Below are 69992 nucleotides of genomic sequence, written 5' to 3' on the forward strand. Positions count from 1 at the left end.
CTCCCTTGAAATTCCTCTCATTCCTTTCTTTCTTAGCACTTATCTTAGGTATAATATTCATTTGAACAACGGCATGATTTGGAATTTGTGTGTTTTACTTAAGTATTTTCTGACTCGCCCACTAGACTGAGCTAGGTGAGCGCGCTACCATTTAAGACACATCCCCAGCCCCAGCAAAATTATTTTTAAGTGATTTACAAAAAATTGGGAGTAGTTTGTTATAAAACAATAGATAACCTGAATATCAATTAGGATGACAAACCTTTCCTGGGGCAGGATCACAGGCTATTTGTGATGTCATGTTATCCTGAGTCTCACTGAGCCTTGGTTGGCCAAAAATCTGAGTGCTTTTGACTTATAAAGTAGGAGTCTGTGGTGGTCCCCAACCAGGGTGACCACCCCTCATGTCCATGCTGGAACACAGATGTAGACTTGGATCCAAGGTTCTCTCTTCTCATAACCTCCCATCCTGGGGAACTGGCTGCTAGAGTCTACTGCTCTCCAGGGTTTTGTCCCAAATACATGAAGAACAGCCTCTTCCAGCTGGTAGAGGTGAACATGGACAAGAGAAAACAAGCTGTACCTCATAAAAGATTCTAGGGAGGGAACACAGTTCATGGGGACGATTCAGGGATCACTGTCCCAGAGGAATGTGCAGCTTTGTCCAGGGTGATCTGGGTGAACAAAATTCTGAGAAGGCTTAATGCTGACACACAAAACCTACACAGTACCTTCTAGGCCCAAATTGTCCAATACAGTAGCCACTAGCCATGTATGCTTATTAAAATTTAAATTGTTGGGGCTGGGGATGTGGCTCAAATGGTAGTGCGCTCACCTGGCATGTGTGGGGCACTGGGTTCGATCCTCAGCACCACATACAAATAAAATAAAGATGTTGTGTCCACCGAAAACTAAAAAATAAATATTAAAAAAAAATTTAAATTGTTGGGCTGGTGACATAACTCAGTAGTATGACACTTGTCTAGTATGTACAAGGCACCAAGTTTGATCCCCAGCATGCAAAAATAAAAAGTATAAATTGCCACTAACATATATATATATATATATATATATATATATATATATATATATTTTTTTTTTTTTTTTTTTTTTTTTTAATTTGCAGTACTAGGGATTGAACCCAGGGGTGTTCTACCACTGAGCTACATCCCCAGCCCTTTTTATTTTATGAGACAGGGTCTTTCTATATTGCCGAAGCTCATCTGGAACTTGTAATCCTCCTGCCTCCTAAGCAGCTGGGATTACAGGCAGGTGCCACCATGCCCAGCAAATGTTTTCAGAATTTAGAAAGCACTGGGGCACAGTGGTGCACACCTGTAATAAGAGCAACTCAGGAGGCTAAGACGGGGATCACAAGTTCAAGACTAGCCTCAGCAACTTAGTGAGACCCTCTCTCAAAAAAAAAAAAAAAAAAGGCTGGGAATGTGGCTCAGTGGCAAAAGTGCCCCTGAGTTAAATCCCAGGTCCAAAAAAGGCTATTCCTCAGGCACACAAGACACATGTCAAGTACTAAACAGTCATGTGTAACTAGTAGCTCCCTATGGGACATGCAGATGTAGAACATTTCCATCACTGATATTCTATTGAACTATGCTGTTTTAGGACATTTAACAGAAGTCAACAGAGATGGCCTTGACCCCAAGGAATGAGAATGGGTGCAAGAAATAAGGAAAAACAAAACAAGAGCTACCGCCATGAAACCCATACAATGGCAAAGTTTGTCAGCCCACCCCATCCATCACAAGAGGCCCTTGCAGAGCTCCAGGGAACAGAGTGGCTTACCTGAACTTTACACTTCACTTAGTGGACACTGTTCCGTTTTTTCCCAAATTCATTTTTAACATAGTCATTTCCTGCTTGTGGGGTATCAAATTCCATAACTTTATTATCCACTTTGTTCAATAAAAATGCATCCATAAAGCAGGGTGTGGTGGCACATGCATACCTGTATACCCAGTGACTCAGGTGGGAAGCTGAGGAAGGAGGATTGCAAATTCAAGGTCAGCCTTGGCAACTTCATGAGACCCTGTCTCAAAAAATAAAAAGGGGGGCTGGGTTTGTGGCTCAGAGGTTGAGTGCTTGCCTATCACACGTGAGGCACTGGGTTTGATCCTCAGCACCACATTAAAAATAAAATATTGTGTCCACCTACAATTAAAAAATAAAAATAATAAATAATTAAAAAGGACTGGAAGTGTAGCTCAATGATGAAGAATCTCTGGGTTTAATCTCTAATACCAAAAAAAAAAAAAAAAAGGCAACACAGCATCACAATTGAGCGCATGGATTCTGGAATCAACCTCTCATGGCAGAGCCCTGTTTCACAATTTACTAGCTTGTATGACCTTGAAAAATGGAACTCCAACCTCCTTGAACACAATAGTCCTTAGGAGGCCTAAGCCTATGCAATAAAGACAGTTAGAAAAAGAAAATGAGAAGACTTCACTCCGGATGAATCCTCATATCTTGTACTCTGATATCAGGTTCTGTTTCTGCAAACCACATGGCCCCAGGCCCCAGTTCCCAGTTGTAAGAACAGAATCCAGTGATTTGATCTTGAAGCCCTGTAACAGTGAGCTGCATCCCCAGCCTGATATCAGGCTCCAGGCTCTAGACAGCCACTCCACCACACTAGAGTCCTATGCAACCATGTCCAAGAGTCATTACAGGACTCATTCTCACAGAGCTGCCATTTCATTTATAAAATGGGGAAAGTATAACCTACTTCACAAAATTATGAGTATCACACTGAGGTACAATAAAAAAAGCAAGAAATGGTAAAAAGGAGACACACCGGAAGGACAATAAAATGGTTAGAACTTCTGCATACTTTTCCAGGCCTGTCACTCATTAAACCTGTCCCTTTTCCAGACTTGTTACTACCAAATTCCTGAGAAATTTATAAATCTACCTGTGCACTGTTAAAAACAACAACAACAACAAAACAATAACTAGATTAAGCAAAGAAATAAGATATCTTGAGGAAACTATAATTTAAGGGACTTTTTAAGCATTCTCTATTGATCAGATAATGAAGGCCACATCAACTTGAGATCACTGACTGATATCACTCCTATATACCTTCCCACCCCTCACAAAGTTTCCTTTAAAAGAAGAGCTGGGAACTTCCAAAATAAGACTCTCCCTGGATTTGGCCAGAATATATTCTCTCTCTCTCTCTTTCTCTCTCTGTACTGGGTATTAAACTCAGGGGCACTCGACCACTGAACCAAATCCCCAGCCCTATTTTGTATTTTATTTAGAGACAGGGTCTCACTGAGTTGCTTCGTGCCTCGCTTTTGCTGAGTCTAGCTTTGAACTCACAATCCTCCTGCCTCAGCTTCCCCAGCCACTGTGATTACAGGCATGTGCTATCATGCCCCGCAGCATTCTCTCTTGAATTGTGTGTTCCTTGGTATACCCTCTAAAGGCAGCTTCTCTCTTTTGATGGTCCTCATTCTCTCTTCAATTTATATCTATTTTCCTAAATAAAGCTCTATCTCTGCCTTTGACTGACACATGCTAAATTTTTTTTTCCCATCACATATACCAAGAACCCCACTGTTTCTGAGCTGCATTCCCTCTAAGAACTCCTCAGACTTTTGGGAGAAACCTCTTCTCCAGGGACATCATGAAATAATATTCAGAAAGCATAACAGATGACTGAGGATGTAATTCAGTAGTAGACTGCTGCACTAGCGTGCCTGAAGCCCTGAGTTCGATTCCTAGTACTGGGGCAAGGGGGCGGGGACAATGATGCCAGAAAATAGCGAACACTTAATATATCAACTCTGAGTCTTCCCAAGTCTCATCTTATTGGGGAGGGGGGTGGGGGATAAAAAGAAAAAGAAAAAAAAGCCTTTAGTGGGGATTTGGAAAATATGTGATCACTTTGTTCTTCCCTGCCTCCATTTTCTATTTTAGAGTATTTTTCCTTCAAGCCCCACTTCAGCCTTCTTAATCTCTTCTGGCTCTTTAGGGCTTCCTGGTCATGGTTGCACATGGCTCTAGTGTGGCTGTCCAGAGCCTTATATCAGGCTAGAAATGTAGTTCAGTGGTAGAACACTTACCTAGCGTGTGCAAAGTCCTGAATTCAATCACACACACAGAAAGAGAGAGAGAGAGAGAGAGAGAGAGAGAGAGGGCGCCTGATATCAGTATGAGGATTCATCCTGGGTGAAGTCTTCTCATTTATTTATTTATTTTTTCCCCTATCTTCATTGCATAGGTTTAGCCCTCCTAAGTACTATGTGTGCTCCAGGAGGCTCATACTACAGGGGAAATTTGGAGATTAGGGTAGGGAAAAGAAATCTGTGAAGCAAAACACACAAGGGTGCCTAAACTGACTGTGGCTTCCCCTTTTTGTAGTATAATAGGACCTGGAAGAAGGCTCAGGGTTGGTGTTTGAGTGCTGCCCACTCATTGACACTTAAAGGAAGTAGGGCCTGCCTGTCCTCAGGACTGATTGAGAAATAGAAGATATAATAGAGGGGCTGGGGTTGTGGCTTATTGGTTGAAGCACTGGGTTCAATTCTCAGCACCACATAAAAATAAATAAACAAAATAAAGTTATTTGTAAATAATGATAATTATATATGTATAATTTGCTTATCTAGTGTATATATGTATACATATGTATATCTAGTGTATATATGTGTATATATGTTTACATATACATATACACATATATACACTAGATAAGCAAATTTCCTGTAAACTTAAATTCTCAAGAATTGTTGGGGGGCCGGGTTTGTAGCTCAGTGGTAGAGCGCTTGCCTAGCATGTGTGAGGCACTGGGTTCAATCCTCACCACCACATAAAAATAAACATTAAATAAAGGAATTAAAAATATTCTAAAAACTAACTATGTTCTTTAAAACATTAAACTAAAAATATTCTTAAAAAAAAAAAAAAAAAAAGAGAGAGTTGATAGGATTCCCCTATCCCATGCAGCTCCTTTAAGAGGAGGGACCCACCCCTGCTAACAGAGGAAGTCCCCACCCCCTGTTGCCAGGGTGCTCTGTGGCGTCGCATTCTCATTGGTGGGCGCCGTAGTGAGGCGCCTGGCGGCAGCCATTTCCAACGAGCTGGCGGGGGCGAAAGATGGCGACGCCCCTCGGGTGGTCGCAGGGGGGGTCAGGATCTGTGTGTCTCGCCTTCGATCAACTGCGGGACGTGATTGAATCTCAGGAGGAACTAATCCACCAGCTGAGGAATGTGGTACGCTGCGGAAGAACTCTGGTAGAGGCTGGACTGGACGCCTCACTGGCGGGGGCGGGGCCAGACCTTGTTTCGATGCAAGGGGCGTGGCTAGGACACTACTAAAGGCGTCTTTGGGAAGGCAGAGACCGAATGGGACTTGGCTGGAAGGGGTGGAGCCAAAAGAGGGTGGGACCTTCCAGAATATTTACCAAGGAATTTAAATCTAAATTAAGTTACTTGATTTAGATTTAAATTCCTTGATAAATATTAAATAGGCATAGTAAATAGGCACTGAGCTTCAGTTTCTCTATTTTTAGTGGAGACGACTTCATTGATTTCCCAGTGCCCTTGCTTGCACACAGAAAACTCTGTATCATCTCTTCTGTGTCAAATACATTGCCATAATGAGTGCAGTAAGCACAGATTAAAAATTCCAGCTAATAGATGCATAGATGCTAATTGGAGCCACAGATTACTTCCAATGCTAGACAGCTGGAGTTCATAGTTTTTCTGGTTTTGTTTTTCTATCTTGGTAAGAATATTCAGATGTATCTCCATCTCAGAAATAAAACTGGCTTCACATCTGTTTCTCACTCTAATGATTCTTAGACAACTTCTTTCCTTCTGGGAAGTTGGATGTGGGAGGAAGAAGCAAGACACATGCTCCCTTGGCTACCCTAATACCCTATTTCAACAAAATGTATGCAGCTCTAGGTACTGAATTACCTTCCATTCCCTGAAGGTACCCATATCTTTTTCTTGGCAGCTGGCCTTGGCATGTGTGTTCCAACCATCTGGAACACTTTTCTCTATGTATCTTCTATCTTATTTAGCAATCAGATCTCAGAACTCATGTCACCTCTTCAAAAGCAAATCTAACCCTTCCTCAAGCTGGATCAGAAGCCCCAATGGGCACCGCACCCCCTTGTGCTTTCCCATCACTGGCATTAAACCCATCTGTGGAATGTCCCTTCTTGAGCTGGTTATTCCTTGAGGGCAGAACTTTTTTTTTTTTTAAGATGTTGATGGACCTTTATTTTATTCATTTATTTATATGGGTGCTGAGAATAGAACCTAGTGCCTCACACATGCTGGGCAAGTGCTCTACCACTGAGCCACAACTCCAGCCCAGAGGGCAGGACTTATAGATGGAATTCAGTGAATGTGTGGAATTGATTATCCCTTCCAAGGACCTGCCTCATCCTAGGTGCCCTGGGCATCATCCCATTATCCATCCTTTGTCCTGGTCCTAGAGAATACCCCTCCCTGAGCCAGGCTCTGTTGCAGATGATTCTCCAGGACGAAAATTTTGTCAGTAAAGAAGAGTTCCAGGCAGTGGAGAAGAAGCTGGTGGTGAGTAATCCCTCTACAGGCTCCTAATCTCCATTTCCCAAGATCCCTGTGGTTGGGCAGAGTATTGGCTTTTGAGAACCTCCATCCCCCATATTAAGGCAAGAATCTTTCTATACCCTTACTTCTGTGTGCCCATCTGAGAATGGGAGCTGCTTAATGGAGCCTAGGAGACTCAAAGTGGCTTGAGGTATTAAGGTGACTGCTGCTGCTCCTGCAGGAAGAGAAAGCTGCCCATGCTAAGACCAAGGTCCTCCTGGCCAAGGAAGAGGAGAAATTGCAGTTTGCCCTTGGTGAGGTGGAAGTATTGTCCAAGCAGCTGGAGAAAGAGAAGCTGGCCTTTGAAAAAGCGTGAGTGGGCCTCAGGATGGGCTCTGGAGGGTGGGGGTCCCATTGCCTGCTGTCCTGCTCATCATCTTGTCTTATCCTCCCTACAAAGGCTCTCCAATGTCAAGAGTAGAGTCTTGCAGGAGTCCAGCAAGAAGGACCAGCTCATCACCAAGTGCAATGGTAGGCGGGAGGTTCGTACTCCCCACCACGCTATCATACACGGGCTCTTTCCTAACAGCCCAGCGCCTGTGTCAAAAACAGGGTTGCACCCCAACTTCTGTTCCCGGATGAGGATACAGGCATGCCCAGGCGGGCCATACCTTCGAAAAGGCCTTCAGGTACCAGGCAGGCCACGGAAATGAGGGAAGCAGTTGGTGTACAATATTCTTCTTGGCCATAAAAGAACGGGCTCGCTCCCACTTTTCTTGAAACATACAACCTTCTTAGTCCACCTTTTGTTTTCCCACTTTGGTAAGTTTTAGAAATAGTGTACTTTACTCAAACCCTTCTATAAGAACAACAGGGCAAGAACAGTCCTAATGAAGAGCTGACTGATAGTCTCAGAGTCAGACACTCAATAGAGAGAAATAGAATTGTGGTGACATGGAGAGCTGAGGATCAAACCCAGGGCCTCACACATGCCAGGCAAGTGCTCTACCACTGAGCCACAACTCCAACCCCAAGACCCTTTCTTAAAATAAAAAAAGGGCTGGGATGTAACCCAATGATAAAGTGTCCCTGGATTCAAGCCTTAGTACCAAGAACAAAAAGCTAGAAACCAAGTTTTGTTTTATTGGAACCAGGGATTGAACCCAGGGGTGCTTTGCCACTAAGCCACATCCCCAGCCTTTTATATATATATATATATATTTTTAAATTTTGAGACAGCGTCTCACTGAATTACTTAGGGCCTTGCTAAATTGCTGAGGCTGGCTTTGAACTTGTGATCCTCCTGCCTCAGCCTCCCAAGTCACTGGGATTAATAGGCTTGCGCTGCCATGCCCAGCTGAAACCAAGTTTTGTAGGTTTTTTTTTTTGGTACCAAGGTTTTTTTTTTTAACCCAGGTGTGCTTAACCATGGAGCCACACCCCAAGCCCTTTATATTTTTTTATTTTGAGACTAGGTCTCACTGAGTAGCTGGGATTATAGGCCTGTGCACCACACTTGGCTGAAACCAAGGGGTTTTTTTGTTCGTTTGTTTGTTTGTTTGTTTTTTAGTTGCTTATGGACCTTTATTTTATTCATTTATTTCTATGCAGTGCTTCACACATGCTAAGCAAGCGCTCTACCACTGACCCACAACTCCAGCCCTGAAACCAAGTTTTAATGAAAGCTTTTCTGATTTTTTTAGTATTTGTAAATAATTTAAGAATTTTTAAAAAATTATGGGAACCAATGACAATATGTCTGGGCCACCATTTTCAACTCTGCTCTACATACATACTTACATACAGTCACTACATACATACTACATACATACTACATACAGTCACTTGCTGGCTCAGTTGATGCTTGAGTTGAGGGGACTTTCAAAGTCAGCTACCCAGTGTCCTCAGGAACCTCTTTTTCCTGGAATGCTGAGCTACCCTTACCTAGCTTAAGACATGGGTATAAATTCCATATGCAACATCTGTAGGGAGATATCAAATAGGCCAGAAATCAGTCCAAGCCCCAAAGAGGGTCATGGTGTCCCCTCACACACGGCTCTAACCTCTGTCCCTACTGGTGAGAATTCTTACTGGGAAATGCCAGAAGGCTGCCATTTTGATCTAGTCAAGCAGGCTGAAAGGCCTCAGTTATGTTTGAGCATTGGCACCCTCCTGGCCCCAACAAGTAGTCTCTGCCTTTATACCGAGGTTAAAGTTCCCCTCGTACTTTTCCTCTCACTGGGCATCTCCCCTTCTTCCTCCAAAGGAACCTGGGGTTCTCCCCCACTACTTCCAGAGACATCTTTCCTCTGAGGCATTTCCTTCCAACTAAGATCAGCCCAGGCCATGGATTAACTCAGTATTTACTCATGTATCATAGGGACCGGGCCTGGCTGCCTGCCCCCAGAATGTCCTGAACCCCTCCAGTGGGTAATAACACCTTGCCTGACTCAGTCTGATGTGAATCTTACCCTGACCCACTCACATCCCCACCACTTCCCCTTGTGAAGTTTCAGTTTGATTTTTACACTTAACATAGCTCTTTATTCTTATCAAAGGGATTTTCTAACCATTCTCATTTGGATACTACAGATTTTTATTTTAAGAGTCACACAAATTTTTAATCTTTGTTCCCAAAAGAACTTAATAAGCAATTAATCTGGAGCTGGTTGACCTTGGGAGGGAGATTCGGTAGTCCTGGTCCCGTCACCCAGTGAGCTCATTTTCATTCTCTCACTCCGCCTGTCTCTTTCCTCCTTTCCATGCTGTACCTTCACTTGGTACCAGATCTTCTCTCCTGAAAACCTACATGTGTCAGCATTTCTGTATTGTCAGAGCTGGGTGCTAGTTAATTCTGTCTGACATCTAAAATCAGTGGGATTTTTTTCCTGTGTAAATCCAAATTTCCCAGGGCTCCATGAAGGGCAATTACATGAATAAAGCACCCCCAGGTCCCTGTAGCTCCTTGGATTTTGACCCAAAACACAAATTTTTGGGGTCTTCTCCACCCCACTATAGAAAAGAAACTATCTCTGTTCCCAATTTACGGAAGAAACACATCTGAAAAGGGAGATAACTGGCCCAAATGGTAACATTGCCTCATCAATATGAGCATTATTGGAATGTAGCCTTGTCCTGTTCTCTAATCAGTTTCTGACCCCCCCTTTTTTTTCCCTCCTGCGGTGCTGGGGGTATAAGCCAAGGCCTCATGCATACAAGGCAAGTGCTCCACCACTGAACTGTATACCAGCCCTCAGCTTCTGGGTCTTAACGTTCCTTTCAGGATCTGTCTCATGCCGGTAGGGATTCCACCTTCTCCCATTACTCCTGAAGCCCCAGCACAGTGCTGGGTATCTAGTCAGCCCTCTTGGTGGGTACCCTACTTGGGAAGTTGGGGAAGACTTTTTTTTGGGGGGGGGGTACTAGGGATAGGACCCCCTACTAAGCGGCTTCTCTAATCCTTAGTGAGTCAGTTGGATGGAAATGGCTGATCAAGATGAGGTTTCTAAGTCCTAGCCCCCCAGGGGATATCCTGTTCATTCATTTCATAAATATACTTAGTATGTACCCACTACATGCTGTTAACTGTGTGAGCCTTAAGGATAAAGCAGTGAATAACATAAAAATCCCTGTCCTTGTGGACCTTATATACTAGAGAGAGAGAGAAAGAATGAAATTTATGGTATGATAGATGCTTAAGGAGGAAAATGCAGCGGGAAAGGGGGATAGGTAGTATTAGGAGGGTCTCACCAAGGAAGTGACATCTGTAAATATCTGCAGGAATGAGGACAGGAGTCATTCATCCTCCTGCCTTTAGGATCATTTCTCCAAGGGCCTTCATCTGCCTCAGCCGGGTGAGGTCCAGAATAGAGTTGTGAAGACACTGACACACTCATCAGACATTGCCCCTCTTCCCAAAACTCCATAATAAACTCATTCCTACTAAGACATTAGCAGTTGTTCTCAGAGAGGCCCTGGGTGGGGGGAACCAAGTTCTAAAAGTCCCTTGAGGGACTTAGCTCATGAAGGGGCTCTTGGGATGGGAACCACTCCTCCTCCCTGCCTCTCTCCCCCACAGAAATTGAGTCTCACATTATAAAGCAAGAAGATATACTTAATGGCAAAGAAAATGAGATTAAGGAGTTGCAGCAAGTTATCTGCCAGCAGAAACAGATATTCAGGTGAGGGGCCTGGGCCAGGCTGGGGGTTGTTGATGGAAGTGGGGAGCCTGACCTCTGGCCCCTACCCTGGGCTGTCTGCAGCCCACGACCAGCCAGCTGGCTCCGTTACAGGAATCACATGTCTGACTTCCGGATCCAGAAGCAGCAGGAGAACTACATGGCCCAGGTGCTGGACCAGAAGCATAAGAAAACTTCAGGAATGCGTCAGGCCCGAAGGCACCAACGTCTCAGGGAAAAATAAAATGGTGGTCACCTACCTGTTCTTTGCCCAACCTCTGCCTTCTCTGCTCTGGGGGATCCTCAACCCTTCCCTTCCCATTCTGGTGGGTCCAGTCACCCCAGGTCTGACCTCCAAGAAAGGGGCAAGGGAAGAAGCAACAGTCACTTCTGTCCGTCTGCCTCCTGGTCCTTGATGACCTGTAGTCAATAGGAATTGCTTGGGAGACATGCATTGAACCACCGCCTGCCAGGCTACTTCTGGGCTCCTGAGGGGATGCTCCTCAATCCTCCAACTCCTGAAAGCAGGGTGGGGATGGGGTCCATGGGAGTCAGGGTTATAGCTAAGAGGGGAGCTGGGTCTTTGCTAGTTGGCACCATCCCTTACTTTTGGTATTTAATCCTTTCATATATATATATATATGTACATCTCAGCAACATCTCACCCCGCTCTCAGTACTCCTTAAATATATCTCTGTTTGTGCATGAGAAGCCCTGACCAGAGACTTCAAAGACAGCAGGTTCCAGGACCCCCAACAGATCTGAGAAACCAGTTGCTATTGCCTAACAAGAATATTATACCTGTGAATCACAGTTGTATCCTCTTCTACCTCCCCCAAACAGAAGCTCATCAGTCTTCACAAATGGATGCGGGAAAACCACAATGCTGTATCTTTTTCTTTTTAAATACTGGGGATTGAACGCAGGGCCTCTCACATGCTAGGCAAGTGCTCTATCACTGACCTGCATCTTTTTTTAAGGTGAGAAATCATCTGGGAAGGAGCAGCCACTTGCCCAAGTTGCACAGGTAGGGCTCAATGCAAAGGGAAGGATATATCCTTTCATAAACCATCACTGAGTGTGCTCTAGGTGAACAAGGGGATACCCAGGCAGGGCACCCATGAGGCTGAGTCAGATTTGTCAAGTATAGCCTCTTCTGGGTCAATGTGAGGGTGAATATACAGGCCAGAGTTCTTGATCCAGGGCCAGCTGGGGCCTGAGTCATGGCAAGACCTTGAAGCCAGAATTGAAGGGCAAGTGGTGCCCATTGTCATAAGACAATGACAGGTGGTGGCAACTCCCCCACCAATGCCTGTCCCTAGGGCAGGACCAAAGGTTGTGGGGGTTGGAATGAGGGCCTGTGAGGGCACACAGGGCTTTTTTTTTTTTTTTTTTTTTTTTGCCTGGGGGCTTTGGAGGGGACCACACAAGTTTCCCAAGGGCATATCCAGGGCATCTTCTGGGCACTAAAGCAGTTTATAAAAAGTAAAGCTGTCCACTTCAGCCCCTTCCAAAGCCTCACTAAGCGCAATCTGTCTTGCAGTGATCAGAACCATCTTGAGGCCCCAGCACAACTTTTGTTGGAGCTGGGGGAGGCCTCTCATGATGCTCCCCACTATGGAAGGTTGTTGGGGCAGGATGAGTGTGGTGGAGGAAATTTATGAACTCTGACAGGGCAAGCCATGAGAGGGTGGGGGAGGGGTCTTGCCTTGCAAAATCAAGAAGCTTGGGATTGAGGGGAGGTAGCAGTAGCAAGACCTGAGTTCTCTGGCCTGATGGTCTGATCTCCTGTTCAACTTGAATAGCACACACGCTGCACACCACAGGCTTGACCTCAGGCTAGCCCCTGCTTGGCCCAGGTTCCCTCACTTGTATTAGGTGAAATTCAATCTAGCTGCCTGCGCCAAAGGTGGGCCTGCCTTCCTCTCACCTGTCAGTCCAAACCTTGGAGTCCTACCCCGGAGTGTTGGAGAAAGGGGGAGGTTTGCCTTGGGGGCTTGAGGCTCACTTCTCTCCTTTTGCCAGCGCCGCTGACTTGCGAGTGGACGCGGCCGCTTTAAGGCGCTTTGACCCCATCACATCCTCCGGCGGGGCGGGGACAGTACCGGCGCCACCAGCAGAGGCATTGCGAGAGAGGTAGTGCACGGTGTCCGGCCCACCATGCTGACCGCACTCGTCCCGCAAGAGCTGCCTGGGCTCCCGAGGTGGATGCCCGCGGCCACCGTGCGTCGCCAGGATTCCTCAGGTTCATCTGGCTCCTACCACACAGCTCCGGATTCTCCAGAGCCCCCGGACTTTGGGCCGGACACAGAAGGCCAGGAGAATTGGCCCTGCGTGGTACCTAGGCGGGGGGTGGATGCGCAGCCTCGCCTGTCTGTCAGCTCCCAGAATAGCAGCCAGCAGATCTGGTGCGGCTCGGGTTTCCCCCGAGGTCCGGGCTTCTGCCCGCCACCACCCCAGCCCCAGCTGCGCATGCTGCCGTCGGGGGAGATGGAAGTCATCTTCAGCGCCAGGCCTCTGTTCAGCAGCTCAGATGCCGAGGACTGCGAGGTGCAAGAGCTCATGGCGCCGGCTTTAAGCAAACCGTCGCTGCCGGAGCCAGCGTCACCCTCCCCTATGCAACTGCAGCCCCAGTCCTCCGACGGTGGCTCCCGCTGGGCCACCTATCTGGAGCTGCGGCCCGGTGGGCCAAGTCCTGTGGCCTCAGCGCAGTTCGAGTGTGTGGAGGTGGCGCTGGAGGAGCACACCGCTCCAGGCAGGCCCAGGACCGTGCCGAAGCGTCAGATCGAGCTTCGCCCGCGGCCCCCAAGTCCCTCGAGAACGGCTGGTGCGCCGCGCCCCCCACTGTTCCTGCGCACCGGCTCCCTAGACGAGTCAATGGGACGCCTGCAGGCAGCTGCAGGCCTAGTGCAGACAGCATTGGCCAGAAAAATGGGCCCCACTGCCCCGGAGCCAAGCAGCACCACCTTTCGGCCCACTGAGCGGCCAGAACCTGAGACGTCCGGCAGCACCCACGTGGTCCTGGAAGAGGCTAGGTCTCGGCTACTTCGAGATCAAGATAATCTGGTCCGGGCGAGAGCCCCGCGGCCTTGGCCCAGCCTACGCGAGCGCGCGATTCGGCGCGACAAGCCCACGCCCGGCACCGAGCCTTTGGGTCCTGTTAGTTCCAGTATCTTCCTGCAATCTGAGGAAAAGATCCAGGAGGCACGAAACCAGGAACTCAAGACTCGGTTCCCACGAGAGACCCCGAATCGAACCTTTCTTAGGGCACACAGTCCACCTTTTAAGTCTAGGGACCCCTCGGAGATTCCGAGTAGGTCTGTGAGGCCAAGGAGCCCTTCTCCATTGTGGCAGGCTCCAAATGGGGCCGAGCGGGGTCCTCGCTGCCAGTCCCCACGGGATCAGACTGAACGGAGGGTGAGTAGCCCGTCTTTCCCTGAAGCATCGTCTGCTTGGGAAAATCAGAATCCCTCTGTGGAGGAAACTTCCAGCAGGAGGACCCCTTCCCCTCCAACTCTTTCCCACTGGAATCAGGGTGCTCCTGGAGTAAGGAGCTCACCCCCCGAAGTTCCTTCCCTGTGGGACGCTCCGCAACCAGCAGTAGGAGAGGCTGTAGGGTCGGGTACAAGCCGGTCTCCGTTGGCCTTGTTCCCTTGGGAGGCGGAAGACCGAGCTGTTGGAACGCGGAGCCCATCGCCCCAAGGGCCAGGGGGTCCCATAGTCCAGGGCTCGTCGACAGCGTTTACGCGGGAAGCTATGAATGGTGTAGCTGAGGAGTTGGCACCGCCTACACCAGCCGCACCCGGGACTCCAGAACTAACGGAGGTGCAGAGCACCCCCGCGCGAGAGAGTCCGAATCTCGTCCTCACAAGCACTGAGCCATCGCCAAAGACAGAGGCCCCTGAGCCGCCCCTGAGCAATCACGTCGTGAGGACCCTGGACGCTGATGTGCGCCCAGAAGCTTTGTGCTCTGAAGTGGCCTCTGGACGCTCACGCGTGGCCGTTCCGCGGCCGCGAGATGTGCGCAAGATAGTTAAGACCACGTACGCTCCAAGCTTCCCATCCGGAAGCCCAAGCTCAGGGCTACCTGGGCCTCCTTCGGATTCTAGCGGGGAGGAGGGCGATGCATCAAAGACGCCAGAGCATCAGGTGCTGGGGTCCCCCGCACCAGCTCACTACACTTCCGTTTTTCTCAAGGATTTTCTGCCGGTCGTGCAGCACCCCTACGAGTCCCCTGAGCCATCCCTCGACACAGTCCCACGGGACGCCTCGCAGCCCAACGGGGTCTTGCGGCGGAGGGCAGAGAACAGCACAGCCAAACCCTTCGCGCGCACTGAAATCCGCTTGCCTGGTGCTCTGGCCTTGGGCGGGCCGCCAGAGAGGATCTCGAGAGTCCTAGTCCACAGTCCGGGCGGAGAGAATCCGGACGCCAAAGCACAGCGCCTGGTTCCCGACGGCGAGGGTCGGACCAGCCCCCTAGGCGGCGCTCGCAGCTCACCCCAGCGGTCCTCTTTAGGACCCTCAGTGACCCGACTATCCTGCCCCGGCTCCCCTCAGGCATGCCCTAACTCGAGCCCTGGGATTGCACCCAAACTAGAGGCCCCTGCTGTGACCCCCGAATCCGCAACTTCCCCCGCTCTGCGGGAGTCCCAGGCGTTGGCCAGCATGACAGCTCGGCCCCAGCCCCGCGCTGCTTCTGCACCTCCCACGGACCGGTCCCCTCAAGGCCTCTCCCAGGCAATGCGCAGGCCTCTGGGAGCCACGCACCCGGGGAAGGTCCTAGTGGACCCAGAGACCGGCCGCTACTACTTTGTGGAGGCGCCGCAGCAGCCGAGGCTGCGGCTGCTCTTCGACCCCGAGAGCGGGCAGTATGTGGAGGTGCTGCTACCGCACTCATCCTCCAGGCAGCCCAGCCACATCTACACCCCGCTATCCCTGGGGCCTGGCCTCTACCCGCCTGCCTATGGGTCTATTCCTGGCCTCTCACTCCCGCCATCCTCTGGCTTGCCAGCCCTCAGCAGCTCCCAGCTGCCCTGGGCCTCTGAGGCAGGACCCCTGGACGGGATGTACTACCTCCCCATGAGCGGGACTCCCAGTCCCGCTCCATCTCTGCTCCTCTGTGCCCCACCTGCCCGCTCGGATCCCACCCAGCCTAGCAAGGGGTCTGTGTTCCCGTTGTGAGGCCTTAGGGCCTGATCCACATGGAGTTGAGGCCCCCTAAATGGTCTAGAGTTTCTGGCTTCCAATTCCCTGACCTTTCCTTCCCTCACCTTTTTTGGTCTGTTCCAGCCAGTCTTCAGGCCAGAAGTCATTTTCAAAGAAGGTATGTGAGACCCCAGGTTGATGGAGCTGGAGTTCAGGAGGTAGCTGGCTTCTTCCTACCCCAACAAAAATGTATATCCCTTTCCCACAGCATTCCCAGGGTGTGGCGTGTTTGTGTATGTGTTTATGTTGGCAAGGAATGGGAGGAAACCAGCCTGAGGGGGTCTTCTCCAAAGGGCAGTGGGAATGAGATGTGCAGGAACAGGATGGTCTCCAGAGGTGGTGAGCTGTCTGTCCTCTCCTGAAAATGGGCCTAGTTGATGTGGAGCAGGCCAGTGGGCACTGTTGAGATGAAGAGGAAGGACTCTGGTCATCAAGTCTGTTTTTTGGAAAAGTAGCTGAGCTTTGGTCTGGGAGACCGTGGGGGAAAGTGGCTAGCCCAGCCCCAGGCCAAGTTGGAACTAAGAAAGGGAGCTGTGCAGGTAGCAGGTGGAGGTGGAGTGAGCAAGCAATGTGGGGGGGAGTATGGGGAGTCAGCCTGGAATTGGGGGTGAAAAGGCTGGAGTGAGGTAGGTCCAGGTGGCTGTGGCCCTCATTGGGGAGCCTAGCTTTTCCTTCCTCCCCTCAACTCCAGTCTCTGGTTCTCAGAGCCCTGGGAGCTGAGCTGGCTCATCTTAGGAGTGCAGGCATCAGCCACTTCCACTCAGGTAAGAACAGGTAAAATAAATCACCAAGGATTTACAAAGCTGGATGCAAAAGTTCAAGACCAGCCTCAGCAAATTAGTGAGACACTGTCTCAAAATAAATAAATTTTGGGGCTGGGGATATAGCTCAGTTGGTAGAGTGCTTGCCTCACATGCATGAGGCCTTGGGTTCGATCCCCAGCACCACAAAAATAAATAAATAAATAACAATTTTAGAAAGGGCTGGGGATGTAGGTGAATGCTAAAGGTTAAGTGCCCCTAGGTTCCATCCCCAACACAGAAAAAATAAAAATAAAAAACTTACAAGAGGAGGAAATTGGGCTGTTGGCTTCCAGGGGAGGCTTGGACCCCTCTGAGTGGCTGGAAGATGAGTTTGGGCTGGCAGTGGGAGGGGTGGGCCCTGTGTGAGGTAGACTGGAGAGGACAAAATTCTCAGTTTTTATCACACATGTGATAACAGTGCCCAGAGAGGAGCGGGATGGTCATAGCACAGGAAAGGACAGGACCCAAAACCTGTGCTCCAACTGTCCTGAGATTCTAGGAGCTTCTGAGAGATTCTAAGAGCCTCTGAGGAGGCTGAAGGAGCTGGAGGGGTGTGTGTGTGTGTATGCCCGGGGTTCTGTGTGTGGTTCCGAGCCTGAAATGACTGGGGTGTGAAGTGATGTGTTTGGGAAAAACAGTTCCCATTAGAAACAGTGTCAGAGATGGGAATCAATGCCTTCCTTGTTACAGACCTTGGGGCCCATGTTCCTTGTGTTCCTGTCCCTTGCCCTGGACTGGAAGCTGACTAGGTGAACTTTGAGTCAGAATAACCTGGACAGCTCTTGGCCAGGGACACGGGTCCTGATGGTATGGAAAACCTTGGGTCCCAGGCCACCTCTGGGCACCTTGCCTCATCCTGTTGTGCAATAAATAGCTGACCATGAGCCATGGTGGCTGAAATGATGATTGGTGTAAGGTGCCTAATTTCCTGCTTGGGCCTCTTAAGACCTTCCACAAGGTCCTTTCATGCCTAGGTCTGCCCTAGGTTGAGGGGAACCCAGGGTTATGGAAGGACATATGCCTTTACACACTCTGACCTCCCTGCCTGGATGAACTTGCCTCCCAGGAAGGGAGACCTAAGTTGGCAACCACCCTTATGGCCACATTCATCTCAGTGGCTGAGGGGGGCCAGTGGACTTTGGGAGTCTATCAGGCTTGGATTCCAATCTCAACATGGCCTCTCTAGCTGGAGGATTTGTCACTTCTCTGTGAGCTTTCATGTCTTCAGGGGTAGAATAAAGATGACAGTAATCAACTACTTCCTCATGCAAGTGCCTGCCACTTGACCAGATCCCAGCGTGAGGTTGCAGCCAACCCCTACATGTCCTTGCACAGGCGCAGCCCCCCTATTTGCCTTATTTTTCCGTGACTATGAAATGGAGCTGAGTTGCCAGGGTCCTGCTGGAGGAAGAGCACACGTGGCATCTCTAGGGCCCTGGGGGAGGGGTGAGGTGTCAGTTCCCCATTGGTCTGGGACAGAGGCAGTTCCCACTGCACCCATGAGCGCGTACATCTGCACCCCAACCACAGTGCATGCTCAGTGAGCTCACTCAGGAGGCCATGAGACTGTCACTGCCACTACTGCTGCTGTTAGGAACCTGGGCTGCCCCCAGGGGCCTTGGAGAAAAGGCCTGGCTCTCAGCCACTGCCCCACAGCTTGATGAGGAGGAGAAGTACTCAGCCCACATGCCTGCTCACCTGCGCTGTGATGCTTGCAGGGCCGTGTCCTATCAGGTGAGTCCTTCCCCTCCAGCACTTCTTCCTGTCCCTACCCAGACCCCTCTATCTACCTCAGATTCCACCACTGGCCTTTAATCCTCAACCCCCACCACCAGGCATCAAGCCCAGACCCAGCCTTCCAAAAGATTGCAACCCCCACCTCACCTGAACCTCAGTTTACTCATCCGCCTGCCCAACAGAAAGCAGACGATCTGGGACGCCCCCACAGTATCCTGAGATACTGTTTAGTGAGGGAATTACTCATTTTCTTAGACTCCCTTTCAGACCCACCCTCAGGTCTCACTCCTTCCCCAAATCCACGGGGTGCCTTTTATATGTATTGGGGTACATATGTTGAGTGGATACATGTACAAGTATGTGTGTCTCAGTGCACACTTGCCTCGTTGAGCATACTAACATGCCTCTGTGTGTGTGCGCACACACACGCATGCGCATGCTTATACACATGGCTTAGGAGTACCTGTGTATGTGTGTTTCTTTCTGCTTTCTTCGTTCTTGTGGTTTAAAATGGCATGTGCTACTGGGCAGATGTGCCCAAATGTCAGGGACAGTGCCTGGGCCTAAACTTCCATCTCAGTATTTCCATCCCCATCTCAGGGGAGTGGATGCTGCCTCCATTGGCCCAGTCCCCGCTTTGGGAACCTGGGGGATAAGTCCTGAAGCCTGCTTCACAGGTGCTTCCTGCTTGAACCGCTCCCTTGCCACATCATCCCCAGAGACTTGTGTTCCCCTCCTCCCCACCACTGACCTACAGCCAACCCCCTGGCTCCTAGCCCCTCCATGTTCTAGATGTGGCAACATCTGGCAAAGGCAGAGGCCAAGCTTCATCATCCAGACTCCAGGGGGACACAGGGGCTGAGTGAGTCCATATACACAGACATCCTGGACCGAAGCTGCTCCCAGAACTGGCAGGAGTGAGTTGTCAATTCAGCCCCTGCCTCCCTCCTTCAGGAGCAGGGCTGGTGGGTGCAGATCCCCCCTTCCACTCCCACCACACCCATACTTCTTGGGGGCTCTGGCCTGGCTTGAGGGAGGGGGCTGGGTACCATGAACCCTGGGCTGTAGAGCTGGGAGCAAGTTCGAGACAAAATGGCCAACAGAAAGTCTCTGTGCAACCTTGAGCCAGGGTCTTTCCTTCTCAGCTCAAATGCCCAAGTGCCCAGCCTGTTAAGGAAACAGGTCTCTCTCCCTGGTCTGACTCCCACCAATGGTATATCCTTTCCCTTCCTGCTGACCAGCTATGGTGTCCAAGAAGTGAACCAAGTGAAACATCTCACTGGCCCAGGTCTTAGCAAGGGGACAGAGCCAAGCATCAGTGTGATGATCACAGGAGGCCCCTGGCCCGTCAGGTGATGATGGGGTGGGGGATGGGGTGGGGCCATGGGAGCCTTGGTCTGCCCATGACTTCCTTGTGGGCTGGGCAGAGTCCAAGTCTCCTACTGGGCTCCCGTAGGCTCTCTGAAACATGCTTTCACTACCTGGGAGAGTTTGGAGAAGACCAGATCTACAAAGCCCACCAACAAGGCCGAGGAGCTCTGGAGGCACTGCTGTGTGGGGGCTCCCAGGGGGCCTGTTTGGACAAGGAGACAGCCACAAGGAAAGAGCTCTAGTCCATCACTACTCCTATCCCGTAAAGAGAAGCTGGGACCACCTCTGGACCTTTCTTGTTGCTTTCTGCAGGCTGCCAGAGGGCAGGGAGGTGCTGCTGCTCTTTCCTCCTATACTCTGGGGCACTAGGGCCTGGGAGGGACATAGTCTTTCTCTGAATTCAAATAAAACCCAGTGATCTTGACTCCTGCCTGCAAAAGGTGTGTTGGGGGCTGGGAAGACAGACATTGGTATTTCTGCTGGTGTTCCTTCTAGAAAAGGCCAAATAGACATCACTACAACTCCCTAGAGGTGTGAGAGCTGGCTTGGCTGGAAATATGAGTAAGCTATGAAAGGCATATGGAACAGGGACAGCCCCGATCTTCAGCTTCAACAGGAGAGAAAGAAAATCAAGGAAACCACAGGCGGCCACCTTGTGGTCACATCTCTGCATCTCCGCCATGCAACCTGTGCTGCTCCCAGAACATGTCTCCTGTCAGGCTTGGTGGCACACCTACGTAATCCTAGTGTCTCTGGAGGCTGAGGCAAGAGGATCTCAAAATTGAGGTCAGCCTCAGCAATTTTAGTAAGGCCCCAAGCAACTTAGTAAGACCCTGTCTCAAAAAATAAAAAAGGTTGGGAATGTGTCTCAGAGATTAAGCACCCCTGGGTTCAATTCCTGGTACCAAATAAACAAAAACAAAGACAACAGAATATGTCTCCTTGCTCTCTGCCTAGTGGCCCTTACTCTCTGCACTCTTCCATGGGCTGCAGCTGGGGTGATTGGGCCACAGTGCACACCTGAACCAGGGCAGGATTCCTAGAACTAGCTGAGTCAGCATCTTGGCTCTCATACAGCTCTCTCTAGAAATTCTGGCCAAGGGCCTTACCCTTCGGAAAGGAGCCCTGGGCCCCACCTGGGTATGGGAACCTGGGATCAGGTAGCAGTGGGACAGTGGTCCACTTTATGCTTTGAATGTAGCCCTTGATGCTCTGCCACTGCAACTGATTCTGAAAAGGATGTTTCTTTCTCTTCCTCTCTCCCTGCTCCTCCCTAATCCCTCTCTCTCCCCCATCTCAGGGGAAACAGGATTACCTTTCTTGTCCATCCTAGGCAGAGTTATCTATCTATACACCCACTACAGGAACAAGTAATTCACCGGAAGATCTCAGAAATGACTATCTCCCAAATTAACAAGTGAATTACAACTCTGATAACCCCTGATGGGCAGAATTACAACCGCTGGGACAGGAGTCCTCTGTTTCTCCTTTGCTAGCAAAGCAATAAAACTTCTTTTTCCTTTTTCTCAAAGCCATGTCCTCGTTATTAGATTGGCATCAGGGACAAGGACTGAGCTTTCAGTAACAGCACTACAACTTACAGTTTCCCTCATGTTTCTGACCCACTGATATCCTGGAAGATGGGCAGAACACACTCTAATCCCCATTGACAGATGCAGAAACTGAGATTTAGACAACTGAGGTTCAGGCCAAGTCCCAGGCCTATTAGTGGTGGGGCTGTAAGGAGATTCAGATTTGGGGGGTAGGGTAAGCTCCACTCTAGAGGAATGGGGTGTCCCAGACATGCCCTGACCATTCCAGTTGCCCTGTGAGCCTCTCTGGAGCCCCAACTCCACACATCTCATCACCTGTTCCAGACTCTGCCTGGGGCCCCTTTTTTCCTGGCCCTTACCCCAGAAGAGATGGAATCCCCAGGCACCGGTTCCAGGGCCCAAGGAACTGGTGGAGCCAACAAAAATATAAAATGTGAATGTGGGTGGTTGCCTCTGAGAGGTCTACAACCCTGTGTTTTGGTAGGGACTGTGTGAGTCTGAGTGGTGTGGGGCCATCTGGACTACTATGCCTCAGGACATAGACAATAGTCCCTCCAGTCAGGTGCCTTGAGGTGTGGTATTAGTTAAATTGAGTGTCCAAGGAGCTGTGCCTGCAGGGGGTGGAGGTGGAAAGGCCAGTCCTAAGGAGTTGCAGAGGTTCCAAACTAGTTAGACAACTTTAGGAACCTGGGAGCGGGAGCCAAGAGGAAGAGAAGCAGCAAGGTGGACAAAGGAATAAACTGAAGGAAAGACAGACAACCAGACGCAGGGCTACAAGATGAAGCTTTTGCCCAGCTGGAGAATGGTGCTGCCTCTGGGCCCCCGGGGCCACGCCTGGCCATGGGCACAGCAACACCCAAGTAGGTGCAACCTGGGGTAGCTAGGGATGGAGCAGACTAGAGGGAAGCATATAGGGATCCCAGGCCCACTCCCCATCAGCTTGGGCTCTAAGCTGGCACACCCGCTTCCTCTCTGGCAGTCCCTAGACTTTTGGCTGGGTTGGGCTAGAAGCTCAGAAGGGAAATAGATTGGGCACAGGACTGGCTTATGGGGTTGTGTGACATGGGCACATGGGGCCCAGTCCTTACAAAGACCCCATGCTCAGTTTAATTATCTGTTGTTGCTATATTAAGATTCCTACTACTGGGAGTTGGGCTCAATGGCCCATACCACTATTCCCTGAGATTTGGGAGGCTGAGGCAGGAGGATCACAAGTTTGAGGTTAGGTTAGGAAGGCCTTCAGCCTTAAGGAGACCCTGTCTCAAAATAAAAAATAAAGAGGAACCAGACACGGTAGCATATGCTGAGGCAGGAGGATTGTAAGTTCAAAGCCAGCTTCAGCAACTTAGTGAGGCCCTAAGCAAGTTAGCTAGACTCTGTTTCAAAATAAAATATAAGAGGCTTGGGCTGGAGTTGTGGCTCAGCGGTAGAGTGCTCGCCTAGCACATTCGAGGCCCTGGGTTGGATCCTCAGCACCATATAAAAATAAATAGACTAAAGGTATTGTGTCCACCTACAATTAAAAAATAAATATTTTAAAAAAAGAGGCTGGAGGGGTTGGGGATGTGGCTCAAGTGGTAGCGCGCTCGCCTGGCATGCATGCGGCCCGGGTTCGATCCTCAGCACCACATACAAACAAAGATGTTGTGTCCGCCAATAACTGAAAAAAAATAAATATTAAAAATTTTCTCTCTCTCTCTTTAAAAAAAAAAAAAGAGGCTGGAGTTGTGTTAGAGTTAGTGTTAGAGTGCTCACCTAACAGGTGCGAGGCACTGGGTTTGATCCTCAGCACCACATTAAAAAAAAAAAAAAAAAAAAAAAAAAAAAAAATATATATATATATATATATATATATATATATATATACATATACACATACATACATATATGGTGGTGGGCTGGTGATGTGGCTCAGTAATTAAGTGCCCCTGGGTTCAATCCCCTGTACCATAACTAACTAACTAAATAAATAAATAGAATTGAGAGGACTGGGAATGTAGCTCAGTGGCAAAGCACCTCTAGGTTAAATCTCTAGTGCCAAAAAACACAGGCTGCACAGACCTGTCTGCTACTACCTCAGGATCCTGAGTGATGAAGGGCTGTAGAGACTGGACAGCTTCAGTCAACCTGAATTTTAGGGCTTGATTTCTGAAATCTAGCTACCTGTGTGGCCTTGGTCATATTACTCTCTTGTATCCTGAGCCATGAAAGGGTTAATACTGAGCCCCAGGGCATTCGTGTGACAGTGCATATATAAACAAAGGTATGGCTTGGCATGCAGTCGTTCCTCAGTAATGAGAATGATCATGACAATGATAAGGGTTAACTTGTTATTAATTAATGGCAGAGCGTGACATCACAAGCGCCCATTTCCAATCCCTTTCCTCTCACCTCACCTGTGGTGAACTTCCAAGACTGTCCCCACCTCACCCCTCGACCCTGGCCCTCTTGGCCCTCTCTGGGAAACAAGCACAGGTCTCGTGCCAGGCTCAGGTGTGGGCAGGGAGGGGAGGGCCCAGGAGGCAAACGTGGCAGAGACTTGGGTGGCCTTTACCACCTAGCCAGGGTTAATACCTTACCTCTGCCCAGATCCCCCTTTCGCAATCTGGAGCTAGGGACCTGGTTACAGATTTACTTTGAACAATGTCTGATGTGTGGAGTAAAGTCCTCCTTGGCCTTCATAAAGTCATCCTCTTTTTCTCAGGAGCTTCTCAAACCTATACCCCAAACATGAGGGCTCAGACGGATCCTGAGGGCCGGACACAGGTGCTGGGGGACTGGGGGAAGCTGGGCAGGGGCAGGGTGAGTGGAGGCTGGAGGACCTGCACAGGCCTCTCTGGGAGGGCAGGGACAGAAATTCTGATGAACTTGATAACAAGTGACAGTCCCGAGCTGAATGTGGCAATAGGGAGATGGGATGGGATGGAGGGGGAGGTGAAGGAGCCTTTTAATTTTGTAACTGGCTGGCTTGAACTTGAGGGCCAGTAGGGACCCAACCTCATTGTCAGCCACACCCTTAAGGACCTCCAGGGGCAGTGGTGGGACCAGAGTTGTTTCTCCACAGTTTCTTGCCCTTCTGGGCTCCTTCCCTAGTGCTTCTGACTTGGAGGCCCATCCCCCTGCTAAAATGTCCTTATCCTGAGGGCTCTCGGGGCCAGCACAGTGTATCCTGCCCCTGCAGGGAGCACTGTGAGGAGGGGGCCAAGTGCATCTTGGCCAGGTGATAGTGGGATGAAGGGACTGTGGGGGAGGGTGGGGAGACCCCAGGCCAGGGCCTCGTTCTACATTGCTGACAGGCCACTCAGGTTACCTGATTGATTCTGGGACAGCCTGAATCTTGCCCATCCCATTATTCCACCTTGAGCTGCTTCTCTTTACTGCCCCAGCATGAGTCACCGGGCTCAACAGGAAATTCCACCAGGGATCCACAGATGCCCCTGCCCACGGAGCCCAAATTTGACATGTTGTACAAGATTGAGGATGTGCCACCTTGGTACCTGTGTATCCTGCTTGGCTTCCAGGTAGGTTGTCCCCTCCCTGCCCTAGGGCCTCTCTGGCACTCCCCAAGTATCCCAGCCCCTCCCTGGCCAGCAAGGTTACCTTGGGTAAGAGGAAGAGAAAGCTAAGGTCAGCATGGTGACTGTCACCAAGCAGAAACAGAGGAGACACAGAGAAGGCCTGAGAAAGAATTTTGGTGTCTACCAGGTTGAGAGTTGGTGGCAGGGAGGAGGGCCCAGACAGAGTAAAACTTGGGGGAAGATTTAGTGACTCCCAGAGTGGGAATGCCTTGTGGGGAGTGTAATGGGGGGTGCACTGCCAGGACACTGGGGTTCAGGCCCTGTGAGAAAGGTATGAGGACCTAGGGTGGCCCTTTCCCTGTGAGCTCTGTAGGCCCTGCCTCATAATTCTTCTCTTGCCACTCACAGCATTACCTGACATGCTTTAGTGGCACCATCGCTGTTCCCTTCCTCCTGGCCGAGGCACTGTGTGTGGGCCAAGACCAGAACATGATCAGCCAGCTCATCGGCACCATCTTTGTATGTGTGGGTATCACCACGCTCATCCAGACCACACTGGGCATCCGGTAAGCTGCCTCGACCCCCAACACACATACACACATACACACACACACACACACACACACACACACACACACACACTCTGTGACACACAGGACCAATTGGTCTCCCTCAGAGGGCTTTTATGGACCAAAAAAACCTAACCACTTCAGGCCCTACCTGCCACTCCTACCCCTGGGCCAGCCACAGAGCCAGGCATCAGGGCTTCTACTCTGAATTTAGGGAACTTGCTCTGGGGCTCCTCAAGAACAGAGTCTGTAGGCTTAAGGAATGTGCCCTACCTGGGTTCACCTCCTCTTAGGCTCTACTTTGAATGCTCAGGACCACACACCTCTGTGTCCCAAGGGCATGAGCCGGCTTCGAGCTGCTGTGTGGGCTGGGAGCCTCTGTCCCAATGCATAGTCCTAGACCAGGATGGCAAAAAGATCGCCGGGAGGGGGCTGGGGATGTGGCTCAAGCGGTATCGCGCTCTCCTGGCATGCGTGTGGCCCGGGTTCGATCCTCAGCACCACATACAAACAAAGATGTTGTGTCTGCCAAGAACTAAAAAATAAATGACTATTAAAAAAAAAAAAAAAAAAAAAAAGATGGCTGGGAGGTGGCTGGGGGAAGGTGGTAAGTACATCTCTGATGCCAGAACTAAGATGTCCACTTGCGTCAGGCTGGCCCTCACAGTGAGGTGTAGGTTTGGAGCTGGGGGAGCCTGTTGTCTTTTTTCTTTGTTAGAGACTGTTAGTGGCCCAAATCGAACCCCAGTTACTGGTGGTAGGGAGCTGAGGCAGGAGGATCATAAATTCAGGCCAATCTCAGCAACTTCATGAGACCCCATCTCAAAATAAAAATTAAAAGGGACTGGGGATGTTACTCAGTGGTAAAGCACCCCCAGGGTTGAATTTCCAGCAACATCCCCCGCCAAGAAAAGAAAAAAAAAATATTAAAGTCCTGCATGCATGGGGTCTCAATGACTTCCCTCTGCCCTCCCCTTTCCTTGTCCCTCTGTGTCCCTGGGCCTCTCTATGTCTCTCCCCCACCCCACCTCACCCTTCTGCTCTGCTCTCTCCTCCAGGCTGCCACTGTTCCAGGCCAGTGCCTTTGCGTTTTTGGTTCCAGCCAAAGCCATCCTGGCCCTGGAGAAATGGAAATGTCCCCCAGAAGGTGGGCACATGTTTTGGATCTGGGTTGAAAGAGAGGGGAGGCCCAGGGATCTGGAAGTCAGAGCAAATGTCCTGAGTTCAGACACCAAGATGTGTTCATGGTGACATCTTTTTCCCCTGTCCATCTTTTGTCCATGTCATGTCCCTGACCACAGAGGAGATCTACGGTAACTGGAGTCAGCCCTTGAACACATCTCATATCTGGCACCCACGGATGCGAGAGGTGGGTAGAGGATGCCAGGACCTGGGGAGGGGGCTAGATGGCAGTGAGGGCCACTGCTATGTTGGGGGATTTGAAGAGGTAATCTTGGAACTTTTGTCCTGGTGGTAGCCATGTCATGACCTTTACATAATGACATATAGCTCATTTTGCCCTTCTAGGTCCAAGGTGCAATCATGGTGGCCAGTGTGGTGGAGGTGGTGATTGGGCTGATGGGGCTGCCTGGGGCCCTGCTCAGCTACATTGGGCCTCTCACAGTCACCCCTACTGTCTCACTCATTGGCCTGTCTGTCTTCCAAGCTGCTGGTGATCGAGCAGGCTCCCATTGGGGCATCTCAGCTTGGTGAGCAGGTGCCGGGCCTGATCCTATCTAAACCCAGCCCTCACCCTCCCATCCCTTTATGTCCTACTGCCTTAGTCCTGTCTCCTGGCCCCAGTGGAGCCTACCAGCTACCTCCTCCTTTGCCTCTGCCCCTAGCTCCATTCTCCTGATCATCCTCTTCTCCCAGTACCTGCGCAATGTCACCTTCCTGCTGCCCATCTACCGCTGGGGCAAGGGCCTCACTCTCTTCCGAATCCAGATCTTCAAGATGTTTCCCGTAAGGAGGGGCTGGGACTAGAACAGGGGCTTGACCTGTGCCAGGGCCAAGGTGGGAGCAAAGCAGGAACGGTGTAGGCACTAGAGCCAGAGCAGAGATGAGGTGTTACCCAGAGGCTGTAGCAGGTTTGGGGCTGAAGTCAGCAGGGGCTGGGCCTGGTGCTGGGCTGGGCTGGGCTGGGCTGGGGCTAAAGTAGAAGCAGGTTAGCTTGGAGGGAGGTTTCCAGTTCCTGCAGTGTACCTCTTAACATTCCTGTTTCAGATTGTGCTGGCCATCATGACCGTGTGGCTCCTCTGCTACGTGCTGACCCTGACAGATGTGCTGCCTAAAGACCCAACAGCCTATGGTTACCAGGCACGAACTGATGCCCGTGGAGACATCATGAGTATTTCACCCTGGATCCGCATTCCATACCCCTGTAAGCAACCCCACTTGGGTCCCCTTTGCTTCCAACTCAGACACTTGTGAGACCCCTGGTGATGCTGATGGCATAAGCCACACGTTTATAGTGGGCCAAGTAACGGTGTTTTTGTTTTTGTGTGTGTGTGTGTGTGTGTGTACGCGTGCGTGTATGTGCTGGGGGTTGAACCCAGGGCCTTGTGCATGCGATGCAAGTACTCTATCAACTGAACTATATCCCCAACCCAGTAACAGTATTTGACTCAAAGCTTCACTACAACTCCATGCATCTGGATGACCCAAATAAGCTCCTGTTCTTGCTTAAGACAACCCAGTGCTCCCTCTCGCTCTCAAGTACTGCCCTGTCCTGCCAACCCACCCACAGGCTCCTCAGTGTATTCATCCCCCTGTCTTCCCACAACCCAGGTCAGTGGGGCCTGCCTACAGTGACTGTGGCTGCTGTGTTGGGAATGTTCAGTGCCACACTGGCAGGCATCATCGAGTCCATTGGTGATTACTATGCTTGTGCCCGCCTGGCTGGTGCACCACCCCCTCCAGTGCATGCTATCAATAGGTATGCTTATTGGTCTTCCTCAATGTCTGATGCTTCAAGGAGCCACTCAGGGTAGGGATGGGGTTGAGTCCCAGAGATGCAGACTTGGGCAAGTCACTAATACCTCCAGACCTCATAGTCCTTGCTTATGAAATGGGAAAGAGCTCATCACCCAGTGATTGAGGAGATAAGGGAGTTCCAGGGAAACCACAGTCACTGACAACCTTCCCGTATGTTCAGCCCTCCATGTGCATGCTCTTATGTAATCTGCTAACCATTCTGTGAGTCAGGGACTATTACCAAGTCCATAGTACCGATGAGGAAACTGAAGCCCAGAATTATCCAAGGGAGTAAGTGCCAGGGCATTGGAACTAGCTCCTGTACCAGGGTTTCTAGTCCCCAGACTCCCTCTGGCCTGGAGTGGGGAGTACTATGGACAGATCCACAGCTCACAGCCCGGGGGTGGGGCGGGCAGCCGGCCCGTGTGATAAGAGGACACCAGCTGTTGAAGAGGCTGGACCAAGTCTCCAATCTTCCTTTCCTTACAGGGGTATCTTCACCGAAGGTATCTGCTGCATTATCGCGGGGTTACTGGGCACAGGCAACGGGTCCACCTCGTCCAGTCCCAACATTGGCGTCCTAGGGATTACCAAGGTGCGGTACCACCCACACAGCCCAAAGCAGGCTTCTGGGTTCCAGGTGCCGCAAGCCCCGCCCCAAACCCGTCCCCACTTTGGCCTAGCCCCTCCCTATCCTTGAAAAGCCTCGCCCCTACGCCAAGACCCAGCCCATTTATGCCTAGTTCTTATAACAGGCCCCGCCCCCTGGACTAACCCCACCCCAGCCTCGCCCCCACGTCTAGCCTCGCCTCTGGATTCCTGGCAGGTGGGCAGCCGTCGCGTGGTGCAGTACGGTGCCGGTATCATGCTGGTCCTGGGTGCCATCGGCAAGTTCACAGCTCTCTTTGCCTCGCTCCCCGACCCTATCCTGGGGGGCATGTTCTGCACCCTTTTCGGTGAGTGTCCCGCGCGGGCCCCGGGGGCGCGGCGCGGGTGGCTAAGTGGTGGCACCCACTAAGGCGCGTGAGGCGCCTTTGGCCTTTTTACTGTGACCCCCAGGTATGATCACGGCTGTGGGGCTCTCCAACCTGCAGTTCGTGGACATGAACTCCTCCCGCAACCTCTTTGTGCTTGGATTTTCCATGTTCTTCGGGCTCACACTGCCCAACTACCTGGATTCCAACCCTGGCGCCATCGACACAGGTGCCTACAGGCTGTCTACTGACTCCAGAGGTGTGGGAGGGGGGTGGGCGCAAAACTCGGAGCACGTGGGCTGGGAGTGTAGTTCAGTGTTAGAGTGCTTGCTTAGCATGCACAAGGTTCTGGATTTGTTTCCCCAGCACAAGACAAAAAACAAAAACCTGTGAGCACAGCCCCCTCCTTCAAGGGCTCTACACAGGTAGAACCACAAATCAATCCTTTCCAACTCTGGATGCTAATCAGCAGCTGAGAGACTATTAGCAGCTGTCCTTGACTAAAACACTTTCAGTAGATAGGTATTGAGCTTTACATGTGCTCATTTAATTTTCAGAACGGCTCAAGACAGATACCACTATCATCTCTGCTTTACAGATGACAAACATGAGGCTCAGAGAGCTTTGGTTCCAAGTCAACAAATAGCAGCTGGCAGAACTGGGATTTTTTTTTTTTTTTTACATGTTGATGGGCCTTTATTTTATTCATGTATTTATATGTGGTGCTGAGACTCAAACCCAGTGCCTCACACATGCTAATTTTTAAAAATATTTTTGTTTTTTTATTTTTATGTGGTGCTGAGGATCGAATCCAGTGCGAGGCAAGTGCTCCACCACTGAGCCACAACCCCAGTCCTCACACATGCTAATTTTTTAAAAAATTATTTGTTTATTCAGAACTGGGATTTAAACCCAAAGATGGGAGAGATGGGTAAAGATAGGCTTGAAAGTTAGGACTTTGTGCCATTCCAATGTCACAACTGCTCAAGGAAGTCACTAGGGAGCAGAAGTAGGACACCCCAGGTTCTGCTCTCCAGAGGGGCCATGACACCCTTTGGTCCTTGGCCTATTCCTCAGGCGTTCCTGAAATCGACCAGATTCTGACTGTGCTGCTGACCACCGAGATGTTTGTGGGCGGGTGCCTTGCTTTCATTCTGGACAACACAGTGCCAGGTATGGGTCAGCCCTTGGAGGGCAGTGCAGAATGCTAGACTCATACTTACTTCAACAGATGCCCCTGAGCCAAGATGTGGCCAGGTCTGATGTCACACAAGCCCTGGAGGGAGTAGCAGGAACAGGTGGTCTGGTGGTCTGCCTGCTGGCTGAGAGGAGAGGAGGAGGCAGACAAGGCTCATTGGCCTTGAAGAGGCCAAGACCAGTTGTTATTTTTGGATCTTGCAAGTTTTTCCTCATTATTTCTTTCTTTCTTTTTTTTTTTTTTTTGGTGGGGGGTTATACCCAGGATTGAACTTAGGGGCACTCGACCACTGAGCCACATCTCCAGCTCTATTTTGTATTTTATTTAGAGACAGCATCTCACTGAGTTGCTTAACACCTTGCCTTTGCTGAGGCTGGTTTTGAATTCATGATCCTCCTGTCTCAGCCTCCCAAGACACTGGGATTATAGGAATGTACCACCATACCCAGCTCCTCACTATTTCTTGATAGCCCCTGGGCCAAGGCATGTCTTTGCTTTCATAGAGTTGAACTGGTGTAAATGCAGCATCCGTTTTTAGCAGCCTTCCCCATGGGCTAATAGAAGAGCCCCCAACAAGTCCCTTTGGTCCCAGAGCTTTTGGCAGGGATTATGGAAACTTCATGGTGTCCCTGTACACATGTACGCAGTAAATGTATTAAAAAAATGAATATCATCAGGTGCTGTAATAAGCACAGTTACAATTTAATGAACATCTACTATGTGTCAGGCATGTAATTAAATGTTTCATGTCGTCCTTTAAAGATGTAACTGTGCCAGGCATGGTGGAACACACCTATAATACCAGTGGCTCTGCAGGCTGAGGTAGGAAGTTCAAGACCAGTTTCAGCAATTTAGTGAGGCTCTAAGCACTTCATTGAGACCTTGTTTCAAAAGAAAAAAATAAAAAGGGCTGGGATGTGGCTCAGCGGGTTCAATCCCAGTACCAAAAAAAAAAAAAAAAAAAAAAAGACACAGGTCCTGCCTATCTCATCTCTCTGCAGATCCATTGGTAGCACATAGCAATCAGAGACTGTGCTTAGTTCGTGGGTCACAGGGGAGAGTGGGGGGAAGGACCAAGGCTCCTCAGTGAATTTTGGGTAGAATCAGAGGGAGCTTTTGGTAGTAGCTGCCTGTCCCTTAGATAGATGGGCATGTACCTGACCATGACACTTCCCTTCCCATTCAGCAGACACTGGAGCAGCCAAAGGAGGATGTGCAGAACAATATTGAGTCACATTTTTTTTTAATGTCCTAAAGATTTTTTTATTGAATTAATTAAAAAAGAAATTAAGGAGTGCAAAATGAAAACAACCCTAGTTTATACTGGAGATTTTCATAAAAATGTGACTTTGAGCTGGGGCTGGGGCTCAGCGGTAGCACACTTGCCTGGCATGTGCGAGGCACTGGGTTCGATTCTCAGTACCACATATAAATAAATAAAAATAAAGATCTATCAACAATTAAAAAAATTTTTTAAAAATGTGACTTTGATGACCTCTTGAGTTGGTCAGAGGAAGAAACTTAGCACAGGCTCTTCTATGTCAACTCCAAATTTATACTTTCTCAGTCTTTATTATTATTGGTGCATTATACATAGTATGGTATTGTGACATGTTCATACATGCACATAATTTGGTCAACTTAATTCCCCAGTATTTCCCTTTTTCCTCTGCTCTTCCCACTTCCCAGTCCCCCCCCACTTCAATTTTCATGAGATTACCCCACTTTTTTTTTTTTCCTCTTTTTCTCTCTAGTTCTACCTAAGAGAAAACATTCAACCCTTGACTTCCTAAGTTTGGCTTATTTCACTTAATATGATACTCCCAAATTCTATCCATTTTCCTAAAATAACAAAAGACAGTTTTGTTCTTATGGCTGAATATAATTGTGTGTGTGTATGTATGTATATGTGTGTGTATGTATATATGTGTGTGTGTGTGTGTGTGTGTGTGTGTGTGTGTGTATTTTATTCATTCATTTATTTTATCCATTCATCTATTGACACCTAGGCTGGCTCCATAAGTTGGCTACTGTGAAATGCATTGCTATAAGCATGGGTTGCTGGTGGCTTCATTCCTAGTCTTTTTTTAATTTTGTTTTGTTTTACCCTTGAAGTACTAGGGATTGAATTCAGGATTTCATGTATGCTAGGCAAGTGCTTTACCATGCAGTCACATCCCTATTCTTTTGAGGAAGCTCCAAATTAATTTCCATAGTGATTATATTGGTTTACAATCCCATCAACAGTGTTTAAGTGTTCCTTTTATCCCACATCTTTGCCAGCATTTATTTGTATTCTTTTTTTTAAATATTTTTTTTAAATTTATTTTTTAGTTTTAGGTGGACACAATATCTTTATTTTTATGTGGTGCTGAGGATTGAACTCAGTGCCCCATGCATGCTAGGCGAGCACTCTACCACTGGGCCACAACCCCAGCCCCTTATTTGTATTCTTAAAGATTGCCATTATAACTGGAATGAGATCTCAATTTAGTTTTTCTTTTTTTGGTACCAGGGTGCTTAACCACTGAGCCACATCCCCAGTTCTTTTTATTTTATATTTTGAGACAAGATCTCAATAGATTGCTTACAGCCTAGCTAAGTTGCTAACCCTGGCTCCGAACCTGCAATCGTCCTATCTCAACCTCCTGAGTTGCTGATTACCGGCATGCACCACCACACTTGACTCAATGTAGTTTTTCTTCTTTTTTTTTTTAATATTTATTTTTTAGATGTAGATGGACACAGTACCTTTATTTTCAAACCCAGGGCCTTGCATGAGCTAGGCAAGTGCTCTACCGCTGAGCTACAACCCCAGCCCTCAATGTAGCTTCGATGTGCATTTCCCTAATTGTTAGATGTTGAATTTTTTTCCTTTATTTGTTGGCCATTTCTATTTCTTCTTTCAAGAATCTGTTTAGTTCATTTGCTCACTTGCTGATTGGGATTTTTTGGTGGTAAGTGTTTTGCGTTCTTTATATGTTCTGGATATTATTGTGTCAGAGGAATAACTGGGGAAGGTTGGTTTTCTCCCTTTCTATAGGCTCGCTCTTCATGTTTGTTTACTTTGCTATGCAGAAGCTTTGTGTGTGTGTGTGTGTGTGTGTGTGTGTGTGTGTGTGTGTTACCAGGGATTGAACCTTGGAGTGCTTAACCACTGAGTGGCATCCCCAGACCTTTTATATATTTTATTTAGAGACAGAGTCTTGCTGATTTGCTGCTTAGGGCCTTGCTAAATTGCTGAGGCTGGCTTTGAACTCATGATCCTCCTGCCTCAGCCTCCTTAGGTGCTGGAATTACAGATGTGTGCCACTGAGCATAGCCAATAGTTTAATTTGACGCCATCCCATTAATTAATTCTTGGCATTATTTCCTAAGCTTTAGGGGCCTTGCTGAGGAAGTCTTGCCTGTGTTTGTTGGGGAAGGGGCACAAAAGATGTCAGGTTTTACTGGGTACGATGGCACACACCTGTAATCCCAATGGCTGGGGAAGTTGGGGCAGGATAGCAAGTTCAAAAGCCAGCCTCAGCAATTTAGTGAGGCACTTAGCAACTCAGTGAGACCCTGTCTCTAAATAAAATATATAAAAGGGCTTGGGATGGGGCTGGGGTTGTGGCTCAGTGGTAGAGTGCTTGCCCAAGATGTGTAAGGCCCTGGGTTAGATTCTCAGCACTGCAAATAAATAAATGAATAAAATAAAGGTCCATCAACATCTAAAAAAAAGTTTTGTTTTTTTAACAAAAGGTCTGGAATGTGGCTCAGTGGTTAAGCGACCCTGAGTTCAATCCTCAGTACCAAAAAATAAATAAAAGGGCTGGGGGTTGACCAAAACTGAAATACTGTAAAACTTGCCAAAGGAGTGAGGTCAGCCTAGGCTCAAACAATCCATCTGTATCACAAACCAAACGTGTTCCCAAGTCAGCAGAGGGCACTGAAGGAGTGCTGGGGTGTTGAGTCTATATTGGATAGTTTACCCTATTTTCTTTTAGCAGTTGCAAAGGTCACAGTTTGTTTTGAGGAGCTCCTAACACAAGATGGGAGGGAATCATTTGCAGGGACTTCTAGATAAGGGAATCTACAGCCCAGGAAAAGAGGTTGAAGCAGAAGAGAAGGCAGAGCAGTAAAGCAGGGAGGAGGCTGACCAGTTTGTCAGAGGGAGGGAGCTTCAGGCCCAGCCAGCTGTTAAGTGTCCTGCCAGGAGAGAAACATTGGGACCATCATCCTGTGCGTGCCTACGCCTCTTCTCTGGTCATCTGTGCTCTTTGTGCTTGTGCAGCCAGGCCCAGTTCCAAAAGATCCTTCTCCTGGAAGTCTTTCCTGAACCCCAGCACTCCTTCAGAGCCCTTTCTGCCAATTTTGGGACACATCTGGTTTGTGACTTTATGGGTTATTCTTAGCCTGGAGTGACCTCACTCTGTTGGCTAGATTTATAGTATTTCAGTTTTTGTCAGCCGACAGCCCTTTTATGAAAACTTGAGATATCATGTGCCCCTCCCCCACAGAAGACTTCCTTAGTTGCAAATGCATCCCTAACCCCATCATAGATTTTGATTAGTTTGACCTTCTGAAGTTTGTATGTAAAAACAAGATTTTCCAAAAATGTGTAATCCTAAATTAATACTGATTATAGTATTTCAAAATATACTTCTCTACCCAAGAGTACCACCTTAGCAACATCTGGTGAGGACCCAGCACACACCATCCCCTACTAACAGATATAAGTTCACAATTATTTAACCTGTTTCTCCATCTTAAAAGTCTGTGTAACACTTCCTACGTTTTGAAGAAATGAGATAATGAAATTACAGCACTTAGCAAAGAGTCTGGCACACTGTAGTTACATATTACCAACTAGCTTTAGAGATCTCAAGAGTTCTGGCAAAGCTTAGGAGCTCAGAAATCATGGATTTAGCAACGTTTTAGTATCGGAAGATCTGAGGTCTGAGGGTAGCTCAGTGGTAGAGTGCTTCCCTAGCATGTGCAAGGGCCTGGGTTCAATTCCAGCACCACGGGAACCGGAGGGGAGGGGCATACAGACACATTCACATATTTGATTCACAAGGCTGACTTACTACTAGGTTATGGAAAGGGGAGGTAGTAGAGGGTTGCTGGCTGTGGTGAATGACCTTATTTTCCCCTTCTAGGGAGTCCCGAGGAACGAGGCCTGATACAGTGGAAAGCTGGGGCTCATGCCAACAGTGAGACATCTGCCAGCCTGAAGAGCTATGACTTTCCCATTGGGATGGGTACAGTAAAAAGGATTGCGTTTCTGAAATACATTCCTGTTTGCCCAGTCTTCAAAGGATTTTCTTCAAGGTCAAAAACTCAGTCTCGTGTTGCAGAAGACATTCCAGAAAATATAGAAACTGGGTCTGTGTGCACCAAGGTCTGAACATTACTTCAAAAAAAGGTAGGAAGTCTCTATGGTTTTTGTGGGAAGGTTGAAGAAAACATTCTTATGTTTCAACAAAAGAAAACCCAAACTATTAAGTTCCCATTTTTATGACCTATTTGAGGATCTTCAAGGGAAAGGTGGACTAAAGTCAACATACGGGCTGGGCGCAGTGGCTCATGCCTGTAATTCCAACAGCTCAGGAGGCTGAGGCAGGAAGATCGAGAGTTCAAAGCCAGCCTCAGCAAAAGCCAGGTGCTAAGCAACTCAATGAAACCCTGTCTCTAAATAAAATACAAAATAGGGCTGGGGATATGGCTCAGTGTTCGAATGCCCCGGAGTTCAATCCCCTGTATCCTCCCCAAAAATAAAGTCAATATATGGATTCTGGACCGAATTCCACAGCCATTTTGGGACTTCTCAATTTTTCCAGGTAACTAAGTTGGTGTAAGTATGCTGAAATATTAATCTTCCCACATACTTAGCAGAATTCTAGGCCAACTACAATCTATGAGCCAACTGGGCAGCCTCATTCTTGAACTCCAGTGAGCTAAATAAATACCTGACATTTAACATGGGAAAGGCTTAATAAGTATTGAGAGCAAACCAACAGGAAAAATCTTCTCATCTATTCTATCCTGTTTCAATACTGGTCATATAATTAAAACCATCTAAAAAGGATGATGTCAGCCTAAAACTATGCTAGTACAATCCCTGGTGAGGTTATCATTTGTCCCTAGGACTTGAAAATGTGTGGTAGCTGATACTCTGAAACTCTCTCTACCTGAAATGCAGATGTTAGGCTCTTATTTAATGGGCATGTTCCTTCATACTGACAAGCTGAGCCTAGACATTTTTTTTTTTTTTTAAATATAGTGCTGGGGATGAACCTAGTCTTTGCACATGATATACCACTGAGCTACATCCACCACCTTAGACTCTTTAAAATTTTTTTAGATTAAAAAAATTTTTTTTTAGTTGTAGATGGACACAATACCTTTCTCTTTATTTATTTTTATGCGGTGCCGGGGATTGAACCCAGAGCCTCAAGCATGGTAGACAAGCACTCTACCAAAGTATATTTAATAATCACTCACCAACTATGGTGGCACACAACTGCAAACCCAGTGACTTGGGAGGCTGAAGCAGGACTGCAAGTTCAAGGCCAGCCTGTGTGTTTTGCAAGACCCTATCTCAAAAAAAAAGAAGGCAGCTGGAGATGTAACTCAGCGGCAAAGCACTTGCCTACCATAAGCAAGGAATTAGGTTCCATCCCCAGTGCCAAAAAATGAACAAAATAGTCACGTAATCCAGAGAGATATTGTTTTCCCAGATCGAGTATCAGAATTGTTTCAGATTGGGGTTTTTCAGATTCTGGAATATTTGCATCAAATTTTTTGGTTAAGACAGGTGAGGTGGCACATGCCTGTAACACCAGTGGCTAGGGAGGCTGAGACAGGAGGATCTTGATTTCAAAGCCAGACTCAGCAGCAGAGAGGTGCTAAGCAACTCAGTGAGACCCTGTCTCTAAATAAAATACAGAATAGGGCTGGAGATGTGGCTCAGTTGAGTGCCTATGAATTCAATCCCCACTACAAACACACACACACACACACATGTATTTTTTTTTCTTGGTTAAGCACCCCTCATCTGTAAATCTAAAATCCAAAATGCTCTGAAATCCAGAATTGCTTAATCCCCAACACCAAAAACTCAAAATGATTTGAAACCCCAACTTTTTAAGTGTTATGTCAGCATTTTAGAGATGTGGAAACAAAGTTACAGAAAGGTTAAATGATTTGCACATGATCACAGGATTTGCATCCACAAAGTACAGCCAGAATCTTTTTTTGTTGTTGTTGTGGGGCAGGGGTTTGAAAGAACCAGCGATTGAGCCCAGGAACACTTTACCACAAGCTATATCCCCAATACTTTTTTACCTTTTTTAAAAAATATTTATTTTTTAGTTGTAGTTGCACGCAATACCTTTATTTATTTCTATGTGGTGCTGAGGATCCATCCCAGGGTCTTGCACATGCTAGGTGAGTGCTCTACCACTGAGCCACAACCCCAGCCCCACTTTTTACTTTTTATTTTAAAACAGGGTTTTGCTGAGTTGCTTAAGGTGTCAAACCTGTGATCCTTTTGCCTCAGCCTCTACAGTTGCTGGGATTACTTACTGGTATGCACCACCATGAAGTAGAATTTTTTTTTTCCTAATCATTAGGTTACAGTGCCTTTCTAATTGGTGCAAATTATACTGCACTGTAATAATTAGGAAGTATATGAAAATAAACTTACCTGTCCTTGTCTAAGCTCAGAGACACAGGACTAGTAAGATTTATGTATTTGGCCAGTAGCCATGCCTCTTATACTGTTGTTAAGAAACAGAGAGGACAGTTGTATCATGGCACCAAAAAGAAGTCAAGAATAATTATTTCAGAGGTTCTTCAAAAACCACCTGTTAGTTTATTAAGGTAACTATTAAGCCAGGAGCAGTAGTGCTCACCTATAATTCTAGCAACTTAAGAAACTAAGGCAGGGGCTGGGGATGTGGCTCAAGTGGTAGAGCGCTCGCCTGGCATGCGTGCGGCCCGGGTTCGATTCTCAGCACCATGTACAAACAAAGATGTTGTGTCCGCCAATAACTAAAAAATAAATATTAAAAAAAAAAAAAAAAAAAAAAGAAACTAAGGCAGAAGGATCACAAGTTGAAGACCCACTTGGTAATTAAGTGACTACCTGTCTCCAAACAAAAAAAATAAAAAGATTTTGGGATGTAGTTAAATGGTAAAATGCATCTGGGTTCAAACCCTAGTCCTAACAAAAAAGGAGTCATCAAAAATGCGACCCCAAGGCTAAAGGTATGGCTCAATGGTAGAGCACTTGCCTAGCATGTGTGAGGCACTGAGTTGGATTATCAAGCACACATAAAAATAACCACAAAGGTTCACTGGCAGTGGCACATGCATGTAATCCCAGCAGCTCGGGAGACTGAGGCAGGAGGATGGAGAGTTCAAAGCCAGCCTCAGCAAAAGCCAGGTGCTAATCAACTCAGCAAGACCCTGTCTCTAAATAAAATACAAAATAGAGATGTTGAGGTGGGCTTAGGGGTGAGTGCCCCTGAGTTTAATCCCCAGTACCAATAAAAATAAAGGTTCACCCACAGTTTTTATTTCCCAATATCTTTGTCTTTATTCATTTTTATGTGGTGCTGAGGATCAAACCCAGTACCTCCTATGTGCAAGGCAACACTCTGCCACTTAGCACAACCCCAGCCCTCACCCACAGTTTAAACCCCCCAACCCTCGCGCGCTCACGCAGTGGTGCACACCTATAATCCCAGCAATTTGGGTGGTTAAGGCAGGAGAATTTCAAGTTTTGTAAGTTCAAGGTAAGCCTCAGCAATTTAGCAAAGTCCTAAGCAACTTAGCAAGACTCTGTCTCAAAAAAAATCAAAGGGGTGGAAATGCAGCTCAGTGGTTAAGTACTTCTGGTTTAAATCCACAGTAGCCCCCGCCCCCACCATACCCTCATTGGGGCTTTTTGTGAGAAGTGAAACCCCTAGGTTGTATCCCCAGCACTTCAGGGTGTGAGGAAAGATTACTGGTGCCTCCTCACAAAGAATATGAGCCAGACATGACTACATGGCCCTTCTTCCTAATTTCTGGTCCAATAATCTCAAGAAAAATTTTTTAGAAGGGTGTATGAGATTTACTGAGATTATACTATAGTAAGGTCACCATTGTATTGGTCAGTCATAATTCTTTTCTTTTTGTGGTGCTGGGATTTGTGCCCAAGGTAATAACTCTACAATTGAACTATATCCCCAGTCCAGTCATAGTTTCATTTTAAAATGGCTGCTTATGAATGTCTTTACATTGGAGTCTTGGGCAATAAAAAGCAAGGACAAGGCAATAGGGTTTATTTTAGTGCTGTACTGACAGATATTTATATAGCAACATACTTGCTACTATGGATTCTAAAAAATCCTTTTCTAAGCACATTTTGCCGACAGAGTTGTCCTGAGGTATTGGGCCCCATACTCAAGTGAATATCACCACTGGAGAGTCTGCAGTCTAGCATCAATAAACACAAGCATCAGCTCAGTTCTACCATTATTTATTTTTTTAAATATTTTTGAAAAAATATAATTTTTTTACAATATTTTCAACTTAAACACTATTCACACTGAACACGTATGGCAGCTTAACCTACTCAAATATGAAGTTTAAGAAGCCAAAACTGTTCTAGCTTTGTTAAAAGAAAAGTTGTGCTGCAGACTATTGTCGTGATGGTTAACAAAGCAAGGAAAAGCACCACTCAAATTATGTTGCAAATCTCTTTGTTCAATTGGGTTATGGGTTTCTATTGGTCCTAAGTCAGACTTCACACAGGTATGAATGGCTGTGATGCAGTGACTCCTCAAGAGATGCAATTCTCAAAGCACATACTTCCTCAAATGTAACATTAGGAACAAAATTCGACATTTCTAACATGATAACATACCAGAAAAGCCAGGACTAGCTCTTACCTGATCACTACCTTGTGTAAGCTTAGTCATTAAAGACACACTTGTCTCTAATGAACTATTTTTAAATTAACAGACCTTCTTCAGAAAAATTAAGATTCTTTTTGATGACGACAAATAGAACTGAGAAATCTGCTTAGCAATTAGGACTTAATTTAAATTTACTCATTTTACAAACCGTCAACATCAACAAATGTTAGTTAATCCTAAGGGACCAGTTTAGCCTCAAAGACAACAATTCAGTAAGATTTAGAGGTCATTTAATTTGGTGCTTTGTTACAACTTGACTGGTGCTTCTTTCCTTGCTGTCTTTACATTAAGCCATGGGGCCAATTCTATTTTTCAGTAAATGTTTGACAGGTTTTTACTTAATAACAGTCTCAGCACTTTTATTAAGCATGCAAGACTAACAAAAACTTTGGCAATGCATAAGTGTAACACAGTGACAAGAGAGAGCTTTTACAATTAAGTCTTCTAATACTGCCTTCACAGTGTGGAAATTGTGCTACATCCACCAAAAGAGGGCCCCGTCTACTCAAATATTTTAGTACTTCACCCCAGGAACAAACTCCTTTGCATTTGGATTCAGATTGCTCTTGACCTGGAAAAAAGTACATAAAAAAAGCAAGTTCATTACAGATGGCTTCAGATACTCAGAATCATTCAGCCTAGCAGCAAAAGTATCTTCCAGAAAAATATGAAATTCTGTAAATTTAACTGAAACCTTTCTTAAAACACTTTTATATTATGCAAACATGTTAAGCTTTGAAATGATTAAAATAACCTGGGCATTGATGATGGATTAATTTTACTTTCTGATCCTCACTGAAAACATGGAGTTGTCTTTCTACAATTGCTATCTTCTAATTCCCACAGGAAGCATGGTATATAACAGCAAAAGAAAACTACATGGGGGAGCCAGAAGACCTAAGTATGAAATCCCAGCTCTGCCTCTATCTAACTTCTTGTGTAAGCTTGGATAAATCACTGAGACTCCATTTTTGCATCAGTTAAAAAAAAAAAAAGGGAGGGAGGATCCTGGGGCTGGGGTAGTGGCTCAGTGGTAGAGTGCTTGCCTAGCATGTGTGAGGCCCTCTGTTCAATCCTCAGCACCACATATGAATAAACAAAGTAAAAAAAAAATCCATTGACAACTTAAAAATATATTAAAAAAAAAAAAAAAAAAGGGGTGGAGTGGGCCAAAGTCTCTAAGAGCTGTAAAGACTTGTACTAACATTATGCTATGTTTTTTAAGTCTTTACTTTCCTAAGCAGATGTATCTGTGTATAGGAAGAACAGCTGGAAATTCTTCTCTACCACATTTTGGATTCCAAGTAGATAAAAATAAAAAGAAGACAGGACAGATTCCAAGACCTAAATATAGGCATGCTGGTAGAGTTCTACACTAATTTGAACCCTATGTCACTTAGACCAAAACATAATATTAAACATCATACTGGAGCAATAATTTTAGTTTCATAATTTATACTTGAGCATCTGCTTAACATGCTCAAAGCCCTGGGTTTAATTCCCAGTAACCCCCCCCCCACACACACACACACAAAAGTAGCAGTGTACAGTTTAAATAAAAAAGCAGTATACTTGAATGTACAATCTCTTGGCTACAGAAAAGTTAGAACAAATTAATCTCAGGCTGAGTAGAACAAGACAGTTTCTATACTAAGGAATTATACGAGGTCCCAATTACAATTATACATTAAGCCTGGCAAAGGGCTTTACTCATCAGGGCAACCAGGATTATCTGTGACTTGAATAATGTAGTCATAAGCAAGCATGTCCCAACAAAGTATAAGATCATACATGTGTTCAATTGGTTATCTTTATTTATGCAACAAAATATGCCATAATGTAAATTTTAGTGTTCTCCAAACAGTCCTTTAAAAGAATAGTTTCTAAATGTCTGATGAGTAGAATAGCTGTATAATGAATTCTCTGGGGTGCTTCTAAAAAATTAACATGCCTAGAAGATTAATGCTCCCAAGCTTACGATGCACGAGAGGAACTGATTTTTAGTTTTGAAGCTTCACAAGTAATTATCAAGTACAGATTAAGAAACAAAGAAAGTGAAAGACAATTGCAAAAAACACTTCAGAGTCCACTGAGTAGGAGAAGCAATCAAATATTATAAATGTGGACTAAAAGGCAAATATTCAAGTCAGGTGTGGGATGTACACCTGAAATCCCAGCTAGTCAGAGGCTCAGGAAGGAGGGTTGCAAGCTCAAAACCAGCTTCAGCATTAGCAAGACACTGTCTCAATAAGGCTGGGGATGTGGCTCAGTGGTTGAGTGCCTCTGAGTTCAATCCCCGTACCGCACCCCCCGAAAAAAAAAGAGTCAACATTCAGACCTAGAGAAAATTGTTTGCTTTCAGAAAAAATCATTTATTTAATTTTAGCAAAGGACTCATAAGTTTCTTCCTTAGTACTAATGTTATCATAATTCTTGAATAAACTTTTTACTGCAAATATATTAGCATTGATGAGACACTAGAAATACAACTGTATGTTCCTTTTCTGCCAAGAGCTTGTAAAATCCTTATAATATCACAGTCCTAATTAGGCTACTTTTGCAAAAGCAAGTCCCATGGTAATATCGTGTATTTTTCTAGATCAACTCTTAAAAGATCTTTAAATATTCTAGGGCAACATCATGACTTAAGAGTAGTTGCCAAGATGTCGGTTAATTGTCTAAGACCGGATAGTGTTACCAAAAGTCACTCCATGTCATATGTGACATGGGAGGCCTCTGTAAGGGGAAGATATGCAGAACTCTTCTTTAAACAGATGATGGCCGGCTTTTCCACTTATGAGAAAGATGACCTAGGATCTAAAAAGATGAAAAAATAACTTTTACCACAAGATCTTCCAGAGAAGAGCCATCACTGATAACAAGGTCATTAAACTGGTCTTGGATTTGGTCCATTGTTTGTGGGAGATCTCGAGCTGGAATAAACCACTCGTGTTCCTCTTCCTCTTCCAGCATTTCCTGGAAACAGCGCTCAATAAATTCTTCTTCCCACAACTCCTCTTCTATCTAGATTTACAATAAATAAAGGATAATTTGTAGCACACTTGTTAAGTTTTAACTAGGAATGGCTTAAAATATCTTAAGTAAGCTATTTAAAAACCACAACGACACCAGGCATGGTGGTGTATGCCTGTTATTTCAGTGATGTTGGAGACTGTGGCAGGAGGACTGCAAGTTCAGGTTTAACCTTAGCAATTTGGGAAGACACTGCCTCCCAAAAAAAGGGGAGGCGGGGACTGAGGATGTAGCTCAGTGTCCTTAGGTCCAATCCCCAGCACCATAAATAACAAATAAATAAATAAATAGGGGTGGGAGTTGTGGCTCATTGGCACAGTATGTGTGAGACACTGGGTTCAATTCTTAACACCACATAACAAATAAGGTAAAGGCATCTGTCCATCTACAACTACAAAAAATAATTTAAATAAAAATAAATAAATAGTTAACAATGTTTGGGGCTGGTAGGGGCAGACAACTCAGTGGTAGAGTACATGCTTAGAACGCACTAGGCCCTAGGTTCAATCCTCACTCTCACTCACACACACACACACACACACACACACACACACACACAAATAGTACTGGAGATTGAAACCAGGGATGCTTTACCATTGAGCTACATTCACAGTTCCACACTTTTTGAATTTTGTTAAGTTGCTTAGGGCCTCTCTAGGTTGCTGAGGCTGGTCTTGAACTTTGATGCTCCTGCCTCAGCTTCCTGAGTAGCTGGGATTACAGGCATGTAATTTTTTTTTTTTTAATATAAAAGTAAAAATAGTGTCATGCTTTCTACTCTACTTCTGTGCTAAAGAAAAATAAATGCTTACCATAAATATCAAGAAGATCTGTTTAGGGTTTTTCTATGTCTTTACTTGTATTACCAGAATACATTTTCTTATTGAGGATGGCAGGTAAGAAACAGAGGGTTCTCTTGAGAAATATGTATAAAAGTTATCTGTGATATCTAAAACTATACAAACTCATCCTACCCAATCTCTAGGGGTAGAGTCAGGGCATGGCTAATTAAAAAAACAAAACTGGGGGCTGGGGTTGTGGCTCAGCGGCTTGCACATATGAGACCCTGGGTTCGATCCTCAGCACCACATAAAAATATATGAATAAAATAAAGGTATTGTGTCCAACTACAACTAAAAAATAAATATTAAAAAAAATTAAATACACCATCTGATACTTACTAAAATAATACTAAAGTGTTTTACTCTGGAATGTCTATCAATGCCTAGGGAGAAGTTAAGTTAGCTACTGATTACCAAAATCCCAATCAGGGGAGGAATGAAAAAGTAGCTGAGAAGAGATACCAGAGTATCAAAATAAAAGACAACATTTATCAACATATGAGAGTTCTCTAAAGAGAAAAGTGGGACTGGGGATGGTGGTGCACACCTGTGATCCCAGCAACTCAGGAGGCTGAGGCATGAGTATCAGGGGTTCAAAGCCAACCTCTCAGCAACATAGTATTCCCCCAATCAAGTTTGCCAGATCCTATCTCCAAGTACCCCAGCAAAAAAAAAAAAAAAAAAAGAGAGAGAGAGAAAAGTGGTGCCAGATTTTTCAGGATAGTCAGATAAGGGATCTCAGCTGAAATTCTGTACCCTAATATGTGTCCATTTGTTCTTGATTCCTGGATTTTTTTTGACTTGCAGTGTAATATAGCAATCTGACTGGTGTAAGCCAGTGGTTTTAAAACTTGACTGCTCACTAGAATTGTCTGGAAGCTTTTGAAAAACAAGTTCTCAGGCTCTACCCTATTCCTCCTGAATCAGAATTTCCAGGGTGGAATACTGAAACATATATGCTCTCCAAGTAATACCAATGAAATATTAAGCCTGGTAGTAATCAGAAGCTAATTAAAATAGGATAGTGAAAAAAATCCACACATTTAATAAATGACAAGATAAACACATTTCAGTGATAGGCACAAATCAATCATATTATATAGGCTATAATAGCTATAGTTTTGTATACAAAACTAACTTGTCTGTTGAATTCTTCTTCATTTTCCATCCACATATACTCTGCAAATGGATTGTCATCTTCATGAGAATGACCGTTAATAATCACATCTTCATTGATGATGCTTGGGCTAGTACTGCTGCGACTTGGATCTTTCATGGTTGGCGTTAGTTGTCGTTTTTAACCTTAAAAGTAGAACAATACAATTAGCTTAGTTATTCTTTCAATCTTAGCATCTATTATTACCAGACATCATGGTTAGCTATTGTAGGTACATGATCTATTAAGAAACTGGAAAGCTTCCTATTTTTTCTCCAAATGATCTTAATGATTAAAATATCTGAGATGCCTAGTGCTGTGGCACATGCCTGTAATCTTAGTGGCTTGGGAGGCCAGGACAGGAGGATAGTGAGTTCAAAGGCCAGCCTCAGTAACTTAGTAGGGCCATAAGCAACTGAGCGAGACCTTGTCTCAATAAATAAAAAGGGGGAGAAAAAAAGAAATCGCAGAAACTGGGTTCCATGGCACAAGCCTGTAATTACAGTGACTTCAGAGATTGAGGAAGGAAGACTGAAGGTTCAAGGCTAGCTATAGCAACTTGGTGAGGCCCTAAGCAACTTAGTGAGACCTTGAATTAAAAAAAAAAAGGCAGGAGATATAACCAAACAATCACCTGTAATCACAGCTACTTGGGAGGCTGAGGCAAGTTTGAGGGCCAGTCTCAGCAACTTAGTGAAGGCCTAGGCCCTGTCTCAAATTAAATAAATAAAAAGGGACTCGGTGGTTAATCAATCCCTAGGTAAACAAAAGAAAAATCAAAGTATTAAATTACTTATATAAAATCTCCAAATCATCCAATTTATTTTTCAATATCTCTGTTTATATTTCAAAAAAAAAAGCACACCTGGAAGACTTAGTCTTAAAGTGATGAAATTCAAACATTTTTTTTTTCTTGATACCAGGGATTGAACTCAGGGGTACCAGACCACTAAGCCATATACCCAGTCCTCTTCTCTAAAGAGACAGGGTCTGAGTTGTTTAGCACCTCGCTTTTTGCTGAGGCTGGCTTTGAACTCACGATCCTCTTGCATCAGCCTCCTGAGCTGCTGGGATTACAGGCGTGCCCCACTAAAACCAAATTAATTTTAAAACTGATTTAAACAAGATCAGAGATTGAAAGTAAAAACAAACCAATGCCTTAGGCCCTCAGTCCACTGTCATTAAGTTTCTTCAGAGTCCACTGCCTTATTTGCTTTTTTCCAGGTCTACATTGAATTCCTCTGTGTCTGGATTTCACTGAAATACAATTTTAAGCTTTTTAAAAAATTTTTTTGGCAGGGGGTGGATATTAAGGATTGATCCCAGGCGATTTTGTACCACTGAGCTACACTGCTGGCTCTTTCTACATTCTCTATTATTTCTAGAATGTGAAACATAATGCTTTAACTTTTAGCCTACAATGTATCAATCAGGTTACATCATGTTATCAGCTATTGAAGAGATTCTAAAAAACCCAGATCTATTATTTGATACTACTTTCACTCAAATAAAAAATATTAATTAGGCAGTGGTGGGATAGGGTAGTGTGTGGCCTATGCCTGTAATTCCAGTGATTCAAAAGGCTGAGACAGGGGTTTACCAAGTTTGAGGTCAGTCTGGACAACTTAGCAAAATTGTGTCTTGAGAAGGGTTGGGGAGATGCACTCTTAGGTTTAATTTCTAGTTGTGGGGGGAGTGGGTGAGAGAGGCAGATTCAGACTGAGAGTCATGTGCTAGAGTGTCAGTAGAGTATTGCTAGGCTTGGTGGCACATGCCTATAATCCTAGCAACTCAGGAAGCTGAGGCAGGAGGACACCAAGTTTCAGGCCAGCCCCAGCAATTTATCAAGACCTTGTTTCAAAATAAAAATAAAAGCCAGCCTCAGCAAAAAGCAAGATGCTAAGTACTCAGTGAGACTCTGTTTCTAAATGAAATACAAAATAGGGCTGGGGATGTGGCTCAGAGGTTGAATGTCTCCGAGTTCGATCCCCAGTACCAAAAAAAGTTGAATGAAGGGGCTAGGGATATGGCTCAGTGACAGAGCATTTGCACAACATGCACAAAGTCTGGAGTTTGATTCCCAGCACCTTCCCCCCAAAAATTGTCTGGATGAAATAAACTATTTTGATGACAAGTTTGATTAAACAGCAATCAGTTCCTCTACAGAAAATTACTCATTCTTATAAGTCAGATTACCAAACACTTATTTATGTTCATCTTCAAATGAATTACATTTTAGATTTTCCTCAATAGCTATTAGTAACAGGGATTGACCTTGCTTTGCAATTTACTTAATTACATCTCAACCAACCATTAAGTTTAGCTATATTTTCTATTGTATAATAGCTCTTCATTTATCATTTCCCAACTTGTATACTATTCCCACCTTATATCCACTAAATCCTACCTTTCAAAAGATTACCATATCAATAAGTATTAGCATAAACCATCTTTTTTTTTTTTTCTTTAACCAGGGATTGAACTACTCAGGGACACACTTATATATATATATTTTTAATACACTTTTTAGTTGTAGATGGACATATACCTTTTTTTTTTTTTTTAATGTGGTGCTGAGGATCAAACCCAGAGCCTCACTTGTGCCAGGCAAGTGCTCTACCACTTAGCCCCTGCCCCAGCCCCTACATCTTTAATTATTAGAAAAAATAACAGAGAAAAATTAAGTTTAGGGCTGGCGATGTGGCTCAGTAATTAAGTGTCCCTGAGTTCAATCCCGGTAACCGCCCCGCCCCCCAAATTAAGTTCAGCACCAAGTATAGAGTATTCAATATTGAGCTGGGATTAAAAAATTAAAAGTAGTTTACTATATGTACTAAATATATACATGTAGAATAATCCCAACTTGCTTTTAAAAAATGTTCTACCGGGGGTAGTGGCGCACACCTGCAATCCCAGCAGCTCGGTAGGCTGAAAAAGGGAGGCTAGTTCAAAGCTAGCCTCAGCAATTTAGCAAAGCGCTAAGCAACTCATTTAGAAACTGTCTCTAAATAAAATACAAAATAGGGCTAGTGATGAGGCTCAGTAATAGAGTGCTCCTGAGTTCAATCTCTGGCACCCCTCAAAAAAAAAATATTCTAACTTCCAGGTATGGTGGCACAGGTGTGTAATCACAGCTATTGGTGGTGGAGAGGCTGAAGCAGAAGAAGCAGTTCCACGCCAGCTTTGGTAATTTAGTGAGACCCTGTCTCAAAGTGAAAAATGAAGGGCCTGGGGATACAGCTCAGGTGGTAAAATGCTTGCCTAGCATGCACAAAGTCCTGGGTTCAATCTCTAGTACTACCAATAAATAAATAAAATAAAAAGAACCAGGAATATAATTCAGTGGTAGAATACCCTTGGATTTAATCCCCAGTACCAAAAAACAAACAAAAGGCTTCCACTGACTAAAGTTTACCTAAATAAACACAAAAGCAATCTCTTTTTTAAGCTTGTACTAACAATAAAAATCTGACTCAGCAAATTCCAGAGTCAACGGGAAACTCCCTCCTTTCTTCTTTGATGCTCACCAGTAGAGAATTAAAATATAAACAGTAAATAGCAGAGACTAATTCCCTGCACTTGAGGTCAGATTTTTGCCTATCATCACCTCATCAAACAACCTGTGATTTCAGTATTCACCCCAGTGAAAGATAATAATTAATAATAATCTGTCAAGCAATGTCTGGAAAACAAATCAAAATTGAAGTCATCAAAAATGATCTAGAGGGCTGGGGATATAGCTTAGTTGGTAGAGTGCTTGCCTTGCATGTGTGAGGCACTGGGTTCAAAATTCTCAGCACCACATATAAGTACATAAATGAATAAAAATAAAGTAAGTACATAAATGAATAAAATAAAGGGCCACTGACAACTTAAAAAGTCTATTAAAAAAAAAAAAATCCCAATAGCTTAGAAGACTGAGACAGGAGGATCTTGAGTTCAAAGTCAGCCTCAGAAATTTAGTAAGGCCCTAAGCAACTGAGACCAACCCTGTTTCTAAATAAAATATAACAAAAGGCTGGGGAGGCTGGGGATATGGCTTAGTTGGTAGAGTGCTTGCCTTGTATGCACAAGGCCCTGGGTTTAATCCCCAGCACCACAGGGATATTTAAAAAAAAGCACCCCCCCCAATGTGGCTCAATGATTAAGTACCCCTGGGTTCAATCCCTAGTACCAAAACAAAGCAAAATCTAGAAACCAAGACACTTCCTATGGCTTCCATGTGGCATGTGATTACAATCCCAGTAACTTGGGAGGCTGAGGCAGGAGGATCACAAGTTTGAGGCCAGCCTGGGCAACTCAGCAAGACTCTGTTTCAAAAATAAAAATAGCAGCAGGGGATGTGGTTCAGCAGTACACAAGGGTGGGGGGAAAAGTCTCATTAATGGAGGCATTATGATCAAATTCATTTCAATAATGAAGAAACTTGGACTTAAGTGACCTGTTCTAGGTTACATATCTAGTGAACCACAGAGATAGCAGGTACCTGGTCAAGTCAAATCATGGCACCAGGTATTCAAGGCTTTTTTAAATTTTTTTTTTTAGTTGTAGATGGACCTTTATTTTTATTTGTTCGTTTATATGACGTGCTGAGACTCGAACTCAGTGCCTCATACATACTAGATAAACCCTCTACCACTGAGCTACAACCCCAGCCCTCAAGGCTGCCTTTATACATATCATTTTAAAAAATATTTTTAGTTGTACATGGGCACAATACCTTTATTTTATTTGTCTTGTTTTAAATGTGGTGCTGATGGGCTGGGAATGTAGCTCAGTTGGTAGAGTGCCTGCCTCGCCTCGCATGCATAAAGCCCTGGGTTCAATCCCCAGCAACGCCAAAAAAAAAAAAAAAAAAGATTAATTGTGGTGCTGAGGATTGACCCCAGTGTCTCACACATGCCAGGCAAGTACTTTATGACTTTATTTTTTAGTTGTAGATAGGTATAATACTTTATTTTTATGTGATATTGAGGATGAAACCCAGTGTGTCTCACGTGCTAGGCAAGAGCTCTACCACTAAGCTACAACCTAGCCTCTATATATCATTTTGATTGAATTTGAATACTCATTAGAGTAGCCTGGAGCCAGGAATGGTTGTATGACTGCAATATCAGTATCTCAGGAGGTTGAGGGAGGAGGATCCCAAGTTTGAGACCAGTCTCAGCAACTCAGAGAGACCCTGTCTCAAAAAATAAAAAGGCCAAGCATAGTAGCCCAGGTCTGTAATCCCAGTGGTTCAAGAGGCCAAGACAAGAGGATTGTGAGTTCAAATCCATCCCCAGAAATTTAGCAAGGCGCTAAGCAACTCAGCAAGACCCTGTCTCTATTTGTTGAAAACAAAAATAAGCCAGGAATCATCTCTAGTTCCATCCATTTTCCTGCAAATGACGTAATTTCTGTTTTCTTCATGACTGAATAAAACTCTACTGTGTACACTAAAATAAATAAATAAATAAATAAAAGCCAGGAATGGTGGCACACATCTATAATTTCAGCACCTTAGGCAGGAGGACTGCAATTTAGTGAGATCCTAAACAATGCCTGTAATACCAGTGGCTTAGGAGGCTGAGGCAGGAGGACTAAAAGTTCAAAGCCAGCCTCAGCAACTTAGTGGGGCCCTTAGCAACTTATTGAGACCCCATCTCAAACTAAAAAAATAAGAAACAAAAGGTCTGGGGATGTGGCTCTGCAGTTCAGTGCCCTTGGATACAATCCCTGGTGCCTAAATAAATAAATGCAGCAGCACTATCATTTGGGACAAGCAACAGACAGAGCAAATAAAATTTTGGGAAAAAAGCCAGTGAGGAAATAGTCTGAGCACAAGAGGTTTGGGAAACCTAAAATGTCATGGGCAAAAACAATCTGAGAAAACCCTACGCTCCCACCTCTGACTGACTTTCAGGTTCTGCACATGTGGGAAGTGAAGGCTGAGGCAGAGTTCTATACTGTCCAAGTGCTGAAACTGCCTCAACACATTGAACCCATTTGTGAAGACTTGCAGAGTTTTGTTTTTTTGTTTTCAGGTATTTAAAGAAATCTCTTAAATCACTAAGCTGACTACTCTTCTAATGAAACAGAAACCTTGATGGCGATACACACAAAAAGATTACAAAATTTGCAAAGCATTTCAGAAGGTCAGACAACTACAAAAAGTAAGGTAAGTAATCCTGGAGAGGGTAGAATATAATTTCCAGAGTTACCTCATATAATATCCAAAATGTCATTGTCAACAAAAATTATTAGATGTGCAATGAAACAAGAAAGTATGTGCCAGGTACGGTGGTGCCTAAAGCAAAGGCAGGAGGATCACAGGTTCAACACCAATCTCAGCAATTCAGTGAGATCCTCAGCAATTTATTCAAGACTGTGTCTCAAAACAAAAACAAAACAACAGTAAGAACAAAGGGGCTAGGAATGTTACTCAAAGGTAAAGCACCCCTGGGTAACCAAAATACAAACAAACAAAAAAACCCAAAACCATTAAAACTATCAGAATATACATTTAAAACATTACAGTTTTCAGCATTAATCTCATGCAAATGAGACTTTTACTTTATTCTTTTTTAAAATTTTTTTTTAAGTTGTAGTTGGACACAATACCCTTATTTTCTTTATTTTTATGTGGTGCTGAGGGTGGAACTCAGCACCTCACATGTGTTAGGTGAGCACTGCTCCACTGCTGAGCCACAACCCCAGTCAACTTTATTATTTTTTTCCCCCCTACTTTATTTTTTTATGGTACTGGAGATCAAACCTAGGGCCTCCCAGATGTTAGGGAAATGCTCTGCCACTGAGCCATATAACAGCCCTTTTTATTTTGAGACAGGGTCTTGCTAAATTGCCTAGACTGGCCTCAATGTGGTAATCCTTCAGACTCAGCCTTCTGAAGTAGCTGGGATTACAGGCATGTGCCACAATGCTCAGCTCATTTTGAAGAATTTTAAAGCTATAGAAAAACTGAAACAGTACAATGAACACTTTTGCTATAGTTTTCTCTAATTTTTCCTTAACTTGTGGATAAATTGCACCCTTAGGGCCTTGCATCATGCTCTTTCATTCTCAAATATTTCAGTCCCATCACCTTACTGTTTTGATACGCATATTTTCTTCCACACTTTCTTTTGCAGTACTGGGGATTAAACCCAAGCCCCCAGCATGCTAGGCAAGTAAGTGCTCCACCACTGAGTCACACCCCTAGCTCCTTCTCAGACTTGCTTTAGAATCATTTTGCCAGAATAATCTACCATTTTCATTACATTTTGCAATTTAATCAGGATTGATATTTTAATATTATGTCTTCTGGTCAGAAAAGATGGTATGAATATTCTGATTTTAGTCTCTTAAAACACACATGGAGATTTCTTTTTCCAATTATGGTGGGCTAGATTACTTGCATCAGTCTTCCTACTGAAAAGTAACAGTGATGAAAAACTTTTTTGTTGTTTTTGGTAATAGGGACTGAACCAGGGGTTCAGGAGTGCTAAGTGGAATTTTCAATCAATGAAAGCACTGAGGGCTTTTGTTTATTAGACTTCTGTGGGTTGCCTCCTTGGCTGTCTCATGGGGCAAGATGCACAAAATTCAAATTTGAAAATCTAACAGCAGGAGATTCTCCTTATCTACTCTAAACTGGAACCTCAAAGGGTAGGGCAGTCTCAAGGTTAAGATGAACCCAAAGAAATTCATACTGCCTACCAAGTTGCCTTGGCTCTAGCAAATCAAGAAAAAAAAGTCCAAAATGTTCTAAATCATGAAGTGAGTATAAGGTGGTCTTGAACTGGTAGTGTCCTGGTGCCTGATAAAACCAAATATAAAGGACCAAGGCATGATGGCACTTGCCTGTAACCTCAGCAACCCTTTAACCCTCCTCAGAAGGCCGGAGGGTTAAAGTTTAAAGCCAGCCTCAGCAATTTATCAAGGCCCTAAGCAACTTAGCAAGATACTGTCTCAAAATAAAATATGAAAAGGGCTGGAGATGGGTTCAGCAATAGGATGCTAGGAAGGAAGGAAGGAAGGAAGGAAGGAAGGAAGGAAGGAAGGAGGGAGGGGGTTAGGGGTGTAACACCTCTGGGTTCAATCTCCATTACTGAAAACAAAACAACCCTATCTTTGTTTTACTTAATAAAATATATATCTATAAATTTTCCCTATAAGTTTTTTGTTGTTTTTCCTTTGTTACTGGGGATTGAACCCAGGGGCACTTTACCAGGGAGCCACATCCCCGGCTCTTTTTGAGACAGGGTGTTGCTAAATTGGTTTTGAACTTGTGACCCTCCTGCCTCAACCTCCAAATTTGCTGATATTACAGGTTTGCACCATCACACCCAACTCTTTTGGTTATCATCTAATGCAACAATTTCTTCCCTTTTTTTCTTTTTTTTGGTGGGGGTGTACCAGCGACTGAACTCAGGGGCACTGAGCCACCTCCCTAGCCCTATTTTGTATTTAAAGGACAGGGCCTCACTGAGTTGCTTAGTGCCTTGCTTTTTGCTGAGATTGGCTTTGAACTTGATATCCTCCTGCCTCAGCCTCCTGAGCCTCTAGGATCACAAGCATGTGCCACTGCGCCTGGCTGATTACAGTTTCTCATCTTATGGTATAAAATGCAACCATAAAAACCTTCACATTTTGGAATTTATTATAATTTTATTTGCATAAAATTATGATTACATGATTACTTTTTGCAAAACGTTCCTTGGGCCTAAAGAGAAGCATACCTATTATCCCAACAAGTCAGGAGGCTGAGGCAGGAAGATGGGCAACTTAGTGAGATCATGCTAAAATAAAAAATTTTAGAAAGGTCTGGTGGTATATCTTAGTGGCAAAGCACCTCAGTACCCCCCCCACCAAAAAAAGAGGGAAGAATGAATGATTTCTAAGACACAAATGTAATATGTACATATTAAGTTAATCATTTTCACTTGATCTGTAAAATTTTTAAGGTACCTTATTCAAATCCTCCCCTATAATAGTATTATTTGACCCAGTGTACAAATCTTCACTAAATTGTTTAGACTGGGCCTTGAACTTGCAATCCTCCTGCTTCAGCCTCCTAAGTCACTGGGATTATAGGCATACACCACTGTGCCTAAAGTGTTTGTTTATTCATTTTTTTGTAGTACAGGAAACTGAACCCAGGGGCATTCTACCACTGAGCCACATCTTAAGCTAATTTTATTTTGAGACAGAGTCTTGCTAAGTTGCCCATGCTAGCCTGTAACTTACGATCCTCCTGCCTTAGCCTCTCAAGTATAGGACCACGGGCAGGTGCCACCTTGCCCAGCTAAATTTAATTTAAATGGAGCATTTCTTCAAAAGGTTACCTGCAGACATATATTTCTAAGCCACTGCATGTCAAAAAATGCCTATATATTTGAATACAAATTTTAGCTTGATGAATTCTTCAACTTCTGTCCTTTAGGTCAATAATCAGCCTTTTTATATTATTCCAAGTTTCACTGCTGCAGAAAACCAGTTTTCTTTCCTTTGTAAATATCTTAAACAGAATTTAAACTTCTTTTTTTGGGGGGCGGGGGGTTGTACTAGGGATTGAACCCAACAGCACTGTACCACTAAGCTACATGCCTAGCCCTTTTTTAAAATTTTAAGATGGTATATCACTAAGTTTCTGAGGCTAGCCTCAAACTTGAAATCTTACTGCCCAAGCCTCCTGACTCACTGAGTTCATAGGCATGTGCTACCATGCCTGGTGACAGCTAAGATGTTTTAACACTTAAAGAACAATTTTCTCTATTAATGTTTCCTGAAAGCCAGCAAAACCTTTCAATTTACAAACTCAAGTCTTTACTAAATTACTTCTTCGGCTGTTTTTTCCCTACAAAAGTGGCTTTATTGACATACTGGTTTCCAGCAGTGTCCTTTTATTCACTATAAAATTTCAAAACATAGCTTCAGCTCTTAAGAATTCTGGGGAGGGGGGGATATAGCTCAGTTGGTACAGTGCTTGCCTCAAATGCACAAGGGTTCAATCCCCAGCACAGACCCCTCCCCCCCAAAAAAACTCATTTGGGGCTGGGGATGTGGCTCAAGCAGTAGCATGCTCACCTGGCATGCGCAGGGCACTGGGTTCAATCCTCAGCACCACATACAAAGATGTTGTGTCCGCCGAAAAAACTAAAAAATAAATATTAAAAAAATTCTCTCTCTCTCTCTCTCTCTTTAAAAAAAAGAAAAAAATGTAATCCTATCTACTAGGGAGGCTGAGGCAGGATGATCACATGGTCAAGGTTAGCCTGGGCAATTCAGGTGAGATCCTGTCTCTGAAAATAAAAAAGGCTATGGGTATACTCACTAGTAAAATGCCCCAGGGTACCATCCCCAGTACCCCCCAAGAAAAAAAAAAATTCTCCTTAAAATTTGAATAGAGTTCCCTTCTGATTCTTTCATTAACTTGCCTTTATAGGCATCATGTTATTCTCTAGGACTCTACTTTGAACTATTGTGACTTTTTTAGTCACGCACACTTTTTTTTTTTGGGGGGGGATCAGGGATTGAATCCTGGGGTGCATAACCATGGAGCCACATCCCCCTTTTTATTTTTTAGTTTCAAACAGGGTTTCTCAGGCTGGCCTCAACCTCATGATCCTCCTGCCTCAACCTCCCAAATCACTGGGATTGTAGGCATGCACCACCGTGCTCAGTTTTTTGTTTTAATTTTGGGCAGTGTAAAATAACAGTTAAAAAAAAAAAACTATGGGTGCTTAGACCAGGCTGCCTTATTAGCTTTTATGACTATGGATGGGCAAGCTATTTATTTATTTTTTTTTTAGAATTTTTTTTTTTAATATTTATTTTTTGGTTTTCGGTGGACACAACATCTTTGTTAGTATGTGGTGCTGAGGATCGAACCCGGGCCGCACACATGCCAGGTGAGTGCGCTACCGCTAGAGCCACATCCCTAGTCCAATGGGCAAGCTATTTAATCAGATTTCCTAATCTGAAAAATGAGCAATAATAAAAGTACTAAGGTAGAGAACCTGGCACATAACAAGTAGAACTGTCTATCTTGGTATTTATTAAACATTTATAGAAGTTAAAAGTTATAGAGCAAGGTGCAGGTAAAAGTCATAGGTATTAAATCCGTAGGAATGAAAAAACATTATAGACAAATCCTAGTCAGGCCTGGCATGGTGACACAGATTTGTAACCCCAGCTACTTGAGAGCCTTAGGCAGGAAGATGTCAGGTTCAAGGTCAGTCTGGGCAACTTTGTGAGACACTATCTCAAAATAAAATTTGAAAAAAGGGGTGGGGATGTAGTTCAGTGGTAGAGTACTTGTGTAGCACATGCAAAGGCCTTGAGTAGACTCCCCAATACTGCAGGGGGGAAAAAAATCTTAAAGGCTATAAGCCTAATTTCCACTGGCTCACCACTTCCACTGTCATTATTATTAGAAGCTCAAGCACATCATAAACACTCCTAACTTATACAAACATATAAAAAAATAAGCGGGGGGGGGGGGGGGCTAGGGATATAGCTCAGTTGTTAAGAATGCATGCCTCCCACACACAAGGCACTGGGTTCAATGCACAGCATATCTCTCTCTCTCTCTCTCTCACACACACAAACACACACACAGCAGGAATTAAAACTCTCCAAACCTGTGCCACTCAATATAGCAGCCTAATTATGTATAGCTCTCTAAATGAATTAAAATTCAGCTGTTTAGCTGCAAGAGCCACATCTCAAGTGCTCAATAGCCATGAGTATGTAGTTAATAACTACCTTACTGAACAGAACTGTTGTAAACAACAAGGAAATTACAAAAAAAAAAAAAAAAAAAGTTATCAGAACTGAACTTTTATGCTGTATCAAATACAAAGTACTAATGCACCCATGAAATGGGTGGTCACAAAGGAAATGTCTTAAGACAAGCCTAATCTTGAACCAGAGTGAGAAGAACCAGATCCAAAGCCTATGCCTAACCTATGCCACTAGCCACCTACAGGATCTGCCATGTTACTAAATCACAGTGCAGTTCAGTATAACAGTTAGGAGCACACACTATTCAGACTATGTGGTTTTGAAATCTAGCTCTTACTATCTGTGTGACATTGAGCAATACTTCACATCTCTTATTTGTTAGCTTTATTTTACAGTAGTGTCTATGACCTAGAAAAATTGATAATTAGTTAATATTTGTAAAAGCACTTAAAACAAGGCCTGACATTACTAAGTGCTACGTATTTGCTAAATACAATAACCTCTCAATCTTCTATTTCCTCAGTTTCAAAATGGGCAATATAAAATTTGCTCTACCTATTTCACAGCTTTTCATGACAGTAAATATGAAAAGTTTATAAATTACTAAGAGTCATAAAGGGATACATGGACCTGAATAAGACTTATTGAAGGAAAAAATCAGCAAAAAAATATGTCCCAAAGTGGGTGGAAATTACCTACTTCAATTTGAGTTCTCAAATAGCAATATGACCAGCCTTTTACTGTAATATAACATTTAATCTATTTAACTATTAATCTCCATTCCCCTCATACCCTTGAGAAACATAAACAGACTATAATTTTCGGGAAAGTCACCTATCTTTATTTGTGAGAAAAAAGAAATTTGTTCAAAGTCACAACTAACAAATTACAGACTGATTTGGCCCAAATATTCTTTCACAAAACAGAAACAGACCTCAAAAGAGCAAATAGTGGGAGTCACATTAAAAATTCTTTGCCACCCTTTCTTTACCTGTTTACAAACATAACCTATAGTCGAAATTTCAAATGTCATTTAATGAAAATGAGTACCTGATTAAGTGCTCAAATGAAATTTGTGAAAAACAATGCCACCAGGGTACAAGAAAAGATTAGCTAGCACACTCAAAACAGGAATTTGTCTTTTGTTGAAATAAAAGTCAACGTCTATCAGCTATGTAGACCTTCTCCTAAGGCAAATTGGAAGCCAAATTCTCTCTACTTTGAGATTTCCCTGAGGAATGGGGCTGTAAAATCATGAAAAGCAAAACAAAAGGAAGCAGGGCACCTTTTAGGAGTCATTAAAAAAAAAAAAAATCACTGCTGGCTACAGCAATAATTGTTTTCAAAACATTAACTATACCACAACTTCCCCACATCCCACTTTTTGGTTTTGGTGAGGGAGGAGAGCAAGTACATATTATTTAAAGGTAAGAGGAACAGAATCAAAGAATGTGAACCAGTTGGGCTCTTAAGTTTATTAATCTGAAAGCCCTCCTCGAATAAGAATTCCCAGTACCCTCAAAGATTATCCGATCTGGAGCATGCGACAAAATAAAACTAGGAGACAGGGATGGTTAAGAAATGGGAGAAGAAATCAGAAAGGTAGAAGCCCGCCTATGGTTGCAGAGTGCAGCCCTAGGAAGCCTCTAGGCAGCCAGCCAACCCGCGGGTCCCTCCGGCCCTCTCTCCAACCCTAGTCTCCGCAGGAGCACGCACGCGCAGCGAGTAGGGGCTGCGCGTGCGACGCGCAGGCGTAAAATGGGTAGAAACAATGAGCTTTGTTGCCGAGGCGGTAAAGGGGGGCAGGGGAGAGGGTAAAACGGGTTGGGGGGAGGGACTGGGGGTTGAGAAAAGGGAGAAAGTGCTATCCCGGCAACCCCCGCGCGCCACCGAGGACCCGGATAGAAAGCTTCGAGATCCAAATCATAAATGACAATGGGAAAAAAAGCGACGGCCATTTCTCAAAAAAGAAAGAAATGAAGTCGGCCCAATCTAATCCCTCAGACTAGGTGGACATAAAGCAGGGAACAACAAAGGCCATACAAGACTTGGTGGCCAACAACCCGGAGGACCCTTTAGGCCCCTCAGTCGCCGAGGTGGACCGCCAGGGGCGACGCACCCTTCTTGCTGCTCGGCCCGAAGGGACTCCTCACCCAGTGCACGGCAGCGGGGACGGCAGCCAACGAATCCTGTCGGCCTCCGCGGATCTCCACAAGCAGCGCCGCTCCCCCGCTCGACGTGCGCTTCGCCCGCCGCCTCCCTTCTCCAGTCCAAACAAACACCCCAGCCCGGAAGTGACTTCACTTCCGCCGCCGGCGGCCCCGCCCTCTCGTTCTGTCAGCGTTGCCCCCCTCAGGCCACTAGAGAGCGCACCGGAGAACGCGCGCCTGCAAAAGTCTCTTGGTCTCCTGAGCCACTCACGTGTGCGTGTGCAACGGCGAGGGACCGCAGGGTTTTATGAATAGTCCTGTCGCATTCTCTCTGGGAGGCAGGACTAGGGAGAAGCCACTGTCCCATACCTGCCCAACCTTCGAGAATGGATACAGGGATGTGGACTAAGATACACAGATGTGGACTCTACAGACCTCAAACACATACGAAGAACATCTAGATAACCCAGCAAACACACCCACCCAGGCACACACACTGAAAGTAATAAACAGTGTCTCAATGAGTGACATATACCGACGTCACATCGAGATCCTTACACAGAAAAATAATAAAGACACTGACAGAAGCATAGTAACTGATCACAAAGCTGTATGTGCAAGCGCACCAACAACTTCTAAGTCGGACTTATGCAGAAAAAAAAATATCAGTAAGTGGTTCCCAGCCTGTGGAGCTGCCTTTGAGTCCGAGAGAGAAAATGCCTAGGGTAGAAGTGTTCAAGAATTTCCTAGTCCACGATCCTTGGTGAATTGGGAGCTATGCATTATTGTTATCCATGCTTCCTTGCTATCATCGTTGGTAAGCTCCAAGATATATTTCTAGTAAATATATGTAAAGAACATAAATGATAAATAAAAAATCAATGATAGGTAAAGAGAAGTACCTGTAAAAACAAACAAAAAAATGGATGTTCAGATATGTATACTCCATATTTGAAAGGGGACATACAAACCCTAGTAATTTCTTCCCTCTGGGGAGGGAAAATGAACTAGGGAATGAATACAAAGAATTATATTTTTTACTCTTATAAACTTTGAATATTTCAAAAATCATATGCTTCACTGGGAAAAGTGGGACGTACCTGTAATCCCAGCATCTTGGGAGGCTAAGGCAGGAAGATTGAGAGTTCAAAGTCTGCCTCAGCAACTTAATAAGGCCCTGTCTCTAAAATATGAGAATCCAGGTACAGTGGTATCCACTTATAATCCTAGCAGCTCAGCAGTCTGAAACAAGAAGATTGCGAGTTCAAAACCAGCCTCAGGGGGGCTGGGGATGTGGCTCAAGCGGTAGCGGGCTCGCCTGGCATGCGTGCGGCCCAGGTTCGATCCTCAGCACCACATACAAACAAAGATGTTGTGTCCGCCGAAAACTAAAAAACTCCCTCCCTCTCCCTCTCTCTCTCTCTCTCTCTCTCTCTCTCTCTCTCTCTCAAAAAAAATAAAAAAATCAGCCTCAGCAACTCAATGAGACCCTGTCTCTAAAAAGAAAAAAGAAAAAATACAAAATAGGGCTTGTGGTTGTGGCTCAGTGGTACCAAAATAAATAAACTAAAACAAAAGTCAGATGCTGGTGCCAGGTGCAATAGCACATGCCTGTAATCCTAGAGATTTGGGAGGTTGTGACTTAAGGATCACAAATTCCAGGCCACCCTCAGCAATTTAGTAAGGCTTTAAGCAACTTAGCAAGACTCTTTCTCAAAAAATAAAAAGGTTGTAGCTCAGTGATAAAGTGCCCCTGGGTTTAAACCAAAAAATTAATAAAATAAAAAATAGAAACGTTTATAATATCCACTTAAATTAAAAAAAAAAAAAATCTCCAGAAGAAAACTTGAATCCAGAAACAAGTTTATTTCTCCTCAGGGCAATTTTCATTCATTGAAAAATGCTCTGGTCCAGCCCACAGCCTCCCAAAATCAAAACAGGTATTTTGCTCTAACCCCTGGTTCAACCATTTTGTCCACATTTACAGATCTACATCCTAAACTGGGAATGAAAAGAAAGCTAGGAACTGGGAGACAGGTGAGCGAGAAATGAAAGATGGAGACCAGGCAGAGATACACAGGAGAGTTTATTTCTCAGAGCTGACAAATAAAGGCACATCTCTCAATAGACCGAGAGAGGCAAAACAGGCTTGAGGTTCAGAACTTTCATGGGGCAGGCTCAGGGATTAGAGCGGGTGTGTGTGTGTGTGTGTTCCTAATGCTGGTGGTTAAGGATGGGGTTGGTATGAAGGAGTGATGAGCCTTTGTCAGAAATGCCTTTAGGCAGGAAATTTAAGAGAGATTTTTCTTAAAATGGTGGCTATCACTTAAGATGGCTGTTCAAATACTAAGCAAGGACTTACAGGGAGGAAAGGTTTGACTTTGTTGCCTGCTGAGCAAAAGAGATGGTGCTATTTTGATAGTCTGTGGTATAGGATTCATTCAAAGGGGGCTGGTGAGAAATTTGGAAGGTAGGCAATCAATCTGAGACTAGAAGAGGTATAAAGAGAACAAAAATCAAGGTAGATATTTAAATAATTTTTGTTGACCCAGATACTCTTAGAGGCTAATCATGAGGTTACTGAACTCATTATTTAGTAACACAAACCTCTTAATTTATTATAATGGTAATATTTTAAAAATTTGCTAGGGGCTGGGGATGTGGCTCAAGTGGTAGTGTGCTCACCTAGCATACATGAAGCACTGGGTTTGATTCTCAGCTCCACATACAAAACAAAGATGTTGTGTTTGCCAATAACTAAAAAATAAATATTAAAAAAAATAAAAATAAAAATAAAGATATTGTGTCCACCTAAAACTAAAAAATAAATTTTTTTTAAAAAAATGGCTAAACCCTGGTTTAGTTTCAAGTGAACATGTCAAAAAACTATGCTATTTAAACCCACACAAAGGGAGTTATGATATCAATTCCCTGATCACAGAGCTCACCATCATGATTGAGAAAGTTGATGGACCCGGTTATCCCTTGGCATCCTCCAGACATGAAGAACCTCTGATGGCTTGCAAGATGGACTTTAATACAGTGATGCTGCCAGGTGTGGTAGTACATACCTGCACTCCCAGCAATTTGGAAGGCCGAAGCAGGAGGATTACAAGTTCAAGGCCAGCCTCAGCAAAATTTGGTGAGACACTAAGCAACTTAGCAAGACCCTGTCTCAAAATTTAAAAAGGGAATGCTGGTGGTGGTGATCTATGAATGAAAAACACTGTCAAAAGCTGGGCATGGTGGCTTTTCCCTATAATCCCAGCTACTTGGAGGCTGAGGCAGGAGGATCACAAATTCAGGGAAAGCCTGGGCAATTTAGCCAGGCCCTGTCTCAAAACAAAAAGTTGAAGATGGAGATGTAGCTAAGTGCTAAAGAGCTGGCGTAGAAGGCATGTAGCCCTGGGTTCAATCACCAGTACCACACACACAAAGACCAAAGGCTAAGAAGTTCACTAATGATGAGGACAGACACTGCAATCAGACTAGCAGAGATCAAGCTTGAAGATAATGAAGAGCCAGCTGGGTGCAGTATTCCCAGAAGTTTGGGAGGCTGAAACAGGAGGATATTGAGTTCTAAGCCAGCGACAGTGACGGTGGGGTGTTAAGCAACTCAGTGAGACCCTGTCTCTAAATAAAAAAATAAAATAGGGCTGGGGAGGTGGTTCAGTGCCCCTGAGTTCAATCCACAGTATCTCCCCCCACAAAAAAAAAAAAAAAAGATAATGTAGAATTTACCTGTTTGGTTCATATAGTAACAAGCAGAGTGCTTGCCTAGCCTGTGTGAGGCAATGGGTTCAATCATCAGCACCATATAAAAATAAACAAAATAAAGGCATTCTGTCCATTCACAACTACAAAAAATTTTTTTTTTTTAATGATGGAAGTTTAAGTAGGAATCAGAAGAGTATGGTGATGAGGATCCAAGATGGCTGTGATTAGGTTATGCTGTACACTAATCACCTTTCTGCAGATCTGTTTATTAATATGTAAGAAGTATTTTCTTCCAGTCGCGGTGGTGCATGCCTGTAATGTCAGCGGCTCAGGAGGCTGAGGCAGGAGGATCACAAGTTCAATGCCAGCTTCAGCAACAGTGAGGTGCTAAGCAACTCAATGAGACACTGTCTCTAAATAAAATACAAAATAGGGCTGGGGATGTGGCTCAGTGGTTGAATACCCTCGAGTTCAATCCCCAGTTCCCCCCAAAAAAGTATTTTCTCACCCAAACACTTCACATACAGGAATCTACCTAAAGATACTGGACATGTGTAAAGATTTGTTAGTCAAGCAATGTCATAAATAACCAGAAAACTGAAAAGTTTATCAATAGGGAACTGCGTATATTACTGTGTTAATAGAATCATATAGTTGTTACAAAAATGTGTATCCATTGATATACAAGTTTTTTTATTTTAAAAAGGCTGAAAAACAGCATGTATAATTTTCTAATATATGTAAACATGGGCATGCATGGGTATAAATGCCAAGTTATCAGAATGGTCACCAAAAAGATGTTATTTTTGGTACTAGATATCAAATCCAGGACCTCATACATGCTGGGTCAAGTGTTATATCACTAAACTATACCTCCAGCCCTCAGCAAAATGTTAATAGCACTACCTCTAGGTAGTAATGTTTGGAAGGATCTACTATTTCCTGTACTTTTTTTTGGTGGGGGGAAGGTTATGGGGAATTGAAGAGTATGGTGATGAGGATCCAAGATGGCTGTGATTAGGCTCATGCTGTACACTAACCACCTGTTTAACCACTGAGCCTAGCCCTTTTTCCTTTTTTTTTTTAAATATATTTTATTTAGAGACAGGGTCTCACTGAGTTGCTTAGTGCCTTGCTAAATTGCTGAGGCTGGTTTTGAACTTGCAGTTCCTCCTGCCTCAGCCTTGGAAGATGCTGGGATTACAGGTGTGTGCGACCATGTCTAGCTTCCTATACTTTTTAATATGGTCTGATTTTATAAAAACTTGCCTGCATTTATAAACAGGGGAAAAAATCCAGTCACCAAATAAAAAACAACATATGCTCTTATGGTAACTTAGTAATGAATGGCCTTAGCCCAGTGCTTATTTGTATGATGAGGACGCTAAACAGACAATGTACCCTAGTATGAACTTGTTGAATAAGTTTCTACCACTGTGAGGATAAACAAAGTTCCCTGCTCTGATTAACAGCTGAGAGGAGGCATTAGTAGTAAGTAATACACTCTCACTCTTTCTCTTTCTCCCTCCTCTCCTCTCTCCTCTCTCCTCTCTCTCTCCTTCCCTCCCTCTTTCAGAATAGAGCCCAGGGTGCTTTACCATGGAGCCATAGTCCTACTCCTTTTTATTTTCTATTTTTGAGGCAGGGACTCACTAAGTTGCCAAGGCTAGCCTTGAACTTTCTATATTCCTGCCTTAGACTCCCAAGTTTCTGGGATTACAGGCATGTTCCACGGCATCTGCCTAGTCAATACTGACCCAACTAGTCAATCCCGTTTATTTATTTATTTTTGTATTAGGAATTGAACCCAGTGGTGCTTAACTAAGTCAGCCCTTTTATTTATTTATTTTTAATGTGTGTGTGTGTGTGTGTTTTAGTTATACATGGACACAATATCTTTGTTTATGTGGTGCTGAGGATCGAACCCAGTACCTCACACGAGCAAGGCAAGCACTCTGTCACTGAGCCACAACCCCAGCCCCCCATTTTTTATTTTTTTAGATGATCTTGCTGAGTTGTGTAGGGCCTCACTAAATGGCTGAGACTGGCTTTGAAATTTCAATCCTCCTGCCTCAGCCACCCAAGATATTGGGTGTGTGCCACCGTGCCTGGCTAGTCAATATATTTTTAATGCCTACTATACCATCACTGTTCTAGGCACTGAAGATACACAGGCAATAGAGTGACATGAGGTTTTCCTAGTAAAGCTTTTGGTGAAATCTATCATCTGGGCATAGTGGTACAAGCCTGTAATCCCAGTGATTCAGGAAGCTGAGACAGGAGGATCTGAAATTAGAGGACAGCCTGGACAATATAGATCCAGTTTCAAAATAAAAAAGGCTTAGGGCTGGGGCTGTAGCTCAGTGGCAGAGAGTTTGCCTAGCATGTGTGAGGCACTGGGTTCGATCCTCAGCACCACATACAAACAAAGATGTTGTGTCCGCCGAAAACTAAAAAAATAAAATATATATCTATATAAAAAGTATTAAAAATGGGCTGGGGGACTGGGGATGTGGCTCAAGCGGTAACGCGCTTGCCTGGCGTGCGTGCAGCCCGGGTTCGATCCTCAGCACCAAATACAAAGATGTTGTGTCCGCCTAAAAATAAATAAATATTTAAAAAAAAGAATTTGTTTAAAAAAAATGGGCTGGGCAAAGCACCCATGGTTTCAATCCCCAGTACCAAAATAAATAAATAAATAAACAAACAAACAAATAAATAAATGTAAATAAATGATTGAAAATAAAAAGAAGGGCTAAAACTGTAGAGGTCTATTAGGCAGGGCAAGCAGGATTTGGAAAATAAGGTGTAGATGGGGAATAGGTAAACATTTTTGCAGAAGAGTGATGATGACTTTATACTTGTCAGTACTAGAAAGGCAGAAGCAATTCTTCTTCTCCAGCCTGGGCTGGGAAAGTGGTCAAGCCCTTTCCTGCTGACTTTCAAATAAGATGGGTCAGGGCTGGGCTGTAGCTCAGTGGTAGAGCTCTTGCGTAGCACGTGTGAGACACTGTGCCCTAGCACCACACAAAAATAAATAAAATAAAGGCATTCTGTTCATCTACAGCTACCAAAAAAAGAAAAAAAAAAGGGTCAGATACATTTGATTCTTGTGAGCTGCAGCCGCATCAGGAAAATGAAAATTAAGAGGTATCTTTTGAGTCTCAATTCATCCTATAAATAATCATTCAAGCCACAATCCCTTTCCACAAGCTCTCATGACTTTACTAGAATTTTCATTTTGGGTGCTGAATACATGCTAGGCAAGGACAACCACTGAGATACATCCCCATCCTTTCTCTGTAGAAGTGGACCCAACTTAAAAAGGAATCTCATGTAGAACTTGAAAGTTGCCAAAAAATTAGCTGGAATGAATTGCTTTTCATATTTATAGCCATTATTTTATTTTTTATTATTTTTTGGTATTAAGGATAGAACCTAAGGTTGCTTTAAAAGATCACTGAGCTACATCCCCAAGCCATTTTTATCTTTTTTTTTTTTTGGCAGATGAGGAGGAAGTCGGGTGTACTGAACTCAAAGGCACTTGACCACTGAGCCACATCACCAGCCCTTTTTGTATTTTATTAAGAGACAGGGTCTAACTGAGATGCTTAGCACCTCGCTTTTTGCTGAGGCTGGCTTTGAACTCAAGATCCTCCTGTCTCAGCCTCCTGAGTTGTTGGGATTATAAACCTGTGATACTACACCTGACTATTTTAATTGAGATAGGGTCTATTGCCCAGACTGCTCTCAAAAGTCATGTTATACACCTGCCTTAGCCTCCCAACTAGCTGGGACTATATGGCTAACCTTCAATCAAATAGTCAATGAGTACCCATCACTCCTGACAAAACTGAGCAAACAGAAATTGGTCCTGCTGTTTAATAGGCAGGGGGAAAGAGTGAAACACAAACAGCATTCCTAATTAAAAGTAAGACTCACACTAGGGTTGATCCCCATTATCATGAAAGGAAAAAAATGAAAGAAAAACTGCTCTTGGTATACCCTCATTTGCAGTACATCCTTAGGAGCAACTAATTAAAAAACTACCATGTATAAAGTATGCATGGTATCATGTTTTTGAAGAAAGGCTATCAAACCTCTACTCAGTGACAGTAATTTTTTTTAAAATTTATTTTTATCTGGTGTGAGGATTGAACCCAGGGCCTCGCACATGCTAGGCGAGCACTCTACCACTGAGGCACAATCCTGGCCCCCAATGACAGTAATTTTCAACTCCAGTGTACATATCCTTCTAAGGTAGGGAGAGCATTGGCTTTAAAAAAACAAACAAACAAAAAACATCGGAGTTGAACCCAGGGGCATTTTACCATTGAGATACATCCCTCCAGCCCTACCCTCGCTGAAGCCGGCTTAAGATTTTTTTTTTTTTTTGTACCAGGTTTGAACCCAGGGGCTCTGAACCACTGTATCACATCTCCAGCCCTTTTTATTTAGAGACAGGGTCTCTCTGAATTGCGTAGCTCCTCCCTGCTGCTGAGGCTGTCAAGCAGCTGAATTACAGGCCAAGCTCCCCGCAGCACCTCTACAACTTTCTTAAAACTTTTAGAATTGTATCCACTTCTGAGGTAAAAGTTCGAGGAGAGGCCAGGGCTGGGAACACAAAAGTAAATACTTAAATGTTTGTTTATTCTTTTGGAAAACTTTTCCAATAATTGTTATCTTCAAATTTTGCCCAATTACTAGTGGTGCCTTCTTTTTTGCTGCTGTGTACATGAACCCAAAGCCTCAAGCATGCTGGTAAAGTGTTCTAGTGAGATCCACACAATTGTTAGTGCCATAACTGAGTTCTAGCCAGTGCCAACAATATATTAATATGTATCAACAGAACTGAGGGCATAGCTCTGTAATAAAGCATATGCCTAGCATGTGCAAGGCCCTGGATTGGATCTCTAGTAGCACTGGAAAAAGGTGGTATTAAAAAAATGGAAGAGAAGAAAACATGGCAGGAGTAACAGCAACTCCCTGAAAACTTCTCTCTGCCCTACTTACCTTGATATTTCTGAAAGTTCCTATAAAAATCATAAAATTTTGTACAAAAAACCCCAGCCAGACCCGACAAAGCAATACTTAGGGAGTCTGAAAAAGGCTCTCTCCTATGATTTTAAAAATGATTTGTATTGGGCAGGAGTCCAAATGGTTAGCACTTCCCAGTCTTCCCTTTAGTTCTTATTAGCATTTTGTTTGGGAAAGTATTGCGCAAGGAACCCAGGGGCACTGTTCAGTTGAACTCCATGTGCAGTCCTTGAGACAATTGTCTTGCTTGCCAAATTGCCTTAGCCTATCAAATCGCTGGGATTACCACATCAGACTAGTTTTTTTATTTTTATTTTTTAGAATTTTTAGTTGTAGATGGACACAATACCTATCTATTTTTATGTGGTGCTAAGGATTGAATACATCACTATCACATGGAAACCCATTTAAAATGCAAAAATTACTGCCAGACACAGAGGCACATACCTCTAATTCCACCTGCCAGGAAAGTGCTCTACCAGTGAACCATAACTGCAGCCCCTGGTTTTAGCTTTTTAAAGTAAGGAATCTAGTATCTGTTAACCAACCATTCCAGGCATCTGGTTACAAATGCCAAGCACAAACTGTATTTTGGGTCCTGGGGATTTAACCCAGGGGTACTTTACTACTGAGGTATAGCCCCAGATTATTTTGACAGGGTCTCCCTAAGTTGCTTAGAGCCTGAGTTGCTGAGGGTGGCCTCAAACCTGCAATCCTCCTGCCTCAGCCTCCAAAATTGTGCCTGGGAAAATACTTTTTTCCTTTTGTACTAAGGATTGAAAACAGGGGCACTTAACCATATTCCCAGACAAGTTCTCACTAAATTGCTTAGAGCCAAATTGCTGAAGCTAGCCTCAAACTTGTGATACTCTTGCCTCCACCTCAAGAGTGGCTGGGATTACAGGAGTGCACCAGCACACCAAAACTACAAACACTTCTTTAGATGTAGGTACAGCAATAGATCTCTGGATGGTCCCTAATCCTTTAAATCACCATCACATGGAAACCCATTTAAAATGTAAATTATTGCCAGACAGAGAGGCACATACCTGTAATTCCAGCTGTTTGGAGGCTGAAGCAGGAGGATCAGAAGTTTAAGGCCAGCCTGGGCAACTTTTAGAAAAACCAATCTCAAAATTAAAAAGGGCTTGGAGACACAGTGGTAGAGTGCTCCTGGGTTCCAAAATGCAAATTATCAGTATTTATTCCAAACTCATCAAATTAAAACTCTGGGTCATGCACTGTTCACACCGCCAGATAATTTTGAAGTATATTAACATTTGAAAACCATTGGTACTAAGAAAAAGTGGAGTTCACACACCACTTTCTTGAGTCTAATAAACCTCCAATGGTTTTAAGAACTTTCATAAGTGGATAGGTCCTTTAAATAGAGAAAGGCTGGGGTTGTGGCTCAGCAGTAGAGCACTTTTTTTCTCGCATACGTGCAAAGCCCTGGGTTCCATCCTCAGGACCACATAAAAATAAACAAAAGGTATTGTGCCCGACTAAAAATATATTTAGCTCAAAAATTGGCTCAGGGTCCTTTGTCGGTGAATACCATCTCAAACCCATAACCATTAAACACTTGAACTAGCTTTCAAGTTATACTGAACTACATACTATGATGGATGGAGACCAACAAGTGTCCTCATAGAGATGTAGCACATCTTCTCTTTTGATGTACTGAGGATTCAACCCAGGGGCAATCAACAACTTAACTATGGCCCAAGTTTATTTCAGACA

At 44.6% G+C, this 69992-nt stretch overlaps 5 protein-coding genes across 7 annotated transcripts; 4 read left to right on the forward strand and 1 right to left on the reverse strand.

Annotated features, from left to right (window-relative positions):
* The first annotated feature begins 5075 nt into the window (after positions 1-5075).
* Spata24 (spermatogenesis associated 24) lies at positions 5076-11065 on the forward strand. Of its 2 annotated transcripts, none has more exons than XM_076856875.1 (6): positions 5076-5241; positions 6511-6576; positions 6794-6924; positions 7013-7083; positions 10631-10733; positions 10815-11065. In XM_076856875.1, the coding sequence occupies exons 1-6, from the start codon at positions 5125-5127 to the stop codon at positions 10972-10974; spliced, it is 648 nt and encodes a 215-aa protein (XP_076712990.1). In that variant the 5' UTR covers positions 5076-5124; the 3' UTR covers positions 10975-11065. The 2 variants fall into 2 exon arrangements, with proteins under 2 accessions (XP_076712990.1, XP_076712992.1); XM_076856877.1 differs by having other exon boundaries at positions 10845-11065.
* Positions 11066-12861: 1796 nt separating this feature from the next.
* On the forward strand, positions 12862-17642 carry Prob1 (proline rich basic protein 1). Its single transcript, XM_076855986.2, has one exon. It carries the CDS (start codon positions 12891-12893, stop codon positions 15909-15911), a length of 3021 nt encoding a protein of 1006 aa, XP_076712101.2. The 5' UTR covers positions 12862-12890; the 3' UTR covers positions 15912-17642.
* Positions 17643-18298: 656 nt separating this feature from the next.
* Positions 18299-20112, forward strand: Mzb1 (marginal zone B and B1 cell specific protein). The gene is made up of 4 exons (XM_076855987.1): positions 18299-18472; positions 19268-19392; positions 19717-19827; positions 19932-20112. The coding sequence occupies exons 1-4, from the start codon at positions 18299-18301 to the stop codon at positions 20086-20088; spliced, it is 567 nt and encodes a 188-aa protein (XP_076712102.1). The 3' UTR covers positions 20089-20112.
* A 4017-nt stretch (positions 20113-24129) lies between these two features.
* On the forward strand, positions 24130-36026 carry Slc23a1 (solute carrier family 23 member 1). Its single transcript, XM_076855988.1, has 14 exons — positions 24130-24165; positions 24786-24920; positions 25326-25483; positions 26545-26633; positions 26788-26855; positions 27014-27195; positions 27331-27451; positions 27713-27869; positions 28277-28424; positions 28952-29057; positions 29289-29418; positions 29522-29665; positions 30514-30609; positions 35779-36026. The coding sequence occupies exons 1-14, from the start codon at positions 24130-24132 to the stop codon at positions 36024-36026; spliced, it is 1818 nt and encodes a 605-aa protein (XP_076712103.1).
* Positions 36027-40132: 4106 nt separating this feature from the next.
* Positions 40133-59627, reverse strand: Paip2 (poly(A) binding protein interacting protein 2). 2 transcript variants are annotated; one of them, XM_076856878.1, is made up of 4 exons: positions 59499-59627; positions 45601-45764; positions 43432-43611; positions 40133-41158 (listed from the first exon to the last, which is right to left on the reverse strand). In XM_076856878.1, the coding sequence occupies exons 2-4, from the start codon at positions 45736-45738 to the stop codon at positions 41102-41104; spliced, it is 375 nt and encodes a 124-aa protein (XP_076712993.1). In that variant the 5' UTR covers positions 45739-45764; positions 59499-59627; the 3' UTR covers positions 40133-41101. The 2 variants fall into 2 exon arrangements, with proteins under 2 accessions (XP_076712993.1, XP_076712994.1); XM_076856879.1 differs by having other exon boundaries at positions 59465-59627.
* Between the last annotated feature and the right edge of the window lie 10365 nt (positions 59628-69992).

Source organism: Callospermophilus lateralis, chromosome 5 (genome assembly GCF_048772815.1).
Source record: "Callospermophilus lateralis isolate mCalLat2 chromosome 5, mCalLat2.hap1, whole genome shotgun sequence".
In the NCBI taxonomy this organism is placed as follows: domain Eukaryota; kingdom Metazoa; phylum Chordata; class Mammalia; order Rodentia; family Sciuridae; genus Callospermophilus; species Callospermophilus lateralis.

Bases quoted from the DNA above. Each gene is read 5' to 3' on its own strand.
- Spata24 (XM_076856875.1), top strand. From the start codon at position 5,125: ATGGCGACGCCCCTCGGGTGGTCGCAGGGGGGGTCAGGATCTGTGTGT. The intron at 5,242-6,510 runs GTACGCTGCGGA...GCTCTGTTGCAG, and splicing joins TCCACCAGCTGAGGAATGTG to ATGATTCTCCAGGACGAAAA. The intron at 7,084-10,630 runs GTAGGCGGGAGG...TCTCCCCCACAG, and splicing joins GCTCATCACCAAGTGCAATG to AAATTGAGTCTCACATTATA.
- Prob1 (XM_076855986.2), top strand. From the start codon at position 12,891: ATGCTGACCGCACTCGTCCCGCAAGAGCTGCCTGGGCTCCCGAGGTGG.
- Mzb1 (XM_076855987.1), top strand. From the start codon at position 18,299: ATGAGACTGTCACTGCCACTACTGCTGCTGTTAGGAACCTGGGCTGCC. The intron at 19,393-19,716 runs GTGAGTTGTCAA...CCTGCTGACCAG, and splicing joins TGCTCCCAGAACTGGCAGGA to CTATGGTGTCCAAGAAGTGA. The intron at 19,828-19,931 runs GTGATGATGGGG...GGGCTCCCGTAG, and splicing joins GGAGGCCCCTGGCCCGTCAG to GCTCTCTGAAACATGCTTTC.
- Slc23a1 (XM_076855988.1), top strand. From the start codon at position 24,130: ATGAGGGCTCAGACGGATCCTGAGGGCCGGACACAG. The intron at 27,452-27,712 runs GTAAGGAGGGGC...TTCCTGTTTCAG, and splicing joins AGATCTTCAAGATGTTTCCC to ATTGTGCTGGCCATCATGAC. The intron at 29,058-29,288 runs GTGCGGTACCAC...GATTCCTGGCAG, and splicing joins GCGTCCTAGGGATTACCAAG to GTGGGCAGCCGTCGCGTGGT.
- Paip2 (XM_076856878.1), bottom strand. From the start codon at position 45,738: ATGAAAGATCCAAGTCGCAGCAGTACTAGCCCAAGCATCATCAATGAA. The intron at 43,612-45,600 runs GTTAGTTTTGTA...TTGTAAATCTAG, and splicing joins AAGAAGAATTCAACAGACAA to ATAGAAGAGGAGTTGTGGGA. The intron at 41,159-43,431 runs GTAAAAGTTATT...ACTTTTTTCCAG, and splicing joins CTTCTCTGGAAGATCTTGTG to GTCAAGAGCAATCTGAATCC.